Here is a 72,089-nt window from a genome sequence, read left to right as displayed (position 1 = left end):
TTTTCCAAGGAAGCAAAATTTCTTTAAATTTATCGATTAACTGATTAAGTTACAAAACATAAACAATATTCTAATAGAAATCAAGGGCCCAGATTTTCCACAATCCATCGGATCAGTAAAAAATAGATTAATTGATTATAAAATATCATCCTTACATATAATAATAATTATAATTGATAATAATTGAATAAAATTAATAATAATAATTGAATAAAAATGTAAGTAATAAACAGAATGAGTGAATCTAGAATTTTATTGAAATACTGGTACTGGTACAGTTAAAAACAAACCACTGGGATTCAGGTGCATAGTTAATAACTGAACAAAAATCAATGCGTTTCAATGAAACATGTTTTTAAGAGTGATAATGAATAAGTAAATATTCTGCACTATATTTAACAAAACGCAGTAAGTAAGTTTCCAGTTTGTGGCTTAATTCACAAGAGAAAATACTATGAAATAATAATAAGGAAAATTTGTCTCTTTCAAAGTGATCCGATTTGTTCAGTTATATCAATATTCCATTAAAAAGAATTTTTAATGAAATTACAGTTTGATGACACATCACACCAGTGGAAGTACGTTCAGATTCTTAAAACCAGATTTAATGTGCATCGAATATATTTACAGGGCAAATCTTTCGCAGAATTGGAATTTGAGCCTTTCTAATCACGAAACATAGATCTTAACTTCAGGTCATCACAAGAATAGAGAAAATTATTTTAAGAACTCAAATCTATGATGTAACAAATGTATTGCACTAGTTATATGCAGTTGCTCTTTAACCACTTACGCTGGCAAACGATTCACAGATATGCATGCCCAAACAATCCACTGACTCTCGCAGTGAGGCCATCTATGTGATACCCTATAACAATCGGAAAAAGATTGACATCGGAAATGAATTAATTTCTGACTCTCTTGTAAACTGTGCTCTGGCAAATCGTCAGTTGCGAATATCATTTTCACTTCTGTGATCGACGATTCCTGCACATCGTTGGTGATTCTCCGACTGAAGCATCTCGATTGACAACTCTCGTTTCACGATAAAATGTTCATTTGAGTTTAGTACTTATAGAAGTGTTAAAATGTTCATTAAAGAATCCATTAAACAAGGAAACAACGTTGAGGAAAAAATAACTGGCTAAAATTTTAAGCCTAGATTGCGAATTTGAGTCATAAAATTGAGAACACATTTGAAAAACAAAATTTCAATTTAGTAATATTTTAATCAATATCTCCTTTAAATGAACCAGTAAAATAAATTTGATAATTTAATGTATCATTATTTGAATTTCATGGGAAATCATTAATATTATCATTTCTTAAAATAGGCGTTAGAACTAAAAAAAAAAAAAAAAAAAAAAAAAAAAAAAAAAAAAAACAGCTGATATTCGGAAACTTGTAATGTGAACATCTGAAGAATGAAAATTCCAACGTGAAATTATAGAGAATATGCGGCACTGTCATGGAAGCCTGCAAAAATCACATAAAATGAAAAAATATGGTCTCATAATAAATTTAGAGACTCGCAGAGGAAAAGGATTTCTAAAGGAACGTTATTACACAAATACGAAAAAAAAAAAAAATCATGCCATAGGAATTGCAAAATCGACGTCCGCAGTAGCAGAAAGGAATGTTTCAGTAGAAACAATTAGCAGGATCCCCCAGGATAACCAAACAAAATTCACTTCTAAAGTCAGAGATAAGAGAACTGGTTTCGCTACAAAAAGATTATTTAACAGCCTGATGAATTTTCGCTCTGAAATATGCTTTTAGCATTCCTATTCAATAAAGAAAGTAAATTTAGCGTTTTTTTAGGGATAGTTTATAGACGGCTGTAGCCTAATTCGAAAGGACGAATCACCAACTCTGTAATCAAATATGAAGGGGACTCGGAGACATAATGGATAAAATTAAACACTTGAATGTATTGAAAGAAAATTTAAATTAAAGTACTCAGAAACTGAACTTAGTAACAAATTCTATTTTTGAACAAGATAACTTACCTGAATGTGTTGTTAGATTGTGAAGTTGCATCCATTACATCCATTGTAAAATCAAACTCCATTTTTATTTTAGTCTTTGGACCTCACTGTTATTGAAGAGTTCAAAAACACAACATCAGAAATTAAGAACACTCTAAAATGCGGTACATGAAAAATGAGCAAATACCTTCAGGTAGCACAAAATCTTGTCAATCCAATACCAAGCAATTTAGTAGCCCCTTTTGAAAGGAAAAATATACTCAATAAAATATCAGTTCACATTATTTTTCTTTTTGTTAACGAGTTAGACTCCATTTTATGACTGAGAAACTTGTAACTCTGTCGTAAAATTCATGTGAATGAAAATATATTAAAGAAGTTTTAATGCGTCTTTTATTCTTATTCTAAACGTGCAAATATATTACTTAACGTGATAATATAAATAGCGTGAACGAAAATAAGAGGTTCTATCCAGTTTTGAGAGCCATTGTAAATACAATATTCTTCATACCGTTTTTAAAATTTGATTTTCTTAAAGAAAATTTAGCTGTTAAAAATTCTATAAAATTTTCAGTTTCTAAGATGGATCCTTATTAATATTTCTCTATTTCATCCATTTTATTTTCTAAAATTTTATTTAAAAGAGCAAAATATCAAATCGAAACTACTTCTCTTGCATTCTAATATATTTCTTATGGTTTTCATGAAATACGTGCAAGGTTGAAACTTCAGAAAAGAAATATTTATATACGAAAATACAAAGAAAAATCCTTCTCCAGAAAGTCTAATAAATATTCTCTGCTTACCTGTTTTTCCGAAAATTTCTTGGAGCGGAAAATAAGAAAAATAGTCTCTTATATGATATCTACTAAGTTTCTTATATGTTATCTGATGGATACTATATTTTTATAAGGCATTTTATTATGATACAAAATTTCTTCCTAATTTTTAGATTTATTAAAGTAAAAATCTCTCAAATGATGCAACAGAAGTAAACGTTTTGAGAATTTTCTATCATCATACGTATAATAAAGCTATCTCGTAAAACTTTTAATAATTTGTTACGGTTTTAGTTTGAAAGGATTTTAGAAATAGAAATATTCAGAATTTTTATTTGAAGAAGACATGCAAGCAGCCTTTACATGTATCATAAGACATTTTTTAACCTCATTATATGTATTTTTTAAACATTTTTGTGAGCTTTATACGTATCAACGATACAATATTGAATATTGTTGAAAATTTAAAAAAAATGTATTATTAGGCCACTATTTCATAGCTGGCAGTTTTAATGATTATTTTAAATTGCTCTGGTCACATTATAAAATTTTTTTAAAACCTTATGTTAATTCTCGCTTTTTCACCTTATAAAAACTTTATTTCTTCTTATTTATTTCACTTTATTTCTTTTTGTTAAAATAGGACATTTTAAATATTTTTACCTTTGCATTTTTGTGATTGACAAAAAAAGATAATGACACGTAACACATTAGTGTTTCAAAAACTTATTCTTCACCTTACTGTTTATATTTCAAACAACTAGAGTCTTTAAAATACAGCTTAAATTTTAAAAAAGAAGATGGGTCGCAGGTTATTATTTCATAGACAAGTGGATATATATCCAGAGTTACAGTTTTCTCGGGTCCAAGAAAGATGCAGCTGGAATTTCGAACATTTAGCGTTTATTATATATAAACCGGCAGATATGATTCTAGAATTATTTCTGAGTTCAGGGAAGTCTTCACACCTGGGATGTGAAACTCTTCCATGATACATTTGCATGTGAGAATTAATAAACAAGTTTAAAATGTAATTCTATGTTGTGAAAAGCAATACGAGTCATTTAACTGAACATTTTTCTAGATAGTATAAGCTTTATATTAACACTTTAATATACAAACAATATATACATTTATATATATTTTATATACAAACATTTTAATAAGGAAAAAGAATCAAATCTTTTCTCATAATAAAGTGTGTGTGTGTGTTATGTGTTGGCGCTATACAGACCTGATCGTTTGATTGCAACTATCAAATAACTTACGAATATATTACAGAAACAACTTACAGAAATATTACAGAAAAGAAAAGGAAATTTACACTGCTCCAAAACTTAAAAAAAAATTGTCTCTAGTTTAATACAAAATAACGTGCGAATTTTTGCTGCATTTTTGGCAATTTAGGGAAAATGATTTATATAGATACCTTGAAGCCCAAACCGTTTTCACTGTTTAATCCTTTGATTTTCTTCCATTATTTAAAGCTGAACCAATAAAAATTCTTCTTAATATAAGCGTAGTTCATTAGACGAATAAAAAATTGGAATGGCATGACGTGGAATTCGGAAGAAAGTTGAACCGAACATTTACAATTTTAATAGTTCTATAATGTTATGGAGCTGGTCTATATTAGGAAGCTTCGTGTAGTTAATAAACAGAAGTTAAACAAGACAAAAAATGAAGTCGTCTTCAGTGTCTGACAGTTTAGCAGAACCATGGGTATCTAAAAGATTTAAATAGCATTCAATATAAATAATATCGCTAAAGACAACTCATTACTTATTCCCATTAAGAGAAACAGTTAAAAATTGAATTCATTCACGCCCACATGATACGCCCCGCCCGGAAGAGCAGCTCACGTTTGTGATACGAGTCATCTAACTCCAAGTTTTACATCCTCATTCTATCATGATGCAGTCAACAAGATAGCATAGCGAACTTGACTGAGCTAAGAGAAGGAAGAAGAGAATTGATTTTTAATGTGCCAGAAGCTATTTTATTCATTAGAAATATTTAGTGCCACATACAGCTACACAATGAAAAACAAATTCCATCACCTTAAATTTAAATTTTAAAGCAAATCCCTCCTCTGCTTCCTGCTAATTTTTATCTGATGTTAAAAATCAAAACTATTGTCACAATGAAGTTTAATTTCCCACAGAGGTCTTTGATTGGGAATATTGAGATTTAGATTCATTTTTTATAAAGAAAGAGAAAAAATAAAATCTTTTTTTTAATCTTTCGTTTTGTTAAAGATAAATATTCTCTCGTTTTGATTAATAACTTTTTAATTTAAATGTAAATCGGCCTCGCCCTGTGACTCGAGGCGAAGTTATGTTTCCGGAGGAATCTGCCAGTTGAGGGCGGGAAACTCCGCCGCGCCGCCCGAGATCAGAGCTCGGTTAATGGTACTCGGTAGATGAATGAGCTGCGGTTTGCAGTTCTTCCTCATTTTCGTATCAGATTGCTTAGACTTTTCTTGGCTCTGAGATGAAATGAGGCACTCTGAAAATGACATTGTATTTTAATGAACAGATTTTGCCTTGGGATATCCGTTGATTTAAGCTTCGTTTGTCTCTTCATACACTGAAGCTAAGTTCACATTTTAAGGCATTGGGATATATTTGTAGATACTAGTTATTTAAATGGAATGATGGTTATAAAGTAAGATTGATATTTGCAGAACTGTTTGTAAAAAAAGACTATTTTTAACCCTAAAATTCATTACCTTACTAATAATAGGATTACATTTCAGATGTTTTAACAAGCGATATTATATATTGCATTGCTATATTAATTACTAATCATAAATAAACTCAGTAAAACACCATTTAAGCATCTCATAAGGGACTGACAGAAAAGAGCCGTGTCCTGTGTCAGTCAACTCCAATACCGAAGGCAGAGGAGTGTTGGACATTATCCTTATAATAATTATGAAACGAGATATAAACGGTTCTTTACTGTATAATTCATCATACTTGTTCATTGCTCTATTACGGCGATTCAATTATGCTTTTGCCAAAAACAACCTTCTTTTGTGTTCAATCTAAGATCTTTTGAAGAGCGTTTGTATTTAACTTTCCTTTACACGAAACATAAAGAAAGTAATATAATCTTCAAAAACTTCGAACTCGAGATTTTGACAAAACTCTACATTTCGAAATTCCCAGAGTTCGAAAAACTCATCTCATTATGCCTTAAAACTGAAAATAATTTGAGCTAGGCAGATAACATTTGGTATATGGTACACCAAATCTAGATATCTATCAAATTCTGAGAAACTCTATTCTGGTCTTTCGAAATTAGCTGTAAAACGAACAGAGCCGGAGGGATGAAATTCGACGCAGCAGTGGAAACACCTCACACTTTTTTAGCCAAATTTAACAAGGGGTGGAACGTTTTTCGTTCAGTACTTTCAGAAATCTGTAAACCAGGGAACTCAAAAAAAGCTCAGTTTATTAAATATATCAAATTTGGTGTATGATTTTGTGACTGCAGTTATGTATTTGTGACATTTTAGTTTCATTTGGTTGAAAAATAACGCGACTAAAACGCACATTCATTTTTTAGGGAGTGCGAGAAAGTTTCGGGTGGATCATTTAGCTGGATTTCTAAAATGTATTATTTCCGATATTTGCATTCCTTCTATGATCCTTCGTTCTCCTTAAGAGTTTCCTCTGAAAGAGAACATTTTCTCACTCACCACCTGCTACTCACACGAGCATCTTTGCTTATTATTATTATAAGGAGAAAAAGAGCAAACTACTCTTTTCAGCAGAGAACTCATTCGTTTCCATTTCCCACTGCCGCAAGTCGGAAGATCTGAAGAACCGCCGAATCCCTCAGCAGCCGGCATTTATGTGACGCACAGCAGAAATACTCGTCATCCAGTGAAATCTCACTTGCTGTCAAGCGAAGTCCAGATCGGAATGCTTCATTCTAAACTCTTAGCCATTCCTGTGATTGAAGAGTGATCAATGTCTGCTGTTGGAAGAGGAAGCGCCTTTTCACGACTCCCGCAGAATGGGACATACTCTTTCCCGATGGCCTCCGAAACGAAGAAAAATGGACCCCCAAGATGGATTTTGATGAAGTGGGGTGCTGCCTTTTAAGGGTTTGCAAAGCGGTAACCGAATAAAGCCACGATGAAGAGAGATCTGGCACACTTACAGGAACTTCGATGGATTGAGATTGTATACATTGGGATGAGAGGTTAAATCACTCTTGTTGCTGAATTTTCTTTTATTGTAAATGTTTTGGATAGACATTAGTATAAAGAATTTTTACTACAACTTCATTCTACATTTTGCCGCTACGTTTATCGTTAATCTGACTTAATTCTCCAAATTTGAACTACCTTTATCTTAGCTATGCGATTTGGCTTTTTGGTTTATGACAGTGCAAGATCCATGAAACGGATTATACTGCGACAAAAGAGGTGTAAAACCATTAACATGAAGCAATGTCTGTAAATAGGAGTAGACCTGAGTGAAATTTTATTTATATTCGACTATACCAGTAAAATTGACCGAGATAGATTCAGAACAATAGCTCGTCTCATTCGAACTGGAGATTCATCAAAAGCCTCAAATTCGAATTTTTTAACAATCACAATTCCCTTTTCTTCGTATAACGAAAGCGTAAACAGATTAAACAAAAATCCGATTTCGGGCAATTTATTGTGGATCGCTCAGTTAGAGACAATTACCTAAATTACAGAGGTATTTAAAAGTAGGACGAAAGCTTAAAATAAAGCTGTTGATAAAGAGGGTGGGGGAGGCTTCTATAGAGTACATGTACAATATAAATAAAAAATAATCCTAAGAAATTAATATTCTATTCTCATAGAAAGGATTGTTAACACATTTGCGGGTACAGCAGAATTTTACACGCGAAACTAATTTTCTCTGCACAATGATTGGTGGGCTGGAATCAGTGCATTTCATCCGAGCAATGGGTCTTCGCTATCATTTCTTTCTATTCCATGCCTGAAAGGAGTGCGAAAACGTGATAACCATTCTAAATTCACGATTAATAGACCACTTGTTCGTCCAGCGACTGCATACGCATTTACTTTGAACTTTTTGTCGACACTGGTTTTGACAAACTTCGCGGATATAAAGGGATTGCGTGTGTGCAGCTGCCCGCCGATGAATTAAAGATCCTTTCTCATCGCAGTAATTAAGTGCAGCTATCGTTCGTCATGGGATATTTGATTTCATCAGATTACTGCTATAAACTTTTATACGGGTGTGTTCTTTTAATTATACTTAGGTAAAATATTTTAAAATGATTAAATAAAACAAACACTCAATTTTAAAAGACATAAAATTTCAATATTATGCATGATTTTCAACTTAATAATTTTTTTGAAGCTAACATACGGATATTTTAATATAAATTCAGAAATAGCTCGTGATCTCAGAAATGAGTAGTGAAATTTTTTTTCCAATGGAATGCAAATTAAATAAATTTAAAGAAATTCTTTTATCTCCAAATAGATCAAAAATGTTTGTGATAATTGTAAGAACGAAATTTATTGTTTTAATGAGTGATTTGCAACTAAAGAAAGAATACACTCCTTTCAAGAGATGGAAGCAGAGCCGAAACTGTAAACTAGCAAGCGATTTTTTTGGAACATGAATTTCGAATAAGATTCAACAAAAACTTATAATGTGTATTACAAATAACTCAATAACAGCATCAAGAAAAAAAATTGATAAAATATAAGCTAAAACTGTTTTAGTGAAATAATTTCAGCCGATATTTCTTGAAAGAAAATCTATTAAAATTGTTAGATAGGCATTGTGTCTTCTCATTTGTTATGAGACTAAAAAAAGCATATTTATGTGTAGAGCGTGCATATCAAATACAAAGTCAAGTAAAAATGATTTCACAGCTTCTATTGTCTAGAATCCCTCCATGAAAGAAATGACATGGATCTCATTATTAATCATGTTCTATTTTCCATAACATTAAGAAATATGCCCCTGATTAACGACATAACGCATATTAGCACAAAAAAAGGAATCTTTACTAGAATTCGGTAGCTGATTTTTTAACCTTGTCAACGAATCGTTGACAGTCATACAAGAAAAGATACTATGAATATAGAAACGGAAATCCATGAAAATAGGTATTAAATAAAAGTTCCGAACTTCTTTAATATTAACTTCTTAAATAGTTCTCAATAGAGGAACTGTTTAAAGGTTCTAAAAGGCTCATTTAATGATTGTATAAAATAGATTTACGAATTTGATCAGAACGTTAACACAAAATAAATAGCCTTCATTTCAAGGCAGGATACAGAAATACGAGTGTGGTATATGTAACTTATATTGGGATTTTTGATAATAAATACGCAATGAATATGGTTCAAGGAATTGGATCCATTCGTAATAATAAATCCGTATATAATTAATATAATTGATTACATTATCGATGCTAATTAAAAAGAAATAAAAAATTCGCTAACAAAAGCGTTAAAGTACTGAATTCTAACTTCCATTCATGAAGGGTACTTAAGAATATCACTTGTCACATTACGAAAAGCATCTAGTGCGCGTGCGCATTCAAAACGGAGACGGGCGAGCATTAAATAGGCAATTAGTATTGCTATACAATATTCTCCCGCCAAAAGAATGATATTCGTATGCTAAAATTCGGAGATTTTTTGTGTGAAACAAAAATGATTCAAAAGTTTCTCCTTGTAAACTAGACCGATGTTTGAAATGCTGTTTCCAAACCTTCTACTTGAGTCCAATGACAAGCATTTCAAATAAGAAAATCGAGCAGAACTATATTAGACTCTACGTATTAAGACCATCTTATAGCATTTTTGAGTTATCGTGTTCACAGACAGACAGATGTCATTCCAAAAATATATTTTTCAACGAATTTCGTCTGTTTGAGTTTTGCTTCCTGAACCCAAGAGATATCCAATGAAGGACAGCTTGATTCCGACATTCCAAACTACGCTAGATTTTCTCTGACAGAAATTGAGATAAAAATCATCCACCCATTCTAACATCATCCAGAAAGACAGAAAATCTCTCTCTCTCCTGGGTTTGATAGCCGAGACTGTTTAGGATTTATTTATTTTATGGTTGGAACTCCTTGGGTGAATAATTCCGTTCTGGCAATATCGTCTGAGAAGAAATCTTTCAGAATCCGTACTGATCCAATTACCATTCATCATTCGATTAATGCGTCTCCCCGCCGACCCCCCTTCCTAATAACCTATCATTAAAAAATTGCGGGCCCCCGCCCCTTTCTTTTCAGCTGCCGAGGGAGGCGCCACCTGCCCCCACTTTTGTATTGCCGAGACCCGCCACTTACGATTCGATTATTCTGTATCGTTCGGCGAGATGTTGGAATCTAAAAGAAATAGCTACTTCATCAATGTTAAAAATAAATAAATAAATAAAGTGAATAACTAATTTTTTTTGTCGCAAGGCCAAAACCAAAGGTGTGACAATGACATAGGTAGATAGATAATGTTATTTCCTTATCCCCAGGATCAAAAATAGGACCACTTTAAGCATTTGCAAAGGGCTCCATATTATTTAATTACATTCCTACTCTTAACATAATTCGTTTACTGGATTTATCAATGGAGTTCACTCAATGACAGTTCTGTGGCAAATGTAACCAACGTAATCGAAGTTCTAACTGAATCTAATCTTATCTGCTATAGTCGCGGCACATTGAATGAAGGTAAAATGACTTTTGGCTGCGCTGATCAGCACTTTGTTTTAAAGTTTGTTTCAGTTCCGCAGTTTTTCTTCCTACATGAAAGCACAAACGATTCAAATATTATATTTCCGTGATACAGCATTTTAAGTGAGTGTAAAATTTGGCATCTCAGTTTTGCTACTAGAAAATTTAAAGAGCTGAGAATAAAAAAAAAAATCTTATTGTAAAATTTTTATGTAAATAAAAATCTTATTGTAAATATTTTATGCACTATTCTGAAGAAACAGCACGGCAGCTGGAGATACGTATTATCGGTTCATTTTAAACAAATGAAGACAACTAGTATTGGATGGCAACTGACCTCACTTCCACGTCGAACCATCAAGAAAACGTCTGAACTAAGATAAAATGTAATGGGCACAGTCATATTCCGGGGTAATGCTGCGAATATGATTTCATTTGAAATGTCTGCGATATTTTTTTCATTATTGTAAAATAATGATACTGTCTCTTTCACTTTCAGACAGAATATAAAAGTCCTTGGTTGATAGCAATGGAAATTTAGTATTGATAATTTAAGGGACATAATTTTTTATTCATTCATTATTAACTAACCGCTTTTGACGTCCATCTAGTTCGCCAGACGTTATGCTCTCTAAAATTTTCATTTAAATAATTATGTGTCTTGGTCTCTTAACAGCTTCTGTAACAAAATATTTTTAAGCTTCAAATTTCAAACGTCGCGTAGCTCATATGATTAAAGAAGCCTTACGATATTTTGTTTATAGTACTATATATCTCGCTAATTGGCTTTTAGCTGCCGTAAGATTTAAATTTGAAATGGAAGCTATAAAACTTCAATAGAGGCGTTAAATATTTTTACCGAAACCAAACAGATTTTTTTAAATGTATGACTATAGAAAATCGAATCCTTCAACATTGTGATCTTTCAAAGAAATGGGAGGAAGACTCATTGTGAGTAGCAATTTAAGCACAATATTATGATACCCTGGGAATATTAAAAGAAATGACAGGAAAGATTTCTAACTTTTTATTAACAGTTTGAAAATTCTTTAAAATTTTGTTGTTTTCTTATGCAAAAATTTTGTTAGTTAATGAGCACAACAGCCAGTCGCGATAATTCCTGTTCATATATCCCCTTAGTTCTGTGGTGACTGGCTGTAATTAAAAAAACCATTGTAATCATATGTGCAACACAGAACATTAAAAAAAATAATTTATGTAATATTTCAAAGAATTATTCAATGAACTTTACTCTGATTCATAAGAAAATTCATTCAAAAAATTTAAATGCGGCAAATGATATTTTAATTCAATTAATAAATTGGTTTCTGAAAACAATTATGAATCATCTGTCTGTTCTTTAAAGTCGTCCGTTGAAATGACACAATATTTTCTCCTAATCGCCATAATAACCCTCGCCATAAACAATTATGTAGAAAAACCCTTCATAAAATTTAATCTAATCAAAGTACAAAAATTAAAGACGTGTTAACAACATCTTCTAGAGTGGCTTCATCATCTGGTCATGTCCAGTAACCGTAAATGTACCACGTCCTGTGGCTGAGTGTTCACATAATGCAAATTCCAAGAAAGCTACTTTTCAATTTCATTAATGCTTTTCCAATATATTAATAGTGTTATTTAATTTGATATGGTTAATCGAAATCGAGTGCATTTACAGCTGATTTCGTAAAGGATAACAGCTTAAATTAATCATCCGGTTTCAGGATTAGGGTCGAGATTTTAAAAGAATACACACTGGGAAAAGATAGATAGTTCACATAAGTAAAAGAAAATTTATTAAAAACTTATGGTTGTGTTACATATAGACAATTTTCTTATCAATAATGCCAAATGTATGTCTGACAAAAAAATTAACTATTTTTCCTATTGATATTTATATGCTTGAAATGTACAAATCTTACAATGCTACATTTACTAAAATATTACATTTCGGTTGCACTTGATTTTCGGAAGAAGATGATATTTAATCGATGACCGTCATTTCAATCCATGAGGGTCTCCAATCCTCTTTGCCTGTTCCAACCAACGACACCTCCTACCATGCAGACTCCACCTTTGCAAAGCTGAAATATTAAATAATATAATGAAAAATACTATCGAATTAATTTAAATAAGACATGCTTTAAATTTAAAATTAAAAACCAAATCAATAATATTTGTCAGTGGATTTCTTTATGGATTTTAATTGCTCAACATATTTTACATTGACCAACGATCGCCATCACTTAGCTTTTAAATTCATTTTTTAAAATTTAGTCAATTTGGGTATAAGTGGGAGCATTGTTTTCTTGCGAAACAATCTTTACGCATAGATTTTGGTAAAAGTGAATTTTCTAATGTTTAATGAAAGCAATAGGAGCAGCATGAGTTCTTTCTTGTATATTTCGATATGAATAAATTTTTCTCGAAGAAAAAGCCAAATCTAACATGTCTCTAAAAAGAGAACTAGAGACCTAAAAGCATTCTCATTTACCGAACTCTGGATCGAAGGATTGAGTGCTTGAAATCCTACACTAAAGTCTTCTTTTTTCCAATTGGTGCTAGGTAAAGTGTGGTAAACTAACAGAAATATTTCAACATTTTGGTATTTGACCACAACACGGCTTTAAAGTATCTTTGAAATCTAAATCAGTCAATAATATCAAGTTTCAACGAAATTTTTTTTGTGAAATTTTAATGGACATCGTAATTGTTTATATTTGCTTTAATAATAATTTGTACAGCACTTTGAAATTTTAAGAATAGTTCATTCTAAACTACAAGATAATTTTTCGATCCAGGATTTTCAATAAAAAATAATGAACAAATATTGCAGAGAGCTCAGAAAATATGTTTTAGTAATTTTATTTTCAAATAAATCTCACAATTGAGAATATTTCATTAATAGTGGAGGATTGCGCATGGAATGCTGACATTTTTAGATAAACTCTAAATCCTTTAAATCCGTTTGATTAAAAATTCACATTGTTTTCAATCAGTGTGCTCGCCATTGTCTTTTTTAAAATATCTATAATTATTAATATTATTATTTGTCTTTGAAAATTTCGAAGTGAATGTAATGAAAGGTATCAGAACTGGTTGTGCTTATTCCTTTTCTTTTTTTAAATTGTTGTGACTTGTTATAAAACAATTGTTATGACTTAGATCTTCGGTTGTAGGAACTGCTTAATGTTATGTCTTTATGGAGTAGTGGCAAAGGTTTGGAAGTAGCAATTTCGCCGGAAATTTCTGCAATTAAATCAGCATTCCAATACATTATATTTATATGCATGAATTTTTCCTTTTACTTCACGCTGTAGACTGCATTTTTAAAAAAATCGCTTCAGCGATTGAAAGCCTTTCCTTTGTTTCGAATCAATCTACCGCACCTTTTGATTGCAGCAGACCTTCTCAAACAATTGCATTTGTAGATTTTATTTTATTGCTCTGGTTCAATATTTTTTTTGTAAACAAAGCAATTTTGATAGTTTACATTATAAATATTTATTTTGAGATCATTCAAAAGAAACTTTTCATCCACTGAATTCATTTTAATTACTGTGACATTTTTTCCCAAAATGATAATAATTATTTTTATCTCTAGTTTGGCATCTTCTATTGTCTGCGGTGTTTTATTTTTTTTATTCCGAACTATCTCATGTAATAAATTCAGACTGTCTCAACTGTTGATACGCATAAAGTCAACGCACGCATATGGATAATCGCTGAATGTAAAGCAGGCCAAAAATAATATGCGCATCTGATCGACTTGGTAATTAATAATATACATTTACATTCTTAATGGAATTAGCAGGATTATTAAGAAGGTCATGCATATTTATGCCTTGCCTTCTTAAAGGAGGAGTGACGTCACTTTCCCCTCCGAACATAAGTTGATTAAAGACTAATACTTATTAAAAGTTTCTCTCAAATAAAATCTTTTCTGCTATTGCATAAGCAATGCGACAAGCAAGCTATGCCATTGAATTATGTTACTTCTGTAAAAAAAAATCTATTGAATTATATAGGTGTTATTATTTTAAGTAAGTTGATTATAATACAAAAAATATTTTAAGTAAATTAAATAGCTGAAGTGGGAAAAAATATACTTTTTTTTTGCAAGTAAGTTAAAAAAAATAATAACTGAATAATAATATGTAATGATTCACGCAAAATCACTGATTTATGTAAAACTGCTTATTGTATTTTAGCTTTTTGAGTCGTAATAATATAAAACGGATTTTATTAACAAACTTAAATATAGGAACTCTGCAAATATTGTGTTGCCACATACTCAATGCTACTTATAGAAAGTGCTTCTATTCTTACCTAATTCTTAAGTGCAAAATCATAACGCAGTTTTGGATGTCCGGTAATTCTAATTCTAATAATTCTTCCGTCAATTCTAATTCTAATTAAATATAAATGGTTAAAAGGAAATCAACAAAACAACTAATTAACATCACTGATATTTGATACTTTCTGAAACATTTTACGGATTCTAATTGAAAACGTTAAGTTACTTAGTATTAAGTACAATAAATCTGGACGACATTTTGCAAGAGACATGCATAAATAATCCAGCCGAATTATACAGGAAAAAATAAATATAGTAGCAATTTTGTTAGTTTCAATTTATGGGTAAGTCATCCTTAACAGATCACACGTCCCGGATAATAGTTTTTGAGTTTGGGAAAGAGATAACGTCGAGTTTTCACTTTTAAATAAAAGGCTAATAATCTGTGAGAATAAGTTCATGTTGAAAAGAAATAATCCAGACCTATCCGGTTGAACCTATCCAGTGAATCGTCGAACATTAATATAGCCCCATAGTATGAGGAATACATTTTTTAAAAGTAAATTTAGAAATTCTTTGATTATTTATTTTTAATGGAGCGCATGTTTTGTTATTCCTGTTATTATATAGTCGTAAAAAGATGGCAAAAATTTTTAATCGATATCTGTACTGCTTAAAAAAATTATATTTGTCAAAAAATTTGAGCAGTCGAAAAATGCCTATGAGTACTTTTCTATGCTTATGAATTTGCAGAACGAAAAAAGAAGTTCTACTACAAAGATGTTATTGTATGATTTCAGATGGTAATAAAAAGGTCAATTTTTCAGAAAAAAAAAAAAAAGCTTTCAAAATTATATTTGATATTAGCAATTTGTCTCAAGCATTGTCCGATTGCATTTTCTGATGACAATAACGCTCAAGAATGGTTGATAATCAATCACAACAAAGCGATATACTTTTTCTTTCTTTTTCAAATTTAATTTCCGACACTTCCTTTTTGAAAACAGAATATTATAACACCAATTGAAATGGCAAAACAATGTTTCTTCAAACACGATTCTTTTTTTTTCCGATTCGAAAATTCAGATGGAAAGAAAAGTGCCTATAGGCAGTTTTCAACATAATTCAATTGAATTAAAAAACTATTACAGATATTAATTTGAAATTTTTAGTAAATATAGTTAGAAGTAAATATAGTTAGTAAGTACTTGAAACCGCTCATTGCATAAACCTTTCAGTACATTAATAACTATTTTCCTAGGATTAATATCCTTCGATAAAGCTGGAAAAAGCGATGCTGCAATTTTTTTTTATCTCTTACTTCTTATCTAGTCTGATGTCCAGGAATAAATACAATGGCTCATTTTAGATGGCTTACGAAACAATTTATACCAATACAATTTCTGCTACATATTTTTTTCTCTACATTTTGATATTTTATTAGGGCAATTTGATTGAGTTATACACGACAGTACACCAAAAGTGTAAAAAGTATGATTCTCGAATTTCTTAAAAGACTCTACACATTGCCGCTTTTCCCATTTTAAAGCAATTTGTTTATTTATCTACTTATACAGAATTCCTTCAATAAAAAGAGCTCTGTGTATATATTCAGCATCGACAGAATTTCAATATAGGAATCTAGAAAAATCAAGAAAGAAATTTGGAATTATGGTTAAATACTTTATTGTACCCCTTTCGCATCGGTTAGACAAGTCAATAGAAATTCAATCCTTAGGGGAAAAAAAAAAAAAAAAAAAAAAAAAACCCTTCAGAGTTTCTAAGGTTGATGGTACAGGAATTTCTTCAAAATTTTCAAATGTTCTCAGTATGATTCAGATGTCGCTAACATAAGCGTGGGAAATCAAAGTTGAACTCATACAGCTAGTGCTGAATAGTTTCTGAGCAATGTATAGAGGCATCAGTGTCCACGAAAAGACCCTTCATGTGTGTGCAGAAATTCAGCTTTGTAGGAAAGATTTGATTGGGAAAAATGTTCATGTAACTCTGGAGACACCCTACTTTCCAGAAATATTAAAGGACCAAATGAACAGAACGTATTCCACACTTTTATACACTCACCACAGCCTTCGTGGATTTTTCTTGAAATTGCGTGGTTTCACTTTTAGCTATAATTTATGGATTTCTAAACTCATTCATTCCTGTATTCGTAATTTCATTTCTACAAGTAAATAAATAGAAGAAAATATCGAAGACTATAAAATAGTTTTCTACATTTTCATTTTTAAAAAACTCCGTTTATTGGAAATGAAAATAGAACACTCACTCCAGTAGGACCTATACCAACAAAGTCGCAACAGAACTGTCCATCTACTGCAGTCATCTGTTCCGTTTCGTTTTCGTACTTGCAATAAGGCTTGCAAGTCTCGGTGGGTAACTGCAAATAAAGTATTAGGAAGAGAGATTTTATGAATCGATTGGAGTGGATTGGACTTAATTAATCCAAGTTTTCACATAACTGCATAATATTAAACCATTCATTTTTCAGATAAACTTTCATGACTAAAATAAGGAAATATATGCAAAAACTTAGCAATGAATCATCATAAATATAAGCAACTTTAAAAGAATTATTTAAAAGAATTATTATTACAAGAATAAACTCTAATTTATCGTCTTTCCATCCAAGGCCATTTCCTTGATTCAAATGCCATAAATGTTTCCTTCTAATTTTGATTAGTTGAAATTTTAGAGCTTATTGAACAAAAATTGATTAACGGATTAAGTACAGCCAATTTACTGTTTTCATATTACGAAATCGGAGATTAAAAATAATCAATAGAATTAGCATAATTCATTGAAAGCACCAAAACATTAAATGAATTTCACATATCAGCGCTTCAAACTTATTTCTCATACTCTTTTGGAAATCTTGATATAAATGAAAATCGTTGCAATGAATTCGAAAATATTTCAACCTCAGAAAGGGTTTGAAAAACTGGACTGAAGTAAGACGAATATCAGATTTTTAAGAACCACAAAAAATTGAGTCGTGGATTTATTATTATTTATATATTATTTTCTATGCCAAGCTTAATAATTTTATTTAGAAATAAAATGCTAGTCATTAAAAGGGACAATGATAAATAAGAATATATTTAAAATATTTATTTAGTAAAATGAAAATAATTTATGTAACCAGACTTGGGTTTAAATTTATATTAAGAAATCCTGTATTAAATAATTTAAATGAAAATTTACTCGCTGAACATTGCTTTTTTCATTGAATAGTAGTTTTAATTTCTATAAATTGAAATTAAGGAAAATTATTGTTCGCTTTCAATAAAATAAATATGAAATACTTATCTTGAATAATAACGAAGAAATATACTATGTATAGTCAATAGATATTATTTAATATTCTTATTATTTTTATAATATTAAGAATATTAAGAAATATTCTAACGAAATGTGCTAATGAATGATAATTTTACTATTATTATTTAGATTTTGCACTGAAGACAATTTGCATTTCATTGTTGCTCACGGCCGACTATCTGCTTGCATTTTTCTTAAAAGCGATTGAAAACCAAAGTTGAATTAAAAAAGAAAGAACTTAGAAAAAAAGAACATTTCACACATTTCAGTATTCAAAATACTCATTAATAATTTTTAATAAATGAAACGATTAATTTTACAACTTTTTTCATGTGGTTTTTTAATAATTGGAAAAAAAAAATTTTATGTTTAAGTACATAAAAAGAATTTATCATTTTTTAAAAAACAATTTCATTTAGTTACATCCCCTGAGAAGGAGAATTATTTGTGTGACGTGACAAACTGAAATGCACTAGACATCTAACAGCACGCCTCGTTTTGAAGTCACGTCTTGCAAGACTTGCAATGAATTCCAAAATTAAAATAACGCGAAGGAATTAAATTCATGAATGACATTTGCATTTGTATTTAATTTTTCATTTGATGTTGCTACGAAATACATTCTATATAACTTTAAGTTTCATTGTTTTAAAATTTAATCTGAAAAATATAGTAAATATATTCAAAAGCTTTTACTGAAGAATAATTTTTTTTGAGTTATTTTATTCAGTGGACAGCTTTGAAATTTAAAAGGTAAGCTCATAACTTTCTGTTTCAAATTGCTGATTGTTAGATAAGTTGGATAATCATGTGACGCTTACTTCTAAAATGAAAACGGCCCGTTTGTTGAGTTGCCTTATGACTTTACTTTTAATAATCTCTATTTATGCTTTACTTTTTTTTTTGCCTTATCAGTACTGACCGAAATCATTTAACTGAAAACAGCATTCCTTACGTCGTACTATATTTGATAGTGCATTTCTTCAAATTGTCATGTATTTCCCCCCCCCTCGAATTAAATATTCAATGGATTCTAAAAATAAGTTTATTCAAAAGATTTGAAACTATTGTTATTGTGAAACAATTCAACTAAAATGGTTTCAACAATTTATGAGTGAAACGTTTCCATTATTATCTAGTTTCAAAGAATTCTGAGAATCAACTCTATCTTACTCGTAATTTTTTACAAATGCACATTATGATACATCGTCAAACCATAAATGCTTTTCAAACAATAATTTTCCACATTTGGCGCTTCCATAAAATTTAAATTACAACTCTACAAAGCGAGAATGGAATGTTTTTTTTTTTTTTTTTTTTTTTTTTTTTGCGGCTATTGTTATCTAAAACGACGTCGCGAGGAGCCTTTTAATTGCTCTCGGATATTTTGCCAGATATAGGATGAAATCGTATCGTAAATTTAAATCTGGCCACTGAATTCGACTAACGAAGAGTTAAATATCAGAGAAAAATGGTCTTGATCCTTACCTTGAAAGTCAACTGGTATTTCCGTCCTTTGGCATTATCTCTGCACATTTGTATGTCGTCAAAAGTTGGAATGAGAGGAGAGCCAAATCCTGGTCTTATATTGAAACCTCCCAGTTGTGCGTCAACAATGACCTATTGTAAATGAAAAAAGAATGTTGTCAAGTTTTCAAATACCACTTCTTAAGTGTCATTCCTGGTTTCACAGCGCCTTGGTTGACTGAAAAGGACTCTTGATTCTTCTACATACCAGAATTGGAAATTTGAAATTGGAAGTTATGAAACTACAGCCAATGCTAAATAGGTAAGGAACCGTCACTTCGGTGCGCATTGGTGAAGACTAGAAATCACGCTCCTTCGTCAAGGCATTATGAAGGAAGGCGGCAAATATTTTCCCACTTTTTCCAATGAATTTTTCTAACGTTTCATTTAGTTGCAACCGTATAAAAAAAAGTTAAACCTTTTCTGTCATTGTTCACTTCTTGCATCGATTACTTGCAACAAGTTACGCATTTTCTTGGATCTGAAAAATATTACAGTTTTTGAATTGTATTCTGAGGAAACAATGCATAATTCTCAATAACCTCCAAAATTTATATCGTAGAGTAATTAGGAGCAAGCTTTCAAGCAATAAAAACCTATATTTTCATGCCTTTTGCACTACAGTATGTTTAGCATTTTATGCCAAATGAATAATTGATGTTTTTAAAGAATTTATCATATAAACTACATACATAATACTTTTCCTGAGCGGAAGTTGACTATTCATAATGATTTGTTGCTAATTGATGTCAAATATAGGTAAAATAAGAAAACTGGAGGGAAAAAACACCTAATGTTGAAGCTGGATTCCGAAAATGATGATTTCAAGATTGCGGAGACCGACATCTCGGATCATCTGTGGTTGATTCTTTCCGACGTTTGCTTCAATTGATTGTATTCGAATGTACCAGAAATGAAATACCGTCATTTATTTGTCTGAGGGAATGATTAAATGGACGCTGAAAATGACTGCTTTGAAGAACACCAACAGAATGATAGAATTTTCGGTATGTGATTTAGTCAAAACAGTTAGCTGCCCATGATTAAGTCAGCAAAAGACTTAAAGAATGAATCTTCGCATACAAATTGAAATCGTTTTGTTATCTGATTAGACTCTACCTTCAATAAATTCGTAGAACCCCAATAGGTTAAATGCAGTGTAGAATAGTAATTTAAGCGAAAAGAAATGTTCAAATATGTTTCATTCAGATTTAGAAACTGTAAAGAAGTCTTAATGATGTTAGCGTTTCGCAAGAATTTAGTAGCTATGATACATCTGTAAAGCTACAATTCTGAACATCAAAGCATGCAAAATCAAAATTGGAGTTCCAATGTTCATTAAGATTTATTTGATAACATGTGATGCAATCAAAAAGGTTAAACGTTTCCTTTGCTAGCGGACCAATATATTCTTATATTCTCGAATCAAAAGTTCTTTTAAACTTTTTTTTTTTCGAATTGAATTCTTCTACTTAAGCAAGAGCTACATTCTTCTAATTGCAGTTTTTAGACTGCAGGAGATTAGATGTCATAATTCGATGCCTTTCTCATGCTTGTTTAAATCGGATATTTTGGCGAAGAAACACGAAATGATTTTTTTCCCCATGTCGCTGACATATGAAATATCGTCTTTTTCTAATAAAGTTTAGCTCATTCTTGTTGCTAACCGTAGCACAAAACTATGCATAACAAAAGGAATAAAGGCAGCACAGGAGTAAAATTACTTGCAGGATGATTAGAGGAGAAGGCGATTAGCTCTGCTGAGGGTATCAAATCGTACAGCATCCACGTTGATCAGGAAAAAAGTTAAGAATTTTCAGTTGGTTGATTATTGAATGAATAAATAAGCAAAACTACAAACAGATTATTTTCTAAACGAGTCTCATATATTTGATTTAAAATCACTTGACGAGGATACTATTCCTGGAAAGGTTGGCAGCTTTAACGTGTTGGCTCATTAGTGGCGCAATTTCGGTAGAACAGGGCCTCGAAGCCGAGGTCCTAAACTACGATTCTTATTAAGATTTTTGGAGCTTAGTAATTAACAATAAAGTATAGTTAAAATGACAAGAAAGAATTTCATTGTCACTACATACGAATTTATTTTTTTTACTTACCCATAATAAAATAACAGCCACAGAAGGAGCTAAAAAGCGAAACATCTTTCCAAATTGGTTCGTAATCTGAACTGTGGTTTTTCAGATATTTACAGCTCTATTTATACTCACATTTTAACATGTGTTTCCTTTTGAGTGAAAGTAAAACTGTGTTGTGAATCTGAATGCGAAACATAACAGCGTAATAGTAACATTTCAACCTTTTGTTGCAATTAATGACCTATCAATCTTCCGCAACTGTTTCATTAGCAACGGCTGTTAGCAGAATGAATCGCGTTAAATGATGTCAATCGAAAGGAAAGGTGAATGGATGAACTTGAAAAGAAATGAACTGTCTTATATAATCATGTTCGATTATATAACTTCTTTATAATAATACTCACAAATTATGCTAACTTGGGAGTTACAAGATTTCACACTTTGGCTTACGCAATGAATATTTCTTAAAAAAAATATACAGAAGTACTAAAACAGTCTTTCTATATAATATAAATGAAAAATATAATATAACCAAAAATATAATAAGAAAAATTAAAATGAAATCTACGACAGCAAATTTCAGGTTATCATGTGAGAATATTATTATTTTTTTAAGTCATTATTTGTATTAAATAATTTAAGTCATTTACCAGTTTAAACCGGTTTGAAACAATCACGAGACGTCTCTATCGGTCTCTCCCTTTCTCTCTGCATATATATATATATATATATATATATATATATATATATATATATATATATATATATATATATATATATATATATATATATATATATAATATAATATAATTTTTTTAAGCTTTCATTTTCAATTTTTCTAGCTTGCAAACAAAGTTTTGGAGTTCGAATTTTGAGAAGAATTTTGAAATGAAATAACAGCTATGACGTCATAGTTCTACGTCAACCTTTTAAAAACGCATCTGCTGTCAAAGAAGCATACGTAATAATAAAGCAATACTGTTAAAAGCAGATCACCTTTTAAAAATGCATCTGCTTTCAAAGATAACATACATAATAAAAGGCAAGACTGGTAAAAGCAGGCAAAAAAAATATATGCAATTAAAAGGTGATGAATATTGACATTTATGCTTTATTCATTGCTTATGCGATTTCGAGCTTCAAAACCCTCTAACCAAAACAACATCATGCTCTCACATGATAAAAAAAAAGAAAAAAGAAAACAGTAAAAATCAAAAATTAAGAAGAAGAAGAGGGGTGGGTGGGTAGTATGAATATCAAAAGAAAACAACAACATTTTTTTTTTTTTTCAAATGAGTTAGAAATGACATCAAGAACTGAAGAAGTCATTTTTGTAATTAGAAGAAGTTATTAATCTTACAAGCAATGAGATATAGAAGTTGATATCAATAAGATGTTAAATTCTATTAGCGGAGAGTCACGAGTTCTAGCTATTTAAGAAGCTGACTTTTTAAGTATATAGATTCACCGGAAAAGCAAAAGATAATTGGAAACTTGACAAATGGCCTCTATTCAAGCCAAAAAAAGATTATATATTTTGAAGGCATTTCTCTCCAGATCATAATTAAAAATATATATATATTAGTTGGTAATAAAGAAAATTTAAGTGAGTCCCCTCCAAAAGATCATTGCATCGTCTCAAAGTAGTTATGTATTGTAATTCATTTTGTTATTATTCTTTATAATTCATCGCTTATATTATAATTCACTCATAACTCATTGAAACAATTTATTTTGTTGTTATCCATAATAACTAATTACTCACAATTCATGAAACAATTCATTTTGTGCACATTTTCATTTTGATTATGTAATATAGCCACATTCTTTTTTCTTCCAAGCAGATTTCATAACATTTATCTTCAATGAACGAGCATTCTCGTGCATTTGCAAGTGAACACATCAGTTTGTTTTCAAGACAATAAGTGTAACTCTTTTATTTAAAATAGCTAGAAATTTTAAAAAATTGATTTTTACAACTTACAAATTTTTTTTTTTACAATTTTTCAATAAAATTATCTCTGGTATGTATTGAATATTTTAATTGTTTCCTAATGAGCTAAGTTTCTTATGCCTACAATCAGCATTTTACTATTAAATTATTACTACTGCATTCTCCTATTGAATGAATCTGTCATCACTTTATAGATTTATTATTATTATAGGTTTCTTTTCCTAATCTTTGGAAACTATGATGATTGGGTTCATAGCAATGAAGACAAGAATAGGTAACTCCTTGAGTGCTCAGAAAAAAGCATTTATCATATAGAAAAAGACATTTGACTCTGTTTTCGACAAAATCCCCATTTTAAACGAACAGTCTGAGAACCTTAATCTAATGTACATGCGAGGTTAAACAGAATATAAGGTCAGATTCATGAAAAAATAGAAAAACAGGATGTCCTTCTCAAATGTCTCATGTTGATAAAGAGGAGAATTATTGTTGGTTTTGTTTTTGCTTACCTGCACTTAATTTAATATTTCATAATGCAAAAATAAAATATATATATAATTTGACAATCCATTTTCAAATATTATGTGTTGGTGTGTTCCCTATGACAATAACCTATTTTAATTGCTTAAAATAAACTATTAGTAGAAATTAATTACAGAATTGAATCATTATTCAATTAATTTATTTCATAAAATTTTGGAAATCTTCGAGGGGCACTATCCATTGTTTAATTTTAGAAAACATAATAATAATATTCCACAACATTTATAGGAATGGACTATAAATGAAAAGTAAAGAAAGTAGGAAGCAATTAAAATAAAAAAAATACTTTATGATATACCAATAAAACGTGCTGTTTTTTTTTTTCTTCTTCTGTTTCGTTTTGAAAAAAATACATCTTTTTTTTTAATTTAATCTATTGTGAACTTGATATATCATATATCATATCATCATATGTATTATATGATGTGATTGCAGTACTTTGAATAGTATCCTGAAAGAACCCTTAAATTCTAATAAATATTCGCATCCTGAAGCGAAAACACGAGAATCGGTCCGAAGTTGTAATATTTTCAATTTCATTATGCCGGAATAGGAAATGAAATTTTAAATTTCAGTTTAAGGGTCCCATTTCATATTCGAATAAAAAATATTTCTAATTATGAAAATAAATATTTGAAAATATAAATTTATCACATTTTAAATCAACGCTAAAGTTTGGTTTATAGTATTATTTATATAGATAGAAGATTTCACACTATCTGAAGCAATGACATCTAACATATACAATAAAATATATCAAGTTAGAAATGATACTCATTCTTCATAAAAATGAAACAAATATTCGAATATTTTTAATTAAATATTTGATTAAGTATTTGATTTGAATTAAATATTAATCGATCAAAGATATTTAAATGTTGAAGAATTATTGAATAAAAAGAGAAGTACGCATTATCTGCTTCTCATGTACATAGGTAATCTTGAATGGAAGAAGAATGATTCGGAATGGAATTTTGCTCATTCATGACAACGCACAACCTCATACTGCATATGACACACAACAATGCCTTGTGGAGCTGGGACAGAAAATTTTTGACTATCTATCTATAACCCAGATCTCGCACCAAGTGACTTTTATCCTTTCAAGATCCTGAATTATTTTCTTGTTGGTAAGCATTCCGGACGAGACGGCATCAAATTCGTTGTTATCCAATGGTTGCAATCTCAGGTGGCATCTTTCTTTGACGACGGCACCACACACTCGTTCCAGGCTAAGATAAATCCCTAAATAATGATGGTGCCTACGTTGAAAAATAGTCTGATATTAAAGATAGTAGTTGTAGTTTATCATTTAATAATGGTTAGTTTCAAATGATTGTTTCCTTTTTTTTTTTTTTGTATGTTTCTAAATGGAATTTACTTACTGGATTACCTTTGTATCTGCCTATCAACTATACAACATACAACTGTGGTGCTCCGAGAATACGCAATAATTATTTTCTGTTGCTTAGCAATCTAATGCATGGGGCTGAAAAGCATCTCGAAGAAATTTTTTGAAATTGAGTTACATTTAAGAAATTAAAAAGGCAATGAAGAAGAATATCAAAATCCTGTTCATATACCATGTTACCTGCATCCACTCATGCTGGTATCACAAAATTCAGGAACTATTGTAAAATTTTCCATTTCAAATTTCTTTTTCATTTTAGGTAGTTTACCTCTACGTGAGAAGGTTAAATTTTTTGTTAATGAGGTAAAGGAACAATTCCCAAGATATTTCAATAAAAACCTATTTATTAAAATTATTCCATTGCGTTTTTTGACTGAATTCTCCTCAGAATGATATATTGTTAGTTGTTAATGCACTAAGCAAAACCTAAATAAATCCAAGAAGTCCTTTCTTCAAAAGATTTCCACAATTTGTCCAACAGTGTAAACCGAAACCTTCAAATTATGCATCGATTTGATAGATATCGACGTAATCAATCAGAAAACAGAAGTATCCATTCTATTTCCTTTCCATAAATAAGAATTCCGATAAAAGCCCTTTTTTTTCGAAAAGAAAAGGGCGGGGGAGACTTCAGGGGAATATTTTCCAGCGAACAAAACCAAATAAAGGAAAACTATTTTTGTAGCGATGCTTGGCAGGTTGAAGCCAGCCTCTATTGTCACAGCAGAGAAAGAAGCGTTGTCATTTCGGAAGTTGCATTGTCCCGGTCCCCTTGTCTTTAAAATTGCGTTTCCCTCGAAAAATTTCCGCTTTTTTTGCTTATTTATTCCCTTTTCTCTGCTGTCCCGCTCCTTCATTTTTATGGCATCGTGCAATATTAGCCTTTCCTAAGAACGAATGCCACACGCAATTTCCTGTTGTTACATGAGCCTTCCGTCCTACGCACTTCTCTCTTTTCTTTTCTTTTTTTAAATTTTATTTTTCACCATTTCATTTTATTTTATTTTATTTTTTGTCTCAAAAGTAACTCTGTATTTTAGAAATCTTTAAAAAAGATAATAATAATACGCAAACATTTTTTTTTTTTCAAAAACTGATTTTTAAATATATATATATATATATATATATATATATATATATATATATATAGTTATTGATCTGTTTTGATTTCTAAAAAAAAAAAAATCCCTAAATTCCAGTTATTTCCTCAAGTTTGAAACATGATGGGAGTGGGATGATTATGTGTTAGGTGAAATGAGTTCTTCTGACTTGATAGCATCAATCTTCGCATTTTGTGTATGAAGACTTTTTCATCAGAAAACTAACTCGCTGGAAGAAAGCCAGGCTAAAAGCAGTATGATCCAAATAAAAACGGAAGTAGAAATTCTGCGTTGACAAGAGAAAGCTATTTTTTTGACTCATGACATTAAACTAGCAAATGAAGAATCTAGAGGAAAATTCGATTGTTATGAAATTTAATCCTTCGCTCGTTTTACAGGAGATAATCTTTGAAAAGACTATTTGTTGTCATGATACTTTAAAATAATTTTGGAATTAATATTAATTTAAGAAAAAAAATTTATTTTAGGTAACTTACTTGATTTGTTTATTAATTGTTTATTACCAAAACAAAATAATTCTTTATGATTTAGGATTTGAAGCTTCATGTTTTGAATTTACTCCAACCTTCCTTTCCGTTTTAGGTTTTTATCTAAAAATAACACAACTAATTAACTTATTATTGATTTCAGTGCCTAAAACTCATTGTGAAATCAATTTATATTGATTCAATGATCGATCAAATTCTTTAATTTTTGTGGTTTCTAAATTAGGGAAGGAATTCAAATGAAGAGTGGTAAAATAGTTTATCATGGATAGTCAAAAATCGATGAATTTGATAATTTGGTAGCAAACACACTTCTATCAGCCTTGGAAAAGAAGTTGAATAAACAAGCAAAAAAAAAAAAAGATAATAATAATAAATAAATAAAATCTTATATACATGTTCTTTTTTCCTTCATGGTTTTGATTTTTAAATTTTAGAATTGGAGATGTGCCCAATTCATTGGGACCTGCATACCTGCGACTCATAAATTAATTTTTACATTGACATAATTGATTCATTTCTATAACTTTCGATAAGACATTTGATTACACAATGAATATATTTTAATAAATTAAAATGTCCTAAATAGAAATATTTTTGCATGTAATTATATGAGAATCGATTTATAATGTTGTAAAATTGGTACTCACTTATTCCACCTCGCCGTAAGGGTTTAACACCGGATAATATTTAGCATGCCTGTTCTATATTCTTATGTACATTTGGGGTCTCGAATCATTAAAAAATATGTCATGAGGCAAAAATAAATAAATCTTTTCTTATTTGCCAACAGCCATTGGATATCTTCATACGAATCTTTTTAAAATCCAGCACCTAGTGTTGGAAGAACTGCTTAGGGTCAGTTTCCAATCTTCTATATAAATAAAATGAAATTTATGTTCGAATTTTAATGTGAGTGAGCTTACCTTTAGATTATTTTTCTTATAATCAATCATTAGTTTGAAGAATTTCATACGGCTTTGGAAGTTTCATTCTAATACTCTGAATAGTTTAAAAATACTCTAAAAATGTACATTTTAAACTATAGTTTTCCATTTTTTTTCACTAGTATACTCTTTTTAGAACATATTTACGTAAAAAGTCGCTTTACTTTAGAAACTGCTGTTTTTAATGACTTCTTTTTTTATTTCAATGATTCTTAATTTTTAGATTCTAGCTTAGTGAATTCTCAAATTTCATTGTTTAAGGTATTTTGATGAAGGCATGAGCACATCATTGCCCTTTCTTTCATTAAGAGGGTTTTTACTTTTTCTTAAAGATGGAGAAGAATAGTAATGGTCCAGGATTAAGTCTTCGATGATGTTGTGGTTGTTGAGGACTCCAGTTCCAATTCCATTTTTCAGGTCAAGGCAACTATTCTTCAGATTATTCCAAGAGAGCAGGAACAGCTTAGATGTGGTCTTTTTTATCCGCGCTGGTGTAAAATAAAATCTTCCAACTATTATCTATATTCATTTCTTTCATTAGCAACCAATCTAGCCATCAGACATAGGATGACAGAGACGCATAGAAATAAAACAGCTTAAGGATGATGAGAGCTACACATCAGCTATCACACATCAGCTACACATCAGCTATCTGCAAAAATCCAAACTTTCAGGTTTCATTTGAAGGGTTCATTTGCATACTTTTTGTACACTGAAATAAAAAGAGAAATACTTCTTATAATACTTCTACATAATATAACAAGTTGAAGTCTAATCAGAAAAGTTCATGAATCCCAGATTATATTTTCCAATAATCAAAATATTAATTGTGGTTTAATATTCCGTTTAATATTAATAATACATATGAAACAATTAACAAACTTTAAATAATAATAATGATATTTAAAAATAATGTAAAATAGAAAATAAATATACAGGTTATTTGTTTTCGATACATCCTCAAAAACTCGTTCCCGAAGGTTTATATATATATATATATATATATATACCACTTCTCCCATCCACTCAAATACTGTGCAATATTTAAACTGATGCCTGAAATTCGATTCGATTGGATTCTTATATTCAAAGTTCTATGCCATAGAAATGTGATGATATTTGCCTTTTCTTTCCCTTTACACTCTCTGTACAATTAGGTTGGACTAAAGAAATTTTTTTTTTGACCAACTTAAAAGTTTTTGAGCTCAAATTCTAGGTACTAGCTTAAAAATATCAGAAAAAGCCCATAACAACCGTTTCAATGAAACTAGATTCAATCCTTATTAGGGATCCCGATGACCCCGTGTCTCGACTTCAGGTGTAAAGGTTGGAGTCTTGTTGTCTGGGAGATCCAAATTATACATTTTTTTTTCTTTTGTACTTGAAATGTGTCGATGGTCAGATGTCTCCAATTGTGGCAAAAAAATTTAGAAAGGTATGCCAAAAAATCTACCCAGATGCCTTATCACAAATGTATAGCTTCAAAGAAAAATGATTATATATACTAATTAAAGTAAACTATATCTATTAAAGGACTTTGATATTTTTTGATATCCTTAAATATATATTTCGAATAATTAGTCAACGAGTTTTTCTTTCTTTTTGTATACAAACAAAATTCTAAGTTGAAATTTTGAAATGAAGAAATTGATCACACTTATGATTAAGTACCTTATAGACAAAATCGTTTGCATATTTTAATTTAAGCAAAAATGATTTTGTTTTTAATTACAAAATCTGTCGATTAAAAATATCAATTCCACATTCTAACAAAATATAATAAAGTAAAATTTCGCTTTTTCGTTTATAATATATATATTGCAAAAGAGTTAAAATAAAAATGCAAGACCGCCATCGATCCAGCCATGAAGCAGGTGGATGTAAAAGCCTGAACTTTCTGAAATGCGGAAAATTCTTCTTATGCGGATTTATTGGGTGTAAAAAGAAATGCAAGACCTAATGCAAAACAGAGGTAATAATCAATTACAAGAAAAATATCCAAAGAACTGTTCTCCAGACACTAAAAAGCAACATTAAAACATTTTTTCAAAAAAAATTATAGCATCTAAAACATACAGAAAATAATTTTCGAATTCTTCAAAATTCATGTTTAAAACAAATTGTCATGAGCTCAATATTCACGCCTCATACTTTTTTTTTTTTTGCTTTTTTCTTTGCTTTGCCATTATAAGGAAATACAGATTCTTCCATTTATTCGAAGATGCCATTACTTCAATAAGATAAAAAATAAATTTAAATAATTTTGATAAAATATGACTTCAATCTAAATTTGAAAATGTGACTTTGTTTTCACTTTTAAAATTTTATTTATTAGTTTTAGCAGAAAATATTTCGTTTCACTTGATAGAGATGTTGACACAACTTCCTTTTTGAACAGGGACAAGACTCTTGACTATCTTCTAAAGAATAAACTGAGAAAGACCCTTTAAATAGCAGTCTGTAAATGTTTATCCGAAACAAAAAAATTTGCGATGCTTTGGCAACCTTTCTGCTGAAAGGTTCAATCTTCAATCATCTTCTATTCAAATCCGAAAGAAAACAAACAATTCAAAACTGAAAACACTCTGAAAAATAGAAGCCAGATTTCTTTTTATGCAAACAGTAATAGTTTTTCAATCATCCGTTGCTGCTAAACTGCCCGCAAATTCCCTAACAAAACACCAAAGATAAAATCGCCCATCTCCAACGACAACAGAGGCAAACACACAACTACCTTCCATCCTGTCCAGTCGTAGCATCGAGCAATAAACAACTAACCCAGAAATCCACGCAACCTTCAATAGAAAACGAACGTTGTCGGTGCAACTCGCATCTCTAACATGAAAATTTAAAAAAAAAAAAAAAAAAAAAGACCTTGGTTACAATTTACAAACAACGCGTTCAGCATTCCATTAAGAGCTTACAATGAAACCGGAGAATGGCCCAGCAACATGTTATGGAGATGAAGAATCCAGATAAGGCGTCGTAAGAGAAAAGTAGTTAAGGGGGGCAGACAATTCGGAAGAGAAATGGGAACCCTGTACCTTCAGACGGACAGACCAACTATCCATCAAGGTGAGGGTTGGTAAGGGGGTCGACTAAGAAATTATAGAGTAGTCCACCTGACAGCGGACTCTGCATGACACAAGACTTGCTTTTCAAAGAGACTCGTGACTCTTCGCAATATTCCGGGCGGAGAGATTATTGAGCATTTTTAGTTGTAGGTCATCATCTTTGAAATGTTAGCACGTTGCTTTACTTACAGAGAGACTTCCTTCGCTCTTTCGTAACTAAGGTTGAACCTGTGAAAATTAAATACAATGGAATAGGTGCGACAAGTTAAGAAATTTCAAGGATTAGTTTCATTGTATTTGATCATTTATAATTGTTTCAGATTAAGATCTATTTCTGATCTATAAAAGTTCTTTTGTCATAATGAACAAAAATGAATCACTTATGATTGCTAACATCAATAAGTCAGAAAAAAGAATACGCTAGAATTTGTTTCAAAACGTAACATACAGTTCTTGTTTATGACACAAAGTCTATAACAAAAAAACCTTTTTTGAAATTATTTTATAAATGCATGGAGAAAACGGTGCGATTTTCTATTGGTTCAACACACTGATAATGTAATGAAAAATGGCAAATGAAGCAGCTTTATGGAACGCATTCTTTAGACTTAATTTCTTTCAGACTGATTGTACAGGAATTAATCTGAGTTACACATACTGATTGTAAGAAGTAATTTTATATCTCATATGCTGTTGTGTCCATAAAATATAAAGCATACTAAAAAATACAAAGGCAGTTCTTTTCAAATAAAACCGACAAAGAAAATTTAACAACGTAATTTTAAAAAATGGTCAAAAATAATATTCAGTTTTTCCTGAAAAATATTTTAAATAAATTACATAATTTTTCATTTATGTATAAGCAGATATAAATACGCAACTGAACATTTACTAATTATTAGCAGCAAATTATTTAAAATTAATTGTCAGGTATTTTTTTTTCTTAAATAGTAAAATGGCTGCTAATAAGATGACAAACCAACTATTTAATGCACTTTTTTGTGATGCATTAATAGGCGATGCTTTCTTTCATACTTTAACTAAAAGTGAGAGCGGTGTACGCATGAATTACTGCTCTCTTAACATTCATAAACATAACACAATATAAACCTGCATGCAAAGTGCTCGAATTAAAACCACAGAATTTCTTATTTATTGATACACTCCAGCGGCAAACAGCCATCGTTATTACCTTCATTTGAGCCCGATTCTTCCTTCAACTCTGACCTCCTCAAAAATAATAGCAGCAAAAGCATAAAAGAAAAAGCTTATTAAAGCATTTCTCTTGCAGTTCACAACAGTGGAAGCCCTACGGCGATAAAAAATAATAATCAAAAACGACGTCAAAGACAAGTCAGTCACGGAGGGGGGGGATACATGTAAAAAAAGTAAGGAAAAAGAAAAAAAAAGAAAAAGAAAGAAGGAAAAAAAAATATTAAAAAACAAGGAGGAAGAAAAAACCTTTTTTCAATCAGCATCTCAGGTCACATTTTGAGCTAGACCACTGGGGAGGGGACAGGAATTAATAGGGACTGCAGGCCCCACGGCTCTCTGGTTGTACATGGCCATTGATCAGTCTATTACATCTTCATGCGTGGCGTTATAATGGGGAGGCATATTATCGATGAAGAGTAGTTTTGCAGTAGGATGTTTGGAAGGTGAGTCAGGTATGCAAAGGTGTATTGACACTATGCTAGAAGCCGTATTAACTCGGTGGATTTGTTATTTTGTCTCTCTTACGTATAGTGTTTGATGTCATAATTTACTTTTTCTCAAACAGAAATTTGTTTCCCTTATTGGTAATTATTTCTAATGAACTTGACTTGTAATTTTCAACGATTTTTTGTAAGCCTTATGGGAAGAATCTGAAGGGGGAAAAAGTGTGTGTGCTCATATATAGAAAGTTCTCCTAGCTTCATGCATTCAGCAAAGAGAAAAAGGTTTCTGGATCAATGGTTCCAGCCATGGCATCTAGGTCAAGCAAATATTCGCTCGTTTTATCATATAAGTGTGGCAAGGAAAGGTTATCATTTTGTGCCTCTGACTTTCTGCATTCAACTAATGTATTTATTATTTTGTACATCATTCAGATTGTTTTTAACTACTTCTGTCTACTAGCTTTTTCTCGAAATTAAATTTATTATTATTATTATTGATAATTATTTCTAGCGTAAACTCAATTTTTTGAGATTTCTTAATGGAAGACAGTTGTAACAAAGTAACCAAGTCTAGGATCACTTTATAAAAGTCATCTTTACTTCCTCCTGTTGCATTCTTCTAGAGGCTATATTTTTTTTATATAAAAGATTAAATACCTCAATATTTGTATAATCCCGGAGGATCGGCCAGTATCTTCATATTTTGAAGTTTGTCAAGGAAATATATGTTCAGCTAAATTTGTACTCGTTTCTGTATTCGATCGGTATGCATATTACTTTGCACATCCTGCCAATAATGTTTAATGTTATCATTGACTTCTACTTAAATGGAAATCTTTTAACTGCAGAACAATGTAACTTTTAGCGATGCTTTTGCATGTCTAGTGGGAAAGAAAATTGATCTGTATGTACAGGATCATTCATTGAAGGTTACCTTAATTGCCTCTTGTTGACAAAAGCAAAAAGAATTATTGTATTTGTAAGAGCTTGACAATTCATTTCATATCTCTGGTTTTTATTATACACCTGAGAGGAATAAGTCTGAGAGGAGGAAGCAAAGGATTGTGCAAAGAAAATCCTTATGATTTTTTTACTACGCTAAATATTTATTGAAATAATTTTCATATTGAATCATTCTAAATTTGCTATTTTATTGATCATTCGTAGTACAAATTGACTATTTTTGAAATTTCTAGCAAAAAAGTGGAAATAATCCGGATCCATCCATCGCAGTTCTTAATGGTGTTTCAATTGTCAAGGGCGAGTCTGCCGAAGACTAATATTTTTAAAAAGAGAATTCAAGTTTTGAACCTCTGCGTATGTTATATGTACATTAAGCATTGACCATTTCACACCATTATTATCTCTGGGTAGAAAACTGTATTGCGTAAAATCACTACTTTTATCATTCTATAATGTATTAGAGTCTTACTTATCTATAAAGCTGATAATCTTTAATGAACTGTATGAATTTTTCAATTATTGTTGTTCATAATTTTTTTTCAAAAAAAAAGTTGGCGCTTTTCATTGTAAGATCGATGGAAAGAATCTTAAAAACCAGAAGTACTTCAAAGTATTTTTTCACGTGGTGAAGAGAACCGATTTTGTATTTTGGTATAAAAACTCTTTGTGAACCGATTTGAATTTAACCGATTTGGCCCAAAATTTCAGACAGAGCACATACCACAGCCAAATCTCATTAGCTTTGCACTTCAAAGTTTTTAATTCACATGCATATCAATAGAAAATAGTTTACCCATTGCTGGATTTGATAAAGTTCCTAAAATGTTTAAGTTAAGACCAAAAAAAGAAATAAACCTTTTCTTGTTAAGATTGCGAGTTATCTTGTTCATATACTAAAGAATAAACACTTTACGTATACCCATGAATAAAAAAACAAGCATTTTTAAAATAAATAAAATGAAATAAACCGCATTTTTATTTCATTTATTGTTATTATTTCATTTATATTTTTATTATTACAATTATACAAGAGGAATTGAGACATAAAGGCAAGAAACGATGTTTGAAAAATTCTAAGTAAATTTTGTTCACTATTATAACGGAAATTTAACCACATTCACTATTTTAATCTATCTATATCGATATCCATTCTTATAAAGATGAACGAGTGTGTATGTTGGCGCTCTACAGGCCAGACAGTTTGATCCACAGCTACCAAATTTGTCACGTGTATACTTTGGAGGTCGGGATTTTTTTTTTTTTGAATTTTAATCATAATCTTAATTAATTAAAAATTAACTGAATTTTCGAAAAAATTTTTTTTAAATAACTTCCGAAAATATTATTTCAAAAACGTGATTTTTAAATCAAATTAAAGCGCAAAGAAATTATAAATTAAGTTTCTAATTTAAAATTAAAAAAAAATATTTTAACCATATTTTTCAACAATTCATTTTGCACAAAATAAAAATAAAATGTAATCGGCTCCAGTATTTTACGCATCTATAGAAAAAAATTAGTTTTTATCAAGGTATTACCATCACGCTCAAATTAAAAAAAAAAAAAAGTTAACTGTTGCTAGAAATTAAATCTAGAAAAGTGTCATTTTCAGCACTTGTTATATGAAATGTGATATTTTCTTTAAAAAAAATGCGAGTAAAAGTTTTCAGTGACGTTTTAAAATAGCTATATTATTAATTCAATATTTTGGTTTTATTTAAGATATTTACTCTAAACAGGTCCCAATAGCTAATTTGTAAACTTTTAGAGATACATCTGCTAAAAAAATGGTCTAAATGAAGTAAATAATCATATTTTATGCAATTTCATGAAATAACTCTTCCAATGAACTACAAATTTGAAATTTTAAATAGATCCCTTGTATTGTGAGTCCTGTTTAGCATGTTTAGGATTCTGGAAGCAAATAATTGATTGCAGCTTTCCACACAAGAAACAAGTCAAATTAAAAAGAAATTTATAATAATTAAAAATATTTATTATATTTTCATTCTGCTTGAATGGTACGCAAAATGGATGTTGAAAGAAATCTTTGTAAATAAGATTCGTTTTTTTAACTGGTATTTTCTAGTGAAATAAATAAGGATTTTTTTTTTCAATACAGTACTTTTCCGCATGAAGTGGTTTATCCAATATTTGACAAAATTTTCAATATTGGTTCAAGATCGTCGCAGCGTAGTTAGCAATCCAGCACATAAGTTTCTAAATTGTATTTACAGATATACATTAGCCATCTTCTTTTTTATGAATACAGCAACATAAAATCCTTCAAATCATGAAGTATATTGTTTTTCGACGATTTCACTTTTATATGTATGTCGTTTGCGAAAATACATAAAAAAAAATGTAGAATTTATATATATGCAATTAAATTCATACTTTCTTCCAGTTTCAAGAAAATGCATTAAAATTTACAACATATTCGACAGTTATGAAGCATTAAATGAAACCTAACAGTCTAAAGCTTTAAAAAACACCTCAATATAATTTTTAAGATAAAACAGCATAATTAGCATGAAAAAATTAAAAATTAAACTGTTGTAATTTAAAATGTTATTTATGTGGAAAAATATTATAATAGAAGTGTAATCTGAACTGCAAAAAAGAATTTAACTACTTATTTTTAAAAAATGAACAATGAACCAATGAACTCTGAGTATCGGTTGAATAAATTACGAAATGATTACTAAAAAGCTTTATTTATAACTTGGCGCGACCGAAGCAAAGCTGATTCAGTAATCGAAATCACGAAATAAATATAAAAATTTAATGTCGCTGTAAGAAATGAACTCAACAGAAATTTGCGTGATTTTCAAAGTACTCCAAATTCTTTTTTTCGCTCTTAAACATAAAAAGCTAATAAGTTATCAAATAAGAAATCAATCTAAATAAACTAGACTGTCAGCAACTAGTCAAAGGAGGTAAAAGGAGCTGATAACGCTGAGTATTTAATAAAGTACAGGACGGACGTATAAAATAGCCATTCATCCGATTGGACTCTAGCATGGTTTTTAGGTGCAAATAATACGGTCCATGTAGTAGTACCACAGTATATGGCTAGAAGTATACGTTTGTACGCAACTTTCCATTTAGTTATTAAATGCCATCCAGTAGCTTTCATACAAATTTTTCTGTTCCCTTAACCCTTATGTTTCTTTTGTATAGTATACCATGCATACAACTTTATAAAAATATACTACCACTATAAAATAATTTTTAACTTAGTTTTATTACACGATTTTTTAATTTATTTTTTGATTTTTATAGCGTAAAGAAGCTATCTATATACATTTTTTTTTTTTGCTTTTCTTCAAAAAAGCAATCTTGCCACGATAAGGGAGGGTTAAGTACATAGTGCATATTCAAATCGGAACCTGACAGGCAGAATTTATCGAGACATCATTCTGGAATAACCTGTATGTTTGCTTAAGGGTGGTAAATGTGCAGAATTTGTATTTAAGGATGGAAATGTCCATCCTCGTCTTCCAATGTCCAACATCGTAAAGGAATGCCTTCAGTCTGAGGATATCAGCTGTAAAGAATGTTCAGCATTTTCACCTGTCTTGAATCCGATCGAGCATACGTGGAACATGCTTAGCCGACAATTTGTAGCCTATCAACCGTCTCCCACGGATGTACCGGAACTTCAGAGAGCAGTGCTTGCTGAGTGGAGTGGCTTTTCCCCAAGATCACCTTGATAATTTGATACTCAGCATGCTTATGGTGAATTGTATTTCGTCGTCTGGGAGACATGCAATGTATTAACCATCATACCGATCATGTAAATTTAGGTTTTGGTAAGGAGATATTTTTTGTAATTGCCCCAGAGAGCAAAAGATTGTAATTTTTAGGAATGGTATCATACACACACAATATTTTTTGTTCGTTATCTTTTGTTTAATAAATGAGCTTGTGAATAAGTCACGTTTATTTTGTTTCTGAACCTTTATTTGTCGGAGCTGGATTTTCCTTAATTTATGGGTGTGAGTGTAGTAAATACTAAGTGACTTATAAGCTGTAATGATTTTAATAAATCGGAAAATAATAACAATAGATAAAATATTTGATAATGTTGAGATCTTAATTCACATCTAAATACATCCTTCTCAAAGTAAATAAATAATAATAATAAAAAAAGATACGTTTTCTTTTAATACATTTTCGACTGAATACATTATATCAAAAGTAAAATCCTCGAAATGAATTAAGGATTTTAAAATTTATTCATTTAAAATCATCAAAAACAAAAGGACGAATTTAATTAATAAAAACAATTAAGAAATACAAATTTTTACAATTTTTAAGTTTGATTTTGATTGAGTCAAAATAAGTTCAACTTACACACACCATTTTAATATTACGTCAAGAGATAATTCAAGGGACCAGAGAAGAATCTGAATTACCAATGAACTCGAATTAATTTTTAAAAAAAATCTAAGTACAAATAAAATTTTTAAATTCACATTAACTCAAACATCATTATCGGAAAAGCACCTAAAAATCTCTATGCATATAATATCATATTATCATCCTGCCACGGAGGCCTCGTAATAAGATTTCTGCTAAGAGACCAGAAAAAAGTCAAAAATCCTAATTCCACTCATTGTACGCGGACCTGATGAAAGGTAAATCTGACGTCGTGGAACAAATGTCTTCCTCCTGAGTGGTTTCAATTTGGAAAGGGTGTGTGGGCCAACTCAGGTTTCATTCTCGTTCTCTGACTGGGATTCAAAATTACGAGGTGCATCCCAGAATAACCCTCTGTTTGCCTTCAAATGGGGTGGTCATATAACAAAATTAAACTCATTTTATCATACAAAAAAGACTGATAACATATTTCAGATCTTAAAATTATAATTCTATGGTTTTAGAATGCATAAATATTCAAATATTAATCAAAAGATTTTTTTTAAAAAAAGATTTTTTTTTGTATGTTTAGCATTCTCGATTGTAAGATAAACAGCAAAAATAAAAATATCATCAGTCAGCTTTTGAAATCGTGTGTTTCATTCAAGTATATTTTTAAGAACTAGATACCATTGCGAAATATTATGTGTCAATGATGCATTTTAAAAATTAAAGTTATTTTTATAGAGTTTCAATGGAAGTAAAATTGCATTGTACGTGTTCTAGAAGCACAACGACAAAAAATATGGATTTCCTTTGTTTCCAGCCTGAATATTAAATAGATAAATAAAAGAGGAGAAAAAAAATTTGTTTGCCATCTTTTACTTCAACGTGAAATTGAGCGAATTTCCTTTATTAAATGGTTCATACCTTCCGAGAAAACTTCTGGTTTCGAGAACATTAACAATACTCATGGAAACGTAGAGGACGAGAAGGCAGGGAGAAAGGAAAGAACTGCCCCTTTAAAATACCATCTTATCACAGAGGCAAAATGGATTTCTCCTATAATGTCATCTCTGAAAGCTCCATGTTTAATTCACGGTCCTTCTCGTTTTAAAATCGGCGGCCGGCTCACTTTACTATAAGAAATAATATCCACGAAAACTAGGTGTACTTTCGAACACATTAGAATTATTTCATTCCACTTTTAGGAAGTCTTCTACGTATGCTTTTAACTAACTAATGGCGGTACTTTTTAAGTAATTGAGTTATAAAAAAGTGCTTTTCGCCATTGATGTTTCAGGACATGGGGGAATTAATTGATGACAATTAAAGAACAGCATTGAGAAATTTGATTTTCCACGTCGTTTATACAGTTTTGTTGTTTGTGCCGTTACTACAGGTTTGTTCAAAATCACGTTTTTCTGAAGCATATTTCACCCCCTTAATGAGATGTGCTTAAAAGTGATAAAAAGAGAAAGTATCGTTAATTACTGTGAGAAGGAAAAAAAAGTGTTTGGAAGAATGCGAATAAAATAAAGATGCTCCAACAAAATTATGTGAATAAAAGTTAATTGGAGTTCCATAAAAATAAAATGAATACTGACGCTCTTTTCGCTCTAAGAAACATTTCTAAGTGCAGAGGGGAGGGAAAAAAAAAAAAGAAGAGAATTTTGAATTTATTGTTCACGTAAAGTATTTATACGTGCTTTCCGCTTTAGGTTTCTCCCTCTCTCTTTTTTAATAAATATTTTATGTTTTTTCATCTCTTCATTTTCTTTTTCAATGTTTTGTTTTGATTGCTTCAAAATAAGCTTGCTAGTAATGGCTTACTTTTTGGTTTGTATTTATTGCCTATTTTAAGATTTTAAAACATGAAATGAAAAAATGTGTACGTACCATTATTTAAGGAACAGCCCAGCTTTTTTCCCCACATTTAAATAACATGTTCACACTTGATGCTGTTTTAAATAGATGATCGATGGTGCCTACAAAAGTGTTATGGAACTAATGCATGAAATTGGAGGCAAGAACATCGTGTTTGTTTTGTGAGAGTATGAGAAAAAGTTCAGTTTTGAACTTAAAAAATTAATTATTTCTTGTAGTTGAATGCATTATTCATGGATAACCCCTAGATATGGGTTTAATTATATACCCGCGTTCTAGATCTATCTAATCAATGATCTAAACTCGATTTCTAAATATTTTTATATATATTTTTACTAGAAAGATTTAGATGAGTAATTATAGTTTAGGGCCAAGGAGTCTAAAACATTTTAGGAGGTACATTACGGAGTTGAATTACACGCGTTTTCCTTTATATATGTATTGATTTTTTTATTATTATCATTATTTATTAGTATATTTATATCATTGTTTTATTATTATCATTATTATAAGTAGGGTTTACGACAAAATATATGCTATTCTTGTTTTGCATATATTTAATACCCATCAAAGTTAAATTTAGCATTGTTTTGCAATTCGTTTGCCATGCAATAATATTACATAAATAAAACAATCACAATTTTTGTAGTCAAGTGCATGAATATAGTTAGCTTTAAATTTTGACACAAAACTTTTCTGTTAAGTTTTAAAAACTACTCGTTCCGTTCAGAACCAATGGTACAAATTCAGCTAAGTGTATTACTGATTTTGAAATAAAGAAAGACTATAGAAACTTTTACATTCTTTAGTAAGTAAAAAAAAAAAAAAAAATGTAAGAAAATGATGTGGATTTGGGCAGTTTTTATTAACATTTTTTAAGCCGTATAGTTTTTATAATAAATACATTTTTAATTCAAATGAATTTTTAAAAAATTAAATAAATTTTGAATATTGTACTAAAAATATTTTTGTAGGTTTGTTATTTTTTAATAAAAGTACCTCCTGACTCGCCTAGAGTTCATACCCATAATCTGATTGTACCAAACTATTCAATTAAAGGACTTCTTCCCCACTATGGTTAAAAGACAGCAAAGCAGTGAAATAAGTAGACATACGTTCTGAATATCTGATGCTCACTTACAGATTTCATTTGCCTTCTCGTGCACACGCTGAAAATGTTGACACGTGTTTGAAAATCCAATAGGGATCATCAGAGAAGTTCTCAATATTTTTAACACATTTTGAAACCTAAATATCCAAAATAAAATTTTTTCCGACTAGTAGACATTATACTTATTTAACTTCGTACTTACTATTTTTTCCCATTTCCCCCTATTTCTCTCTTCCTCTATGTTTCTTAAGAATTCTCCCCAATTTCCCCAGCATTTCTCTCATTTTTCCCTAAAATTTTCACTATTTTTTTTTCTATTTTACAGTAAAATTACCCCTATTTCTCTCTAAAATTTCCTCTCTGTTTCTTAAGAATTCTCCCCATTTCCCCCAGCATTTCTCTCATTTTTCCCTAAAATTTTCACTATTTTTTTTTCTATTTTACAGTAAAATTACCCCTATTTCTCTCTAAAATTTCCTCTCTGTTTCTTAAGAATTCTCCCCATTTCCCCCAGCATTTCTCTCATTTTTCCCTAAAATTTTCACTATTTTTTTTTCTATTTTACAGTAAAATTACCCCTATTTCTCTCTAAAATTTCCTCTCTGTTTCTTAAGAATTCTCCCCAATTTCCCCAGCATTTCTCTCATTTTTCCCTAAAATTTTCACTATTTTTTTTTCTATTTTACAGTAAAATTACCCCTATTTCTCTCTAAAATTTCCTCTCTGTTTCTTAAGAATTCTCCCCATTTCCCCCAGCATTTCTCTCATTTTTCCCTAAAATTTTCACTATTTTTTTTTCTATTTTACAGTAAAATTACCCCTATTTCTCTCTAAAATTTCCTCTCTGTTTCTTAAGAATTCTCCCCAATTTCCCCAGCATTTCTCTCATTTTTCCCTAAAATTTTCACTATTTTTTTTTCTATTTTACAGTAAAATTACCCCTATTTCTCTCTAAAATTTCCTCTCTGTTTCTTAAGAATTCTCCCCATTTCCCCCAGCATTTCTCTCATTTTTCCCTAAAATTTTCACTATTTTTTTTTCTATTTTACAGTAAAATTACCCCTATTTCTCTCTAAAATTTCCTCTCTGTTTCTTAAGAATTCTCCCCATTTCCCCCAGCATTTCTCTCATTTTTCCCTAAAATTTTCACTATTTTTTTTTCTATTTTACAGTAAAATTACCCCTATTTCTCTCTAAAATTTCCTCTCTGTTTCTTAAGAATTCTCCCCATTTCCCCCAGCATTTCTCTCATTTTTCCCTAAAATTTTCACTATTTTTTTTTTCTATTTTACAGTAAAATTACCCCTATTTCTCTCTAAAATTTCCTCTCTGTTTCTTAAGAATTCTCCCCAATTTCCCCAGCATTTCTCTCATTTTTCCCTAAAATTTTCACTATTTTTTTTTCTATTTTACAGTAAAATTACCCCTATTTCTCTCTAAAATTTCCTCTCTGTTTCTTAAGAATTCTCCCCATTTCCCCCAGCATTTCTCTCATTTTTCCCTAAAATTTTCACTATTTTTTTTTCTATTTTACAGTAAAATTACCCCTATTTCTCTCTAAAATTTCCTCTCTGTTTCTTAAGAATTCTCCCCATTTCCCCCAGCATTTCTCTCATTTTTCCCTAAAATTTTCACTATTTTTTTTTCTATTTTACAGTAAAATTACCCCTATTTCTCTCTAAAATTTCCTCTCTGTTTCTTAAGAATTCTCCCCATTTCCCCCAGCATTTCTCTCATTTTTCCCTAAAATTTTCACTATTTTTTTTTCTATTTTACAGTAAAATTACCCCTATTTCTCTCTAAAATTTCCTCTCTGTTTCTTAAGAATTCTCCCCATTTCCCCCAGCATTTCTCTCATTTTTCCCTAAAATTTTCACTATTTTTTTTTCTATTTTACAGTAAAATTACCCCTATTTCTCTCTAAAATTTCCTCTCTGTTTCTTAAGAATTCTCCCCAATTTCCCCAGCATTTCTCTCATTTTTCCCTAAAATTTTCACTATTTTTTTTTCTATTTTACAGTAAAATTACCCCTATTTCTCTCTAAAATTTCCTCTCTGTTTCTTAAGAATTCTCCCCATTTCCCCCAGCATTTCTCTCATTTTTCCCTAAAATTTTCACTATTTTTTTTTCTATTTTACAGTAAAATTACCCCTATTTCTCTCTAAAATTTCCTCTCTGTTTCTTAAGAATTCTCCCCATTTCCCCCAGCATTTCTCTCATTTTTCCCTAAAATTTTCACTATTTTTTTTTCTATTTTACAGTAAAATTACCCCTATTTCTCTCTAAAATTTCCTCTCTGTTTCTTAAGAATTCTCCCCAATTTCCCCAGCATTTCTCTCATTTTTCCCTAAAATTTTCACTATTTTTTTTTCTATTTTACAGTAAAATTACCCCTATTTCTCTCTAAAATTTCCTCTCTGTTTCTTAAGAATTCTCCCCATTTCCCCCAGCATTTCTCCTATTTTTTCCTCAAATTTTCACATTTTTTTCCTATTTTACATAAAATTTCCCCTACTTCTCTCTAAAATTTCCTCTATGTTTCTTAAGATTTCTCCCCATTTTCCCCAGCATTTCTCCTATTTTTCCCAAAAATTTCCCTTATATTTTCCTAAAATTTTCAATATTTTTTTCTATTTTACGTAAACATTATACTTAAAAATTATACTATTTCAAACAATTTTTCTTCTATTATGTTTAGGATAATGGAAGAAATTGGATTTTGTATAAGCTTTCATATCATGTTCGAAAGAGTTTGAATCTTTAAGATGCAGACCTATGAAACTGCACATTTTGAGTTTTGAATCATGTAAAGAGGACGTATTTTGCTTTCCAAAACAATGAACAATATCACCGACACTTTTTCAAGTATTTTATTTAGTCTTGAAATTCTGTTCTTAATTCGTATATAGGCGATAAAGCAATATATTTTAATCCTGAAAAAGTTTTTTTACCATTTAATTCCTATCAGCAATAGAAATTAATGAACTCTACAATTTTAACTTTATGCTAGCTATATTTAAAGATTTATATATATATATATATATATATATATATATATATATATATATATATATATATATATATATATATATATATATATATATATATATATATATATATATATATATATATATATATATATATATATATATATATATATATATATATATATGTAATGATATTTTAAACTCTTAATTTAATCCGAATTAATTTCCAAAACTTTACCTTAATTTAGCCTTCCTAACTTCATTCTAAAATATTCTCTTATTTCGTGATCCAATTCCACTTTCAGTTTAATTAATCCCTTTGTAAAAATAATGCGCCATCAAGAACTACGTTTCACATGCGAGTGATACTTCGGTACCCTTGAACAGGTGTCAAAGGTCATTCCCTCGGCGCGTGGCCGGAAATCCTATGTTATATAAGGCAAGTCATCATCTGTTCGTCCCTTTTTTTCCTTTTCTTACTTCTGTGTGTGCCGTGCTGCGTTTTCTTGTATATAATCATGCCTGCCACTCGGAATAGAATAAAACGAAATTAAAAGTACCAAGTCTCTTCATTGTTTCGAACCTGCATTCTACTTCAATCAAAATATGTTACATATTATTTGGCAAATATATTTACAGAAATTGAAAAAAAAAATGAAAAAATACTATAATAGAAATTTTTATGGTATTACTTTATATGAAATTAAATAGGATTTCTCAAGAATTGAAATATTGATACCAACTCATTTTATCGGGTGGACTAAAATCTTTGTTTATAGCTGGAATAACCTATCTCATATTGACATAAAATCATTCAAAAAAAGTATTGAAACACGGCGTGTATATAAAGCTATTTATAAAAATATTAATAACATTATTAAAATTAATAAAATAGGAGATGCTTTGACATTAGTTATACAGTATATAAAGAAAGTTCTCTTAATATTACCATTTGATCTAACCTTTTAAATGTAAAAAGTTGCTAAAAAAGTATTTCGACACTTTTGAAATAAGAAATTTAAGTATTCTATAGCGTGTCGATGAAAGCTGAATTTATAACCATTTTTGTTCAGACTATAATTTTAGACATAAAGAATCAGCAGAACAATGACAAGAATCAAGGATATTTTGTTCGATGCGTGAAATCGGTTCTGAGCTATAATTCAGAAATAGAAAATCAATTTACTCTATACGACACATTTTGAAACTCAGTAAGTCCGTTGTTTTTTATATTATTCTCAGGTTTAAGAAAACCAATTGTGTTGAAAACAAATCATAAATGATGGTATCCAAGAAACGTGAAGAGAGAGGGATCGCGATCTAAAGACCTTCATCCAAGAATCAGCGGAGTAAAATGAATCCTGAAATGTAAAAGTATGTTTCAGAAATCCTGTCAAAAATATGTTAAGAAAACACAGGTATCCTGGCAGAGTGAAAGTCCTACAATAGCGAAGCAAAAATTGAGGCGGCATTTGCTGACATAAAATGTAAAGCAATCAACGGAATTTTTGGAAATATCATTTTTGTGGATGAAAGCAAATCACATATAACATTTTCGGATTAGATGGCTGGTAAAAAAAAAAAAGGTCGCATATGAAATGTTTTGTACAGTAGGCCGCAAATATTTGATATGCTCATTCAGCATTGCATATTAAAAATTTGCGACCTATTGTACTACTATTTGAAACCTGTATGTCAACCCATTTATCTGGCGTTGCATGGCGCATTCTGGTGCAGGGTTAGGTAAATTCTTCATGTTATGGTTTCTCTGCTATAGTCCTGGTGTGATTAAGATCTCTGACTCTTGATCCCATTGAGCATGTGTGGAATTATTCGTACCAAAGAAAAAAAATCAATGAACACAATATTTTTGAAAACAGGCGGAAAAAAAACATCTGATCGTGGGGGTTTAGTTGATTTAAGTCTGTTCATCGAACTAAAATCAACGATTTAATGGACTGCGACAGGTCAAAAAGTGCAAGGGTGGTAATTCAGATATTAACTATAAAATTCATATTTTATTCTTAATTTAGTGGATAGTATCCTAATATTTTTGAGAGGATTTTTTTGCCTTGATTTTTTTAAAAATTTAAGTTGTAATCATGATTGTATTAACATATGAATTTTGTTTGAGTTACTGCGATTTGAATTTATAAAAATGTGAAATATAAAAATGATACCAAAAAGTACATAAGTTACATATTATGATGAAATCTTGTCCACTTGTATTGTGCTCCAATGCTTTTTTGAATGATTGTATATTCAGTAAAAAGTAATCTGCTCATAATTCATACAAGGGAAATGAAAGTAATATTGAAATATGGTACTGTTATTGAACATAAATATATATAAGCATTCAAAATTTCATCTTTACAAGCAGGAAACATTTCAAGTAAACAGTCATTCCATTTTCATATAACGTTTGCATTGCCTTTGAATAAGATATTGATATTCATACGCAGAACTATAACGGCACACCTCACCCAATGACCTGGAAATTTCGATTCATTACTTCTGCACTACATATTGTATGGAGTGTATACTATATTCCTTTAATAATTATTTGTAATCCTTATATTGAAACAATTAAAACAATATCAATGAAATAAGGAGGTTTTCGAAATATTTCCCCGAACTGAAAATGCCGATGTTACTCGCATTTAAATAAGATACAAATTTTCTGTTCGAAAACAATGAATATTCCTCTTTCCCATACAATTTCAGACGATAAAAAGTACCGGTGACACATATTCGTCGGGAAACAATGTCCAAAGACCACTAATGTATATCATCAGTCAAAGGATAGTGTCGCCCTTTATAACATCACTTCCAATAAAATAAAAGCACCTGCTGTTACAGCATGCGTATCATTTAAACGGTCTGTGGACCATGTCAGTTCAAGCGTCAACCTCTCTTGTCAACTGGAGAAAGAGGCACCATTTAAAAAGGTTGGCGGAGAAGTGCAGTGACGTGGAAGGCGTAAAAAATGGCACCTTAGCCAACCGCTACTGTCTTGGAAGACGACCGGACCACACGAAGAGCTGCAATTTGGTGACTCTTGTTGCCAAATGTAACCGTTCATCTTTAGCTTTTAACAGAAAAGACGAATTGCCCACACGGATCTCGCGTTGTTCTGCCTGGTGACATCATTGCGTCAGAATGTTAATGTTAATAGCAGAGGTCAGTATGTAATGGGAGGTATTGAATCATTGAGAAGTATTTCTTGTCCCATGCCTCACAAATGAAGTTTAGAGTTTATAGGCCACAATGAAAGAAAAAAAAATTCGGTATTGGTGAGATTTAACTGAGTCTTATAAAATCGAAATAGTATATTTTTCCTATACAAATTTTCAGATTCATTGCATTCACTATCGAAATGAGAAGGAAAATGTTTTCTTCCGTGGATCTGTTTTCGATAAAAAAATTTTTTCTTTACACTTTAAATGTCGTGGAAATATAAGGCAGAAATGTATCACATATGTCTGAGGTCTTAAATGCTTCTTTTCTTAAATCCATTTCAGAATTTTAACCAAGAATCAGTCAAGTAAAGTTATGAAAATTAGTTTAATTTAATTAATTTAGATTAAATTTTTCAAGCTGTACGAGACACGATTTGTGACCAATCTCGTCAGTTTGTATCGTGATTAGATGATAAAAGAAGCACATAAGCTAGTGATCCTTTCCCACATAAAAGCACGTTTCGCCCTTAAAGGAATCAACGACCTACCTGCATAGATGAACTTTTCTTGAATAGGGTCCCGAATTTGCAACCTCATTTCCAAAGACGTTCCAGTACGATCCAAAACAGACACAGATTACCGGGAAGACAATGTCACTTGAAAGGCAGTTCTTATTGAATTTTGACGCACTTTAACCTATCATCGATACAAATGATCGAGAGCGGAAATCAGATTTTTCAATTCCTCCTCTCTTCAGAAATGATGGATATGGTGGCAAGGTCTTGAACGGGAAGTTCTTTTCAAAATTAAAGAAATAACAATTACAATGTATTAAAAACACTGAATGGTTCATTGATATTTTTGTGTGATTACCAAATAAATTGTTTAGAGTTCGTTTGCATTTGTCAGAAATTATACACATTTTAAGAAACAGATTATTTTTATAATTAAATTTTCGACTAGCAGGAAAATTCTCTCTTCCATTCTTTCTCAATAAGCGACATTTAATACTTGGTAATGTGCTGAAGAAATCTGAATAAGCATTTTGGGACTTTCCTTGCTTTTGATTTGGTCCAAAATTTGAGAAAGATTCTACGATTTGGTCCCAACACAGTATGGCACATTTAACTTTTCTAAGTCATTTTGAATTATCATCTCCTTAATCGCGCTGATTTGTGGATCAATAGATGGTCAATCTGTCAGCAATTTGATTCAAAGTATGGCACAGACAAATCTATTCCCAACTGTAGTCTCTATATCTATACTGAATTGGCTCTAAGCAGTTCCTTGCACTTTTCAGTTTTATTCACTTGCATGCAGACAGGCAGATAAACCTATAAAAAAATGGATTTAGATTAAAATTTGACTGAAATTTAAAATTTTTATGTAAGAGCGACGTTCTAAATTGCATTTATTTAATTTGCTGCATTTTTGATTTATTGTACTCAAAGACAGAAGGATAAGACAGATATTTCCCATTTCGGGAGAACTAAAAATGGAAGGTTTTTTTGTTTTCGCTTACACATCGCATTCATACAAGTAAAAATGTCGGTATTTAATCAAACTAACATCCTTCCAAACACTTAGTATTTAGTACGATGAAAACCTGAAAATTGTTGAAACATCTCTGAGATACTTATAAAAATAATACGCTTGCCATCTTAAATAAATAAATGACTAAAATGGGCACAAAAAGAAAGGGAAAAAAATACCTTGTCATATTTATCGCTATCTGGTGGATTCATAGAGTCGTAAAACAGCAAATCTTTTGCCCTCGACTTTTTTCACACTGCAGTAATGCACATTTCAGCTAAATATCGAACCCGAATTTCCACTTTATGATGCTGATTCTGCAGTAAGCAATCTAATAAAAAGGGTCGTTCTCTACACGAGGGTGTTCTGAAAGGAACTCGAACGCAGATTTGCTTTTATCGACCTGAAGCAAACAAAAATGATGAGAAGGAAGCGCTCATTATGCGTCTAAATTTAACCGATTCTGTCACTAAACTGCGAGTAAAGGAAGAATTTTATCAGCATTTTAGACTACTTGGGTTTTTTTAGTGTAATTCCTTGTTTTTCTTGGAAAATACCTTGTCGTAAAAGAAGAGATGCTTTTTATAGTCCCGGATAAAATACAAAAAAAAAAAAAAAAATGAACGTGCATTTGAAGGAGATATATAATGATGAGCTAGTTACTCAGTAAATAATGTAATTCAACGCTTTTAAAGGCGTGAAAGTTTACGTGGAACAGCTATGACGTCATCACGTTTGTAATAGACGCCTCTAGTACTACATTTGTGATACTGTATATTTCAATGAATATAGATCAGTAGCTTTTACTGATTCGAAAGAAAGGATGAGATGAAATAGCAGCATAAATAGAGTTATACAGTATTACGTAATTTTCCGTGCTAAAGTTATAAAATATATCTTTTAAATACCTCATTTTTTATTTAATATTTTTTACTAATTGTCTTAGTAACTAATTCTAAATTATTCTCTTTTCATGTAAATTCTTCCATATGAAACTTCTTTACTCGCATTTCTTTCTCCGGAGGAAAAAAAAATTCAGTAGCAAAAATTACATTTTTTTTTTCAAATAAAAATTCTGTCCCTAATCTAAAATACAAATCATCAAAGCTGGTCACACTCACAAGCAGCCGTAACTCAAAATATACTTATTCTATTTGTATATCAATCTCAATTTAAAAATCGCTGTTGCAGTCACCTTCCATACAAAAAAAACCCCTCTATTTTTCTGTTTAGAAGAATTGAGTCATACAAAGCCAGGCACAGTGAATGTTTTCGAAATTTTTTGCATCATTACTTTTTATGACTTATAAACACGGTTTAAAAAGCTTCGATATTATGAAAAATTTTAGATATTTTGAAATTAATTACTTTATCGAGAATTTTGCTTTTTGAGTGAGCAGTGTGGCGAAAATTAAACTTCATGTGTCACAAGTATTTCGAAATTCAATGCAATATCATCCAGAGACTGTTGGCATTTGTAGTCAATAACAGTTCCTGAATGATTTTTTTCATCTACTTTTGATCAAATACTGATGAATGCATCCAAGGAACATTGTTTAACGTGATGAGGCTCATTTTCATCTAAATGAACGCGGACAATTTGTTACTGAACTCATTATACCAATTTCATTTAATACACCAAATGACAATCAGAATTTGCATCACTGGAAAACTGTGTTTTTCTAAATTTTGTTAAGGATTTATTTTCATATTTAGCCTTGAACCACTCTTCTTTTAGAAAGCTCCTTCTAACTATCTTGTGGCATGTTATGATGGATAGCGAATATATGTTGATGACACTTATGATATTTTAATTTCAGCAATGCCTTTCTCTACAACTTTTGTGCAAGGCATCAGTAATCTACATATTTTAATCAGCATGAAATTTTTTTACTGCAACATTTTATCTACAACAAGATGATGAACGATTCGGTTTTCCCACATTCTTCAGATGTTTGGGATCCTTTTTAACCATGTGGTTTATTGCGAAAATGTGAAAACTCTGCATCACCGGAAGGACTGTGTTAACGTTGTGTGTTAGAAAAATCACAGGCTAAGGCGGTCACAAATCCCTCATTCCATTACAAGTTTTAATGGAGAAGAGATGAAAAATAGTTTTCTGTTGTAAAATAATTTGTGCTGCAGGATTTGTAATATATAAAAATTGTTGGACTTTCTAGCTGTTTATAATGTTATTTGCAACCTGCTTCCATTTGCATTATCCTGCGCTACCTTTGTTAGCGCGATTTTAACAACTTTCTTAACTTGATTTTCAACTGTTTGAAGAACCAACGCTTTCAGTAGCTATTATTTAAATGCTTTTCATTCTGAAAGGAATTAAATAAAAGACAAAAAAGAAAAACAGTCAACACCCATGGAAGTAAATTAAATTAGAATCAAAAACAGAAACTATTTTTCACTTAAATTAAATAGAAGAAATGTAAATGAGTTTAAATCTTGAAATTGGTTAAGAATACGAAACAAAAAGTACATAAAAGTGTATGCCTATTTTTTTAAATTTATCTCTTTCCTTTAAATAAAAAAAGAAAGAAAATATTACTGAAAATTTTATTCAAAATCTGCTTTTTTCTCTTCTATAAAAAAAATCAATGTCTGGTTTCATTACAATCTAAGTAAATAGTAGCATATAAAAATCCTTTTCAAATTCTTACTCGAATCAATTATTTCCAGATATTATTACATAAATATTACATTTTATGAGATGCCTATCCTTTCCATTATTATAATTAAATATTTAGTCGAAACTTTCTGGAAGAAATGAACAGCAACTTTAGGAATAATAAATAATTCATGCTGAAACTAGTGTTTCGTATCTCCCCCATCGTCTGAATACAAGTTGGGTATTAAAGTATTAAAGAAAAATTAAATAAACAACTGAAAATTAACTAATGTTAAATTAATAAATTTGTATTACTGATTTTACTGTATTAATTACCAATAGGAGTATTTATATATGACAGAAACCGAAATAAATAAGTTACTGCGATTAAGAATGCATGATTAAATATTACTATATTTAATTATAATTTCATTTTAAAGCTAAATTTTTTTGTACTGTTTGATGGTGAGAAATCAAATGTTAAGCAATCTTTCTTTCACTCACGTACTTTGTAAATGTACAAAGAAACAACGTTGAAGTCGTCAACAAATTTGCTTTTGATATTTTGATGAAGTTATCTCTTCTTGCTCACTCATTAACTCAGAAATGGAAGATTTTTAGATAAATTTCGGCATGTAGTATTAAAAAAAACAATTATTTTTTATCAAATTTTATATTCTTTATCAGCATGTGTGTCTGTTTATCAGAATAGATAATATTTTGCATGTTACTTTTACACCATAATTATAATCACATTTTACAATTTATTAATTTTTATTAAAAAAATCTATTAATGGTAAATTTGTCGGTTCTGTATATGAGCACTCGAGTACTTAAAACACAAAAAGATGAATGAGTGAAATTCGGCTAGTAATTATTGTACACAAATGATATAACCGTTTTGAATTTTGAACTGATTTTGTCTCTAGAGAGATCATCTGTATTTATTTATCTGTGTTAAGTGATTATGATAGTGTCAAAATGCTGAGCACCGCTGACGAAATTCCATTTTGAAACTGAACTATAAACTGAACATGCAATTATTTATTTTGCAAAACTAAAAGTTATACAACACACTGCTTACAATGCAATAATTAATTAAAAAATGGTAACGCGATAGTACACGATGAAATATTGATATAATAATATTAATAATAAGGAAAAGGATGTTAAATATTCCTACTAAAAACTCACAAGCAATATAAAAATCACTCATTTTTATTATTAAAGAGGAAAGAAATGATGAAGTATTTGAGAAAATTCGCATCTGTTAACTTATTATATATATGTTAATGAATGATGAAAAGTCTCATCTAATTACAACTAACTTTCATTCCGAAATCTTATTGAGAAACAAGTTCAAAGACAACTTGCTTCAGATCGATATCATGAAATGGAACATTTTTGCATTTCCGGCATTTGATTTCTAATTTTATAATTCTGAAAATAATATTATTGCTTGAGGAAAATTAGAAAAATAATCTCTTTATGTGCACGAATTCGGGAACTAAAAACATTTTTAAATTTCATTTGAGGACATGCTTAATGAGGCAGTCCAGTTATCTTCTTTTAATAGGCAGCTACTTCCTTTTTTTTACTGTTTATTTTAGAAAGTTACAATTTTCGATTTTCTTTTTGTATGTTTTGCAACGATAAAGATCTCGCCACTTTCATTTGGTGGTAATTGCAAATACTAATTCCGTTCCGAAAATGCCATTTCGTGCTTATACATGATCTGATTTCCGTGCCCCAAACTATGTGCAGATAAGTTTTCCTAATGATTCTTTTTCGTGGCAAAAAGCCACACCACCGCCGTCACTTCATTGTTATGATTTCTCTTTCTTCCTAACATTTTTTGTGTTTATTATTATTATCACTCCCTTTTTTTCAAAAGTCTAGAGATCTTTCAGGGAGAAAAGATGAATATATAAACGTATCACAGGAGAGGGGAGCCGATGTTAATTGCAGTCGTGTATCATTAGAGTACAAAAGAATTCGAATTGTTCCACCTTCTTTTTTATTCGACGGAAAACTTTATGGAAAGAGATTGTTATTTCGCTTTGTAGATAGAATTCGTCTAACGAGGTTTTCTGTGTTCATTTTTACAGAATAAAAAAAAAATTCTTGTTGTAAAATTAAGTTGATCATTGTTTCGAAATAGTTAAAATGAGAGAGAGGTCCACATTACTATCATAATGATAACTTTGCTCGATTTTCTGATAAGAAGAAATGAAGATCTTTTTTGAGTAGCACAGTTGGCAATATTAGTGGAACGTTGTTCGATTTCTTGGCACTCATCGCTAAAAGGGAGCAACATGCGAATTCATTTATTTCAATTTAACTTCTTAATTAGACTTCACGTCCTATTGAGGACAACTGGGAATATTTTAATTCCTGTCATAATATAGGGACATTTGGGATAATGATGCGTTTTTATAATGATTTCTGCATTTGAAATTATTTAATGCTTTTCACTTAAATGCAGATTTTAAATTTAAAATACAGTCATTTGATGAACGAGTCAGACTCGAATTGCAGTTAGTAACGCAGAGGGGTTAAAATGACAAACATATGCTTTTGTAAGAATTTAAGAATAATCTAACTGTAGTTTGTGAAATGGTTCTGCTCTTCAATTAGTTTTTATTTAGGATTAAACATATAATTTGAATATATTAAAAACAGCACATTTATTTTCCTATCAACCCATTGGCCGTACATGATTTGTCATAAATATATTTTAAGATTGTTTGAATTATGACAGCTGTTGCCAGTGAAAAAAATTTTCTCAATAAAATATTTTAATCTTTTGGATTTGACATTTATTATTAGATGTTTTCATTCATTGTTAAAAACAAAACATTTTTATCATCTTATATTCATCCATCGCATTATTTGGAATAGTTAAATGAAATTCTCACATTATCAAAAAATAAAATAACAATCATAAAAAAACTTAAAATTCTGACTGAACTCTGAATGAATTGGAATAATAGTGGAAATAGTTTCATCATGATAAAATAAATTTACAAAATGTAAGAAAGCTTTTAATTTTTCGAAAAACAAAATGATTCGGCGGAATTATTTACAAATACATCTATTAACGTTATGTCACAAATATAAAGAAATTATTTATCAATATTTACAAATCTTTCCACATAAAACGCTAACATACGTGGCACAGAAATTGCTCTTATTGTTGAAAATGTATTAATATTTTATTTTATTTATTTGTTTATTTTAGAATGGCAACGTTATTTAAGAAATATTTTTTGCTGTCTCATTTTGTAGATGGCAACTTGTAGATCAATCCCAAGATGGAATAAACAAAGTTTGAATTTTTTTACCGGTGGGATATCGTTTTTCTATTTTAATATAAAAAGCGAAAGAAAACGGTGTTTTTTCTTAGGCAGCTTTAACATTTTTTGGCGTCCGCGACAGGACTTTCTCGAAACAAAATAAATCAAGATGTTTCAAGCAATAAAAGGTTTTAAAAAAGAAGATCTGAAATACGTTGCGTCTGAAATTGGAGAAGACGTATCAGAAAATATTACGATAGTTGGATTAAAAGATCTTATTTTAAATAGTTGTGAATATAAGAATGATCCAGAATTCGTTCAAGAACTTTTAAGTAATGTTATTTCGGAAAGGAAATTAAAAGAAGAAACCGAAAAAGAAGATAAAAGATTGCAGCTTGAAGCTGAAAAGGAAGATAGAAGATTGCAGCTTGAAGCTGAAAAGGAAGATAGAAGATTGCAGCTTGAAATTGAAAAAGAAATAGAATTGGCAAGAATACAATCTCAAAATAGAGGTGAGTCATTTTCTGCTAATTCTACTGCTGATTTAAATAATTATAAGAGAAAGTTTACACTGCCTAGATTAGAATTTAGACAATTTGGCGACGATATTAAAGATTGGCTCCCATTTTGGAGTCAATTTGAGCAAATACATAAAGATGAGGATATCGCACCAGAAGACAAATTTCAGTACCTAGTTCAAGCAACAATTTCTGGTTCTCGTGCTAGAGAGGTTGTTGAAAGTTTTCCGCCAACTGGCGCCAACTATCAAAAGGCTATTGATGGTTTAAAATCGCGTTTTGGTAGAGAAGATATTTTAGTGGAAGTATATGTGAGAGAATTATTAAAATTAATTATTTCTGTGCAAACAAAAGAAACATTTTCATTAACTTCTTTGTATGATAAGCTTGAATCATATTTACGAGCATTAGAAACATTAGGTGTAACCACAGATAAATGTGCATCCGTTTTGTATCCTATGGTTGAATCGTGTTTCCCAGCTGAATTTTTAAAGGCTTGGAATCGTAGTAATATTTCCAGTATTAACTCTGACGCGAAAGGAAGATTGGATAATTTGATGCAATTTTTGAAAACAGAAGTTGAAGGAGAAGAAAGAATATGTTTGGCTGTAGCCGGTTTCGGTTTAGGAAAGGGCCAAGAATACAGACCTTTGAAAAAGAAACAATATAGCTCGGAGAATTTGAGAAATAAAGTACCTACAGCTATAGGTTTGTTAACGACTGCTGCAGATAAAGATGTAAAGAAATCTTGCGTTTTTTGCGGTGGTAAACATTCAAGTTCAGATTGCTTTACGGCTCAAAAAATGACTCTATCGGAAAGACAAAAAATAGTCAAGGAAAAACGATGCTGCTTTGCATGTTTATCGCCATTTCACGCAGTTAAAAGATGCCGAGCAGTTTTAAGATGCCTGATATGTTCTAAAAAACATTTTCCTATAATGTGTGATGTGCTTGATTCGCAAAAGATGTCTGTAGAGGGAAAAGAAGATAAACCCGCACTAGATGTTAATATGGCTAATTTTAATAAACACAGCCCTAAGATATTTCTTCAAACTCTCAAAGCTAAACTGGTATCGGATAATAAACAGAAAATTGTGAGGTTACTTTTTGATTCTGCATCACATAAATCTTACATTTTGAAAAGTGTAGCTGAAGAAATGAATTATACACCCGTTCGATGTGAAAAATTGGTACATTCTCTTTTTGGTGGCGTTATCACTAATGAATTTAAACATAATTGTTATAAAGTAAAATTGAGAAATTTGATTGGAAATTTCGGCTGTAATTTTGAAGTTCTGGATCAATCTATCATTTGTGACAATATTAGACCGGTTTTTAAAGGTCCCTGGATAAAAGAATTAGAGGAAAATCAGATTAATCTAACTGATATTAGCGATACTTGTGAAGGCATTGATATTCTAATTGGAGCTGACGTTATGGGGAAAATGTTAACTGGCAAAAGAAAAGTCTTATCTTCAGGTCTTGTCGCTGTAGAAACTTTCTTAGGATGGACCTTAATGGGTAAGGTACCACAGGAAGAATCTTCGGAAGAAAACCTGGCTTTAACAGTGCTGTCCTTATTTGTAAATGAAGCTGAAATCACAAATTTATGGAAATTATATTCAATCGGAATCAATGATCCTGTTGAGAAAAAATCTAAGAACGAGATTGATCTTCGGACCAAGGAGCATTTTCTAGAAACGGTAACAATTAATAATGATGGTCGATATGAGGTTTGTTTACCATGGTCTGATGATAAGTCACCTTTGCCCGACAACTTGGATTTGGCGAGGAAAAGGCTCGACTACACTACCTCAAAACTTATAGCTATGAATATGTATGAGAAATTTGAAAATATTCTTGTAATTTGGTTAGATGAAGACATAATAGAGGAAGTTCCTACCAACGAAATGAACTCTTATGGTAATTATTTACCTCACCGTGCAGTGATAAAACTAAGCAGCAGCACTACTCCAATTCGTCAGGTGTTGGACGCTTCAGCGAGATTAGCAAATTATCCATCTTTGAATCAGTGCTTGGAATTTGGTCCTAATCTCATTGAGCTTATTCCAAATATTCTTCTTCGATTCAGAGAGGGACAGCTTGGCGTTATAGCTGACATCAGGAAAGCTTTTCTGCAAATTAGTATTCGTAAAGAGGATAGAGACTTCCTTCGGTTTTTGTGGTGGGAAAATAGAGAAGAAAAGAAATTGAGAGTTTTTCGTCACACAAGAGTTGTTTTTGGGGTAAAATGTAGCCCTTTTCTTTTAGCTTCAGTAATTGAGTACCATATTCAAAAATGTGAAGGATTTGAAAAATCTTTGAAGAAAAGACTTTTGGAGAGTTTCTACATTGATAATGTCGTTACTAGTGTCGACAGTAAAGACCAATTAGATCGATTCATTGACAATTCTAAAACCTTGATGGCAAAAGGTGGTTTTGATCTTAGAGAATGGGAATGGTCTGGCGACTGTGAAACTAATTCAAAGGAAGAAACTCAGGTATTAGGTCTTATTTGGAATAAGAAATTAGACACTTTGAAAATTAACATGAAATGGCTGGATGGCATTAATGTGGAAAAAGTAACTAAAAGGAGTATGTTCTCTACAGTACATAAAGTATTTGATCCTTTTGGATTCACTGCACCAGTGATGCTCTGTCCAAAAATAATGCTACAAAAGGCATGGACATTAGGTACAAGTTGGGATGAAGAAGTAACTGGTGAGCTTCGTAAAGAATTTCTACAGTGGTTTCAAGAACTTAAGCATTTGTCTGACATACAGATTCCTAGGTGTGTTCAAGCATCTTCAAAAGATATAAGCAACTGCACTATTCATACGTTTGTTGATGGAAGCAAAGATGCATATGCTGCTGTTACATTCCTTAGAATAGAAAATAATGGTCGAATCGAGCTATTTCTACTTGCAGCGAAATCTCGAGTGGCTCCTTTAAGAGGCACAACTATCCCAAGAATGGAACTTCTTGCGGCGGTGATTGGAGCGAGGCTAGCGAATTCAGTTGTTGAAGCTTTTGGTTGGGAAAATGTTACGATATATTACTGGAGTGATTCTACAACAGTGCTTGCATGGATATTACGAGAAGAAAATTGGTCTGTCTTCGTTAGGAACAGAGTCCAAGAGATAAGGAAGTTGAGTAATCCTACATCATGGAGACACATACCTGGTGATAAGAATCCGGCAGATTTACCTTCCAGGGGCTGCAAGGCAAAACATCTAGTCTCCCTAAGATGGTGGGAGGGTCAACAATGGATGAAAAATGCTTTTGAATTTCAAAACATTATGGGTTCCACCAACCATGATTGGAATGAAGAAGAGATTAGAAAGGAAAAGTCTAAGACGACTTTTATATTATCAAATAATGAAGCCTGTGGTGTTGCAAACTGGTACTACAGATATTTTTCGAACTATGATAGAATAGTTCGTCTTGTTGCATGGATCCTCCGCTTCATGAACAACTGCAAAAATATAACTGAGAAGAAGCATGGTGAATTAACCGCTACAGAATTTCAGGAAGCAGAAATGAAGGTTTTATTTATGATACAGAATGAGTCTTTTCTCCTAGAAGAAGAAAAGAGATTAAAAACCCTACAAGTATTTAAAGACGATCTTGGCATCATCCGTTTGAAAACTAAAATTATTTATCGCAAGGACAGTGAAGATTTTCTTAAACCTATTGTTCTTCCTCCGAGGCATGAAGTGGTAAAGCGGTTAATCTATAATGCTCACGTTAAGAACTGTCATGCTGGAGTCCAGATACTATTGAATGCACTTAGAGAAAAGTACTGGATCCTAAATGGAAGAAAAGCGGTGAAACATGTGGTGGCCAATTGCATTACGTGTAAAAGATATAGCTCAAAGAACATAGAAGTTATAAGTCCCCCCCCCCTTCCAGAAAATAGAGTAAAGGATGCTGCGGTGTTTCAGGTAACTGGCGTTGATATGGCTGGACCTTTATTCCTTAAAGACAAGAAGAGCTGGGTTCTAATTTTTACTTGTGCAGTGTACAGAGCAGTTCATTTCGAGCTTGTTACTGCTGCATCGACTGATGTTTTTTTAATGGCCTTTAGGAGATTTGTTTCTAGCAGGGGAAGATGCACAACAATATACTGCGATAATGGCTCCAATTTTGTTGGAGCAGCCAACTATTTAAAACAACTGGATTGGAACCGTATCCAAAAATATTGAGCAATAAACTCTATTGACTGGAAGTTTAATCCTCCAACTGCTGCCTGGTGGGGCGGATGGTGGGAGAGATTAATTAGAATTTTAAAAGATCTTTTGAAGAAAGTGTTAGGACATGCACGTCTCAATTATGAGGAGATGATAACGGTTTTGGCAGACTGCGAGCGTGTAATCAACTCAAGACCTCTAACTTACATTTGCGAAGAGGAAGCTATAAAACCAATTTCTCCACCGATGTTCATACAAGATGTGCATGAATGCAATCTTCCTGATATAGATGCTGTAGAGCAAAATTCTGTGAGCAATAGATTCAAATACAGACAAGCAGTGCTTAAAGACTTAAGAAATCGTTTCAGATCTGAGTATTTGGGTGCTCTCATACAGCGGAGAAATAAAAAATCAAGAAAATGTACAGTTACTGTTGGTGACATTGTTATGGTGGGAGCAGATAATAAAAAGAGACTTGTCTGGCCTTTAGGTCGTATCACAGAAATCATACCAGGTAAAGATGGACATGTACGACTTGTTCGAGTGCAAACTTCACAGCAGAATTTCCTGCGACCAATTCAAAGAATATATCCATTAGAGTTAACATCCTCTGATGACTTCTCCACTTCGATGACACCAGATGATTTGAATAAGTCAAATGACATCACCAAAACTTCTGACAGTACTTCTGGCAACGAGATGAAATTTAGTAGAGCCGGAAGAAGAATTAAATTGCCAGAGAGACTGAACTTGTGATTTATTTTGTTTTTGATTGGACATTTTCACATTAATTTTCATTTTTATATTTAAATATTAATTGAAAATTTGTAAAACGTTGCCATTTATTGAATCTCTTAACTGTGTTTAACTAATAGTATTATATTTTGATTATTATTTATAATCAAAAGGTGGGAGGATGTTGAAAATGTATTAATATTTTATTTTATTTATTTGTTTATTTTAGAATGGCAACGTTATTTAAGAAATATTTTTTGCTGTCTCATTTTGTAGATGGCAACTTGTAGATCAATCCCAAGATGGAATAAACAAAGTTTGAATTTTTTACCGGTGGGATATCGTTTTTCTATTTTAATATAAAAAGCGAAAGAAAACGGTGTTTTTTCTTAGGCAGCTTTAACACTTATTACATATCGTCAAATATCGCCATTTAAATCTCAGAAAATCTACTATACGAACATTTCAGACAATTTCACTCGTAACTCAATGCTTCTATCATCAAGGAAGCCGAAAAATATTATCGGATAAGACTCATCAAAAACTCTGCGGAAAGAAGACGTAAAAGAAATTAAAAAAATATGCGTCAAACAAAGCTTAACCCGAGTAAATCAAATAGAGTTAACCATTTCCAGATGTTAAAGAATGCCTTAGCACTGGAATGAAAATTCATCTTACTAATGGAAATGGAAGACCATATCTTTCAAAAACATTATCTCACAAAAATGGTTTTTGAATTATCTTAATACTAAAACCCTTTCAACGATATCCATTTCATTTCTGTACCGTGTTTACCTTAATTTTAATAAATTGTTTCATTGCGATGCCCGATTTATAACAATTTTTATTGCAATAAAATTCAAACTCATCCATCAAAACATTAAATCGCGTGCTTTTATCCATTTCAAAATTAATACTAAAAAAAAACATGTCTTCTTTGGACATTCATTCTAACAAGGTGACATTTTTAAAATATATATTCATTCCACATTAAGATTTAATAAACCGAAAAGTTAATAATCTGTGCGGACAAGCTGCTCACAAAAAGGGGGGGGGGAGGTATTAAAAAGTTTATTATAGTGTTTATTGATTGGAAAGATGGTTATTTAATTGGAGAAGCTATAATCCCTGATTTGTTATTCCCTTGATCTGTGAAGTTGCGACACCTAAGCATACTTTTATTAGTATTTCTAAGCATATGATTTTTGATTTTTAGCCATTTTGAGTGAAATACTATTGTGAATATAAAAAATATTATCATTTGATGCACGAATCCTATACATCGCTGTGTGTGGAGGAATGAAACAATCCTAATATATATTATGTAGAGTGCTATAGGAAAGCTCCGAGAAGGATAAACAGCTGCTTGCATAGCATCAGCTGCATACACGCACTGTTGATTTTAATATTTAATGAAATTAAAAAAAATGTGTAAGACTTTTTTTGGAGCATTAAAAAAGTCCCTGGTCAAGAGAAAAATCAACAAGATTAGAGAAAATCAAAAATGAGATATATAGCATGATAATAACTCAAAATAAAGATAAAATTTTAACATAAATTACCTCTAAAAAGGAATTAAAATCCATTCCCTGCCTGGATATCCAAGTCCTGAATGCCACGATAAAAATATGGATACAGTGATTAGACAGAAAAGGAGCATCACCAGGCGCGTTCTCCCCCCCCCCCGCATTCAAAGGAGGTATATTCCGTCATCGAAAAAGCTGCCAATTCAATCACCCCATCTCCAATGAAAGTCTGGTGTAGTGGGGTGCTTATTATCAACAATTCCTCAATTTTGCTAATGATTATACCTCTGGAGAGATATTAATAAATTTAAAGGGTTATTATAAACATAATCTGAAACTACTGAGCTAACTATCAAATCCATAAAATTCTGTAAAAGGAGACGATCACAACTGATGCAAAGTTATTATCCGTATTCTGAAAAGATGGCAGCACCTATTCCACAGAAATAAGGCATGCTCGGAAGAAAAAAGATAAAGTATTTAATCAAACCTCTTTTACTTCGGTTTAATTGGAGAAGTAAAACAAAACGAACATACGGATTTTCAAATGCTTTTGACTTACGTCATTATCTCAAGGTCAAGTCCCCCATCAAAACAAAGGCAAATACAGGACAACATTAAAATGCTCACTAATTACCTGATATGCCCCCCTTAGAGCTGTCAGCTGGACAAAAAAGCGCTCTGTCTTCTCAACAAACGATTGTCAGGTTTGATGGGGGAGGTAGTGTCTTTTTCTCCGTCTATTCGAGTATTTTCTTTTCGAACTGTCATCTTCAGAACAAAAAGATTGTAATAAAAGCAGACGACAATGTTGACAACCTGAAAGAATGGAAGGAATTAAATAAAAGCAGGAAACTTGAAAAAAGGAAAGAAAATAAATAAATACTAAAAGTAAAAAAAGGAAAAGAAGTAAGATTTTGTAGAAGGGAGAAGAAATAATAGGTTTTTCAGAGTCGCTGGGATGTCCGTCGAATTTTTTTTTTTTTTTTTTTTTTGCTTACGGAAAATGATTTTCAGGAATGGCAATTGGTTGAAAAGGCTTCAGGGGGTCCGCAGAACAGTCCATTGGGAAGAACAAAACTGCTGGAAAAGTTTTGAAATAGGTATTTCTTTTGTTCTTTTTTTAACTGTTCCTCCTATATGAACTGTTCTTGAAGTTCCTTAAAAAAAATTCGTCGGACGCGTTGATAAAATGCTTTTATTTCATTCTTCAAGCTCTTGAAGAAGGTATTTTTAGACGTTGTATATCGCTTGTATTAATGAATTTCTAAATAATTAACTATGGCATTAATATATTACATTACAATTTTATATATTGTAATAATTTAATGTAATGGTAAGTAGTAAGTAGTATAAGGTTTCTGATATGTTACAACATATTAAATAACCTTAAGTTTGACTAACATATTCTTCTTATCATGTCTGTATTTAGGCAATCTTTGTGCGTGACTTGTACTGGGTGCAAATAGGACTATGGACACTTTGATTCAAGAAGAGTATTAGGTAAATGAATGAAAAAATTGTGTATTTGAATTGAACTTCGGACTTCAGTGGGAAATGGACGGACTTTCTGCTGGTCATTTCTGAACATTAATCATACTCCCCCCCCCCCTCCTCGGAAAAAAAAAACTCTATAAAATTGGTTGAATAAATTTTGTTTAAGGTCTTTTCAAGTTAAACACTCGCTCTCTTTAGGATTTTACTAAAAGTATATATGGTGCAAATTAAGGTGCACACACACAAAAAAAAGATTAAAGCATAAGAATCTATAAATAAATGTGTTTTCTTCCACGAGTACCAAATTGCAATGTTGGAAATAAACTGTTCAAGAGAAACTGGGCCACATTTTTGAGCAGAAATCGAACAATTCGATCAAAATTGCTGTTACATCCTCAAGAGCTTCTTCACTACCTTTACTACTAGTTGTCACCTCAATTGCAGTGCGAAATGAGTTTCTTCACTTTACTATGAGCGTGCCATATTATGTGCGAAAAAGTGAAGGAGACAGAACTTTCCCAGACAGGACGCTTCACCCCATACTGCACCAACAGTATACTGACACTCTAAATCTATTAGTAAGGCAAAATTGCGTATGGTATGGACTGGAAAGGTGGATATGCGATCTTAGTTAATATCCTGTTTTATACTTTTATCGCTCTATACGGATTGGGTGTGTATGAGGCGAGAGAGGATTTACGACGCTCATAGGGAAGTCGAGGGTTTGGAGTGATCGTGAATGATGCCTAGTTTGAGATATCCCATATTGGAAAAACAGACATTCATTTGCAAGGTAAAACATAGGAATCATAGAAGTATGCAAAGTCGCACTTGAAATGCTTTTTTTTTTTTGTGAAAAAAGATTGAATGCTGCTCTCTTTTCTTTTTATAAAGAATGGCATTGCAAGTCATTTTGCATATAATCCAAATCCGCAAATTTGCACACGCCCTTATAAAAATAACACGCCATCCATGCTAAGTGATGAATGAGGAACTGAAATGATTGCACACAACGAGCAAGTAACTGCGTTTTCATGTACATAAACGCTTGCAATGCCGAATCGAACATAGGCACTGTGGAATGCAACAGTTTCAATATTTGTCGCGATTAATCCTTGGCGTTTAAATTTGTATTTTAAGCGTGTTTTTTCCAAAGGATTGAAACTAAAATTTCACAACAAACTGCACGCGTGATCACAAAATCACGTATCACATATGACATATTTTTTACGTCATTGCGTTTACATGCCTCTGCAAATACAAACCGAAACATGATCACTCCCTTGTTTATTTGGCCGAAAATTTGACAGGTGTCTACAGCATAGATGTTAAATCTGTGAACCGAATTTTCATCCATCTGCCTTCGTCCGTTTTGCAGTTATTGAGTTAGCTTACCTTTGAAGAGCCGGACAGACAGATTTCCTCTGAACGGATTTTGCTCAAAATTTAATAGAAACCTACAAATCTGATGTTTAACAAATTTAATCCATCTATCTCGAAGCATTCCTTTTTCGTTACCTTTGTCATGGACGGATAGACAGACAGATATTTTCCTCAGCCCTGTTTTTCCTAACATAAAACACGGAGAATTGTTAAAATCAGGAATTCGGATTTTTGTACGATTACAATATATATTTTTTTCTATACTTCGTTTATGGAAAAACTAAAAGTATCAATAAAAATAGAACACCTCTTTCGCAGAAAAACGATAGGAGTGGAGTTGTAAATTATTTTTACTTTAAAAGAATATTTTTTTTAAGTATTACAATAAATATTTTAAAAATGAAGAAAAATTTTTGAAAAATAAAAAATGATTACAAATATTCTGAAGTTTGAACATTTTATAAATAAATATGAAACTTTATATGTGGCATCCTTACCTAATTTATAATTTTTTAAATTATTATTTAGTTATAGTTAAATAAATCTTTATAAATAAGAATAAGAAATGCAACAATAATAATTGAAAACATTTATTTTAGGACTTATATTTTAATTAATATTTCGTAACTTCCTTGTTATAACCTACCCACATCAAATTAAAAAAAAATCAGATTTCTCAACCGACAAATATTAACTTATTCAAAATGATAAATTTAAATTATGCTGGAAGGCAGTATAGGACAGGCTACAACTAAGTAAATTTTTCTACGCACGACACTCCAATGAAGTCGCAATAAGATTTTTTTAAAAAAGCAATGCTTTTGATAATGCTTTTAGACTGATTTATTTATGCCCAGAATGAAAGCTTCCTTTAAAATCGACAGCTTTTATTTTAGCAAGTAGCAACTTCTAATAGAGTAGATATGTACTAACTAAAAGGATTTATCAAAATTTAAAACAGGTTTTTAATTAATTAAAACGAATCGAAATTTTAAAAAATTTGTCTTTAAAAATGCCGGTGCAATTTTTTCCACAAAAGTTATTTTCACTATACTTCAAAAATAAAAAGTGGTATTTTGCCCTTTTTTCTTTTCAATTTTTTCTTTAATTTAAATATATTAGTATTTTTTAATATTATAAAATGTATTTTTAAAATATATATTTATAAAATATATTTTTTATAATATATATTTATAAAATATATTTTTTAAATATAATTTATAATATAATTTTTAATTTTTTCAATATATTTTTTAATATAATTTATAATTATTTTTTAATGATGCAGTTAATTTGTGTCCAATTTATAGCTTTATTAAATTTTTTACTAGCAGGTTAGCTTTTACAATAACAAGGCTATAAAAATACTTTTTTTAAGAGTTCATCTTTACTTTCGCCTTTATTAGCACTGAAATCTCTTTAAGTTGGCGTTCGTTATTTAAATTTCATGATTTCAAATCGCCAGCCATCACAATGGAATGGAGTGCCATTGGTGTAATACAAAGACATATAAATCAAGGCTAAAGTATTATCAATCGATTATGCTTTGGATTAAAGGCTAGAAATTTAAGAAGTATTTTTAAAAATATTTTGTCTATCAAATACAAAATCTATTCACTATTTATCTATGCAAAATATTTAAAGGAAGTATCCGAAATTCACTTATTCCGGAAGATCATCTTCGCACATCCCCTCTCCTTTAGATGAATAATTAATATGAAAATTCTTTTATATAAATGTTATAGCATAGAAGGTGAATTTTTTTCCGAAATATAATATTTAATAAAAAAGAATCAATAAATATTTAGATTTTTGAATGCATCGCCACCAGAATTATTAAACATGCTCAAATACCTGAAAAAAAAGAAAGGTTCATTATAACTAACAAATGTGTTTCAGAAATAATTTTTCGACTTGAAGCATTTCTATGAAAATTGCGCTTATAAAATTTAGAATTTTCATATTTGGTATAGTTCGTTCAGACTGTATGTGCACAGGACAATTGCACAATTGAACCCCATTCCACATCATTTAAAGATTCTAGCAAAGCAAGAAGAAGATTGTAGATCGTAATGCAATTTTCCTAAAAATCAAGCTTTCATATACCTAGAAGATGTTAATGATTTCGGGAAATCAAAATGTATAAAAAGCGTACGATAATAGTACCACTAAATAATCTACCGAAAAATCCTAGCAAAATTACTAATCACATTTAATTTAAATCATATTTTTATAAGAAATCTTATTTTCAAGAACGAACTTTTATCCTGCAATGCGTTGCAAATATATCAATTATTAAAATATGTTTATTCGTAAATTTCCAAAAAAAAATCAATTTAATTACAAGAGGAAAGACATTATTTTCCTCAGGTTTATTTATGAATTAGGAAAATTTAAACTCTTCAATAAACAAGAAAGGCTATCTAGAAATTGCCATTATTTACTTCCATAGTAAATTGCATTTTGTTTTTTATAAGTTCTCATACTAAAAGTAAATATGCAAATTAAAAACTTGAGAGAAGTATTTCTTTTTCTAAAGGCGGATGTGTAACGAAATTTTCTGATTTTATCTAATAATTATAAGGATAATTAGTTTTCTTGGATTTCATTTATAAAAAACTTTCAATAAACATAAAAATTGTAAGAATACATTTCTTAAATTAGAATACCATTTGCATCTTTTTTAAATTAATATTCTCCATTTTATAAGATTTCGTGTAATGAAGAGCGCATTTCATTCAGGCAAACGATATGAAAGAAAAACTTTAAAATTTTTTACCACAAACTGATAAAACCGCTGTGCCAACAAAAAGAAATAAGCAAATGTCTTTCAAACTTTGAATTAAAACTAAGCTTCTTCCATTTTTTTTGTTTTATTTTTGCTACACATTTGGCATACTGCATTTCAATTTTAAAAAACCTTAAGAAATATGCAATAATACTGTTTAATGTTCCAGTTTCTGCCTCTAAAAATTAAAATCAAAGCATTGCTAATATAATTTCATTCATTTTTTTCATATTATAAAAGAATAAATTTATTTCAGCAAATGATTTTAGAAAGAATCCATCCAGATTTTTATCCCAATACTGATAAATCGTGCAGCACTTTTCTGTTTTGTTCTCAAAATATGAGCGGTCTAAATTTAAATTTGCGCCTTTTAATAGTTTTGAGGTTATTTTTGCTATTTTTATGGCTAGGTCAAATGTACATTAAATATTAGCTATAAACTAAGCTGATTAGTCATTATCTCAGAAAATGTTTTTCATAATTCATGATAATAAAAGGCTGTAGTTTACCAAAACTTTTCTGTTGCCGAAGATAACGCGTTTTATCGGCGTTTAGTGCTTTGAGAATACATTTAGCCTATCATTAAGGAAATAATTTCGTCCCCAATATTGCAGTCTATTGAGCCATAAATCATTTTATTAATCATGCAAAACTTTAAAAAAAAAAAGGGCTTTCTTTTTCGTCTCTGAACTCTTGCATGTCATCCCAGAGGGGTTATTAATGTGCTCAGCTAAAAAAGTTTTCCACTTTCTTTCTTTGCTGCAATGTTTAGATTGCATAAGAATTATGTCCCTTTTTTTCCTCCAAAAGGTTCCTTTTTCATATTTTAAATTTTAATGGAGTTGCGATGGCAGTAAATGAAAATAATGCCTTCATAAAGAAGTCGCTGTTATTTCAGCAGGACGTGTGAAGAGCTCGAAAGTCATTTCAAGACGGCGTTTATCGAAATGGCTTAGTCTCACCATTTTTTGACTTATTAAAAAAACTTCTTTCGTTTCATAGTGCACACTGAGTTTTCACATATTGCTTTAATATAAAAAGTGCAAAAGGAACTAAACTGCATAAATAACGAAATGATTAAAAGTGGAACTTAATTGTGCAAGTGAAATAAAAGAATATTAATTTGTTATTATTATATACGGTTAATATTATATACGGAATATGTGTTGAAATATCGCTACATTCTCATTCATACATTGGCTACATTCTCAAACTTGTTCCCTAAACTAAATTTTAGCCTTCATTCTCTGTTTATAAAGAAAAGTTTAAAATGTTTTTATTTTTATTTTAAGAACCTAAACTAGAAATTTCAGTTGCGCTAATGAATCAATAAATATTGTATCAATCATTGCCTAACAAGATGTGACGATTTTTATATCACACAATTTACTGAAAGAATATTGTAACATTCCCCGTTTCCCAGTACGGATAAGACATTTACAGCCAGCTGTGTCGTCGCTATTAATGACTAAACTCCTCGAGATAGCCAGAGGGTGGATCTTTTCATCTGGGTGGTTTCGTATCTGTTCATTAGCGACTACAGTGAAAGACCGCATGAGGGAATTCCTCGTCCAAGAGATATTGATAGTACCTTCAAAGAGAAAGGGGTGTCCAAACATCTGGAGGCTAAATGTTTCTCATTGTGAAAGGACTATGACAACTCCGTGTTCGAGAATAGACGGTTATGAAAAGTGCATCACTAAAAGCCGCTGAGGGAGCATATTGCTGAACCCCGACTGGCCGAAAAAGAGCTCAAATGACCAATGTAAATTAAGAGGCGAAGATTGTCGGCGAAATAAAGTGCGGAGATTTTTTTTAGGGAGAGGAGAGGAGAGGAGAAGACGAATTGCAGGCAGACTGTTGGACTACGCCCACGAGTTCGGAGTCCGAGAACTACCCCTGGAATGGTCGTGTTGACTAACAACCTGTTAGTTCCCTGTGGTGTTGTTTCTCCGTATTGATGGAGAACTGAGTTTCAAGATAAACCTTCGACTTCGACTATTGTGTCTCCTACTACTGGTGTAAATAACTATATATTTAACCAAGATTAGAACAAGTTGTTCTTTTGTATATATAGGGCTGTAAAATAAGGAATTGTCTGGAAATTCTGCTTCGTTATTTGATCAGTCTAAATCAAGACATTACAATATCAACGTAAAAACATTATCTATCTACTTTTCTTTACTAGTTCAACAGTGCTTTGTGTTCGAGCAACATTCCATCAAAGGATAATACATGTTAAGAATTATATTTCAATTCGCAGTGCTAATTAACTGCAGGGAGTTCCCTTTCTTTGTTTTTAAGCAATGCTTTGTAGCATTTTGAAGAGAAATATGTATGCTTTTTTTTTATCTCTCTGCTTCTTGCAATGTGATTTGAAATTTCATGTTGGCTTCCAATTGCGACGTCAAAATTGCATACCACATTTCTTTTATTTAACTAAATTTCATATTGACGTCCGATTGAGACGCCAAAATTGAGTACCACATTTCATTTATTTAGCTTACTTGTGTGTTCCTCATTATATTCTTTACGAGCATCTACAACGATAGACAGTCAAAGAGAAAAGAAGTTAGGCATAAAATTTCATTCCCACCTACACTTCTGATAGTAAAACGAAATATTAAATTTCACTTACTTAATTGTGCTTTCGAGTCATCGATTTCGCAGCCATGCGGCCGGACATTCCGTTGATAGATTTCGTCCCAAATGTGATAGAATTTTGCAGAAATTATATTCATCTAGCTTATAGCGCTTTTGAGGCTCTCTGACAGAACCGATTTCAAAAATCGATCATCTGCATTCAGGGAATTCTAAAATTTGGGCAATTATCGTTACGATGGCAATACTTACACCTTCTATACTTAGTGCATTAAAAAAAAATTATACATCACACTCCTGAGTATCCGGTTCGCGATTATCCGGCTTTCACACTATCCGGCCTAGTTTTATTTTGTCACAATTAAAGTAGGAAGGCAAGGCTTGCATTGGAATCTTAGCAAGGCATTGGAAGCGGGCGTCTGCTACGATGCTTCTACGTGTCGTGTTCAAAATACAGTCGTGACAGGAAAAGAGCGACGTTCTGCTCGTTATTCATTGTTTCGTCAGTGTGCAACGTACCTCAATCGTCGCCTCTATTCCTGATTACAGCTGCACAGTGCATACAGTATTCGTAAATTGTTCTTGGAGTATGCTTAGTGTTTTTTTGAAGTGTATCACAGTGAGGATTTCAAAATGGGTGATAACCAAAAAGTTGTAGTGACTATGGAGGAGAAATGACAGCGACTAGACTCTGGTCTAAAACAGACAACTGCTCCTATGATTCACCGGGCGGCATTCACATTCTACTTGGTTTGAGATAAATGAAGAATTTAGTAGTCAATAAGAAGTGAGAAAATACGTATTAGGTCTGTGAGTTTTTGTATAAAAACTTTGTCTTCTAGTATTGGTGAGCAAAGAAATGAGTTCGTAGAACTCCGACCTATCCGGACTACATTTCCGCCACATTTGGCCAGATACTCGGGAGTGTACAGTATTTTTATTGATGTGAGAAATTCTTCTTATATTTAACTAGTCAGTTAAACAAGACCCAACAAAAATAAAAAATATACGAAAGAGCTCTAACGAACGGTTTATTTCGACAGTTTCTTCGCCATTTTTTGGATATATTTATCGATCAGTTTTTTAAAATTGTATTTAAGAAGTTTTTATTTATGCTTCAATAAACTCATTTCAAAACTAGAGAGAAAAAAACATATATAAATAGAAAAAGGTTTTTATTTTTGAAGCAGATTTCATACAACCAAATTTCAACGTTCTCTCGTGATTTGTCCTCTTTTGAGATAATATCCCTATAAATCTTTAGAAAAGCGCGGGTTTCTTTCTTTTTGTTTTTAGTAATAAGAGCATAGATAAGATTATCTTAATGTGACGTATGGCAGGAAGGATCAGCACAGAAGAATCAGTCCAAAGACGCGTCTTGAAGTTAAACGAAGGATCATTTTAGAAAGGACATACGATTTTTCGTTTGTGTTCAAAATGACCGAGATGGAAAGATACTTTCCAAACTTTCACACCGCATCCACGTGAGAAGGAGAGATTGAGTATACGTCAAACTAGAGAGGAGTGGATCGTTCATAAGAGCTACAAAGCTGCATCATCGCCCGAAATTATTCTTTGAAATGGCATTTTCGTTTTCCATTCAACGTACTTGCTTTTTTACTCTAAGAGTTTCATGTTTATTTTTTCATTCTGAGAGTATGTTGATCAAAAAGAAAATAATAATAATTGCATAAAAATAAGACAGGAAATGTAAGACATGTACAGGTAGGAGCTGTTTAGAGAATACTTCGTGAAATCCCATTGCGCACTTAGAACTGATTCATTCATTGATTTAAGATTGATTATTTGATTTACAACTGATTGATTCATTGACTTACAACTGATTTATTCATTTATTAAGTTGATTCATTGATTAAGATTATTTGATTGAAGATTGATTGAGATGACACCTGATCGATTCGTTAAATGGAGAGATCGATTAATTGATAGAAACTTTTTCAATTC

At 30.9% G+C, this 72,089-nt stretch overlaps 2 protein-coding genes across 2 annotated transcripts; one reads left to right on the top strand and one right to left on the bottom strand.

Moving 5' to 3' along the window:
• Positions 1-12,271: 12,271 nt before the first annotated feature.
• On the bottom strand, positions 12,272-21,920 carry LOC129966638 (uncharacterized). Its single transcript, XM_056081137.1, has 4 exons — positions 21,773-21,920; positions 19,617-19,748; positions 17,077-17,187; positions 12,272-12,576 (listed from the first exon to the last, which is right to left on the bottom strand). Exons 1-4 carry the CDS (start codon positions 21,815-21,817, stop codon positions 12,496-12,498), a joined length of 369 nt encoding a protein of 122 aa, XP_055937112.1. The 5' UTR covers positions 21,818-21,920; the 3' UTR covers positions 12,272-12,495.
• A 25,227-nt stretch (positions 21,921-47,147) lies between these two features.
• Positions 47,148-59,609, top strand: LOC129966480 (uncharacterized). The gene is made up of 3 exons (XM_056080908.1): positions 47,148-47,328; positions 57,280-58,908; positions 59,317-59,609. The coding sequence occupies exons 1-3, from the start codon at positions 47,148-47,150 to the stop codon at positions 59,607-59,609; spliced, it is 2,103 nt and encodes a 700-aa protein (XP_055936883.1).
• Positions 59,610-72,089: the final 12,480 nt, after the last annotated feature.

Source organism: Argiope bruennichi, chromosome 4 (genome assembly GCF_947563725.1).
Source record: "Argiope bruennichi chromosome 4, qqArgBrue1.1, whole genome shotgun sequence".
NCBI classification, from domain to species: Eukaryota; Metazoa; Arthropoda; class Arachnida; order Araneae; family Araneidae; genus Argiope; species Argiope bruennichi.
Note: the sequence above shows the minus strand (reverse complement) of the source record. Positions and strands in the feature narration are given on the sequence as shown.

What these genes read in the sequence shown, in the direction of transcription:
- LOC129966638 (XM_056081137.1), bottom strand. Translation starts at nt 21,817, where the DNA reads ATGTTTCGCTTTTTAGCTCCTTCTGTGGCTGTTATTTTATTATGG. An exon ending in TGGCTGTTATTTTATTATGG is followed by an intron (nt 19,749 to 21,772) that starts GTAAGTAAAAAA and finishes CATTTACAATAG; the next exon opens with GTCATTGTTGACGCACAACT. An exon ending in AATACCAGTTGACTTTCAAG is followed by an intron (nt 17,188 to 19,616) that starts GTAAGGATCAAG and finishes CTTTATTTGCAG; the next exon opens with TTACCCACCGAGACTTGCAA.
- LOC129966480 (XM_056080908.1), top strand. Translation starts at nt 47,148, where the DNA reads ATGTCAGTTCAAGCGTCAACCTCTCTTGTCAACTGGAGAAAGAGGCAC. An exon ending in GGTGACTCTTGTTGCCAAAT is followed by an intron (nt 47,329 to 57,279) that starts GTAACCGTTCAT and finishes TAATTTGGTTAG; the next exon opens with ATGAAGACATAATAGAGGAA. An exon ending in TATAACTGAGAAGAAGCATG is followed by an intron (nt 58,909 to 59,316) that starts GTGAATTAACCG and finishes CCCCCCTTCCAG; the next exon opens with AAAATAGAGTAAAGGATGCT.